This window comes from Myotis lucifugus, unplaced genomic scaffold, assembly GCF_000147115.1.
Source record: "Myotis lucifugus unplaced genomic scaffold, Myoluc2.0 scaffold_59, whole genome shotgun sequence".
Classification (NCBI taxonomy): Eukaryota; Metazoa; Chordata; class Mammalia; order Chiroptera; family Vespertilionidae; genus Myotis; species Myotis lucifugus.
Genome location: NW_005871107.1, coordinates 5719524 through 5791612, shown reverse-complemented (window position 1 = coordinate 5791612; position 72089 = coordinate 5719524). Strand labels below are relative to the sequence as shown.

General features: G+C 39.4%; 2 protein-coding genes and 1 non-coding gene across 4 annotated transcripts in view; all 3 read left to right on the top strand.

Moving 5' to 3' along the window:
• Nucleotides 1-16765, top strand: part of TMEM30A (transmembrane protein 30A) — a 37248-nt gene extending 20483 nt beyond the window's left edge. Inside the window, exons 2-7 of one of the 2 annotated variants that reach the window (XM_006089337.3) lie at nt 2788-2895; nt 6368-6475; nt 9237-9324; nt 12135-12278; nt 13156-13362; nt 16087-16765. In XM_006089337.3, the coding sequence (XP_006089399.2) occupies nt 2788-2895; nt 6368-6475; nt 9237-9324; nt 12135-12278; nt 13156-13362; nt 16087-16280 (849 nt within the window). In that variant the 3' untranslated portion in view covers nt 16281-16765. The remainder of the gene's footprint in view (nt 1-2787; nt 2896-6367; nt 6476-9236; nt 9325-12134; nt 12279-13155; nt 13363-16086) is intronic. The other variant, XM_023754284.1, reaches the window with a different exon arrangement.
• A 12369-nt stretch (nt 16766-29134) lies between these two features.
• LOC102421764 (cytochrome c oxidase subunit 7A2, mitochondrial) lies at nt 29135-39396 on the top strand. Its single transcript, XM_023754285.1, has 4 exons — nt 29135-29332; nt 30871-30964; nt 31108-31197; nt 38959-39396. The coding sequence occupies exons 1-4, from the start codon at nt 29268-29270 to the stop codon at nt 39016-39018; spliced, it is 309 nt and encodes a 102-aa protein (XP_023610053.1). The 5' UTR covers nt 29135-29267; the 3' UTR covers nt 39019-39396.
• Nucleotides 39397-56868: 17472 nt separating this feature from the next.
• LOC111826176 lies at nt 56869-56996 on the top strand. Its single transcript, XR_002829439.1, has one exon. It is a non-coding gene; the product is annotated as a small nucleolar RNA SNORA33 (small nucleolar RNA).
• The last annotated feature ends 15093 nt before the right edge of the window (nt 56997-72089 follow it).

Genomic DNA, 72089 nt, shown 5'->3' with positions numbered 1-72089 from the left:
CTTAAATATATATATTTAGTGAAAGGCCAATTCGAAAAGGCTACATACTGTATAATTCCAACTATCTTACATTCTGAAAAAGGCAAAACTATGGAAATATTAAAAAGATCAGTGGCAGCTCCTCGGGTTAACAGGATGAATTAGACAGAGTACAGGGGATTTTTAAGGCAGTAAAAACTATTATGTATGATACTCTGATGGTGCATACCTGTCATTATACATTTGTCAAAATCCATAGAATGTAGAACATCAAGAGTGAATTTTAGTGTAACCTATGGCCTTTGAGTTATGATGTATCAATGTAGGGTCCTTAATTGTAAAAAATGTTTCACTCTGGTGGAGCATATTGCTCGTTGGGGCTGTGTGTGCTGTGTGTGTGTGTGTGTGTGTGTGTGTGTGTGTGTGTGGCGAGGGAGGGGGCGCAGAAAGTATATGAGAACGCTGTACTTTCCATTCAATTTTGCTGTGAACCTAAAACTGCTCTAAAAACATAAAATCTACTTTAAAAAAATCTGATAATGGAAACAAAAGCTGTCATTTTAACTATCTGGCCAGGTCTTACACCAGCTGGTGTACTGCAATTTAGTTCTGACACTAATCACCCTGAGTTATCATCAGACTCCACAGGTGTAAGGACATGGTCCCCAATAAGACTGCCACTTCTTCATACACCAGCCGCAGCCAGGTCACCAGGCTATTCACACTTCTAGCCAAGTAGCTGACAGATAAGGGGGGTTCCCAAACCCCCTCACAAGACTGCTCTCACTTCAGATGCAAGTTGCAAGTTCAGAGGTCTCTAGGCCACCTACACTTCTGACCAACTGGCTATCAAATGGGGGGGGGGGTTTCCTGTGACCCCTCTCAGGTTTAATAATTTGCTAGAATGATTCATAGAACTCAGGGAAATGCTATACTTATGATTACAGTTTTATTATAAACAATAGAAATTGGGACCAGCTAAATGAAGAGATGCATAAGGCAAGGACTTGAAGGGTCCTGAATGCAGAGCCTCTTGCCCTCTCCCTGTGGAAGCAGGTCACATCACTCTCCTGGCACATCAGTGGATTAACCAACTAGGAAGCTCCCCTGTGCTTCCATGTCCAGAGTTTTTATTGAAATTTCATGACATAGGCATGATTGATTAAGCATTGGCCACAGGATTGAACTAAATTTCCAGCCTTTCTTCAGACAATGAGGGGTTCTGTGCCAAAGTCCCTAATCACATCTAGTCTTTCTGGTCACCAGCCCTGAGCCTGAGCCTGAGCCTGAACCATTTTGTTAGCATAAATTTGAGCTTGAATCAAGGGATTTATCAAAAACAAATACTCTCCTATCACAGGAAATTCCAAGGGTTTTAGAAACTCCCTGCCTGAAATCCAGGACAAAGACAAGACATACTCTTTTTTTTTTTTAATGTATTTTTATTGATTTCAGAGAGGAAGGGAGAGGGAGAGGAACATCAATGATGAGAGAGAATCATCGATTAGCTGCCTCCTGCACGCCCCCTACTGGGGATCAAACCCACAACCCTAGGTATGTACCCTTGACTGGAATCCATGCCGGGACCCTTCAGTCCGCAGATTTGACACTATCTACTGAGCCAAACTGGCTAGGGCTGGCAAATTCTTTATTAGACAACACCAGGCTTTTAAAAAATGGTAGCCCTTGAGAAACCTAATACTTTTTTTTTTTTAATTTGAAAATGTACCATGGAAAGCTAAGCTCAGATAACTGAAAAATATTTAAGATTAGAAGAGGTAAGAGCAATAGCTGATTTACAAATCTCTGTATTAGTCTTGTTTTAAATTATGTCCACAAAAGAACATCCAGCCTACAGAAAAGTCTTAAAAGAGTTTATTCTAGCCAAATTTTGAGGACATGCCCAGAAGCAAAATCTCAACTGATTGAGAAAATGCTTGGGAGAATAGCAGGTTTGCAGTTCCTTTTCTGCATTTAGAATCAAAGAAAATGTAAGGAGGAACACATGAAATCCATTGTTGGTAAATTAAGGAGGTGGGAGAAGGCAAACCAGGGAAATCTCTAGCATTGAACAAATGGCAAAATGGAGAAACACATATTTCTTGTACACTGGTGGGTACAGGATTGTTAATAATTTACATTTACAGTACATAGGGATGGTATATAAGGAACAAGATTAGCATGAGTGCTCTGGTGGTCATGTGCTCTGGTGTCTCCATTATGTCTTCAAGGGATCTAGAAAAGAAAATTACTCTGGCCTCCTAGATGCATAAGAACGATGGACAGAGTTCAGTTAAAGATTTACCTCTGCTAAGGAAGCTACAGGCCTGGGATGTGACTACCCGCCATGGCCTGCCCAGTTAGGAATTTATGATGAGACCATCCTGTGTGGTTACTTTTGTTCACTGAGCTTGTCAGGCCTCCATGTGGCCCCCTGAGCTTATTAGGGTTATGTTATAGCTCCTTTTTGCTCACAGTTCTTTAAATCTTTTTGTTATAGCTCTTTAAATCTTTCTACCTCGTGCAGTTTGGATTTCATATTTATGATTTTGATGCATAAATGATTTTCTTTTGATAAAAAGTATATAGAGAGAAATTTACTTGGAAAGGTGAGCTAGTATAATAACATATGAGTCTTTCCAGTTTTCACTCACACTGGTAAAATAAAATAAACAGATAACCTTAAAAAGCTTTTTTCCTGAGCTGTAGGTTGCTTCATTGGACTCACTTTCCTCTCTAAGAGCAAGTTATTTTAGAATGTATCCACTTTTTCCAAGGAAGTACTTCGTTCTGTTTTTTCTTTTGCAGATTGATTATACCGGAATAGACCCTTCCAGTCCCTGCAATAAATGTTTGTCCCGGAATGTGACACCTTGTATTTGTACAATTAACTTCACACTGGAACAGTCATTTGAGGTCTGTATTCCCAAGTAATGTGTTTAAGAAGCCATGCTTTCAAAAGTGTTGGTATTGTGTTAATTTTTTTACAAAATTGTTTTGTGTGTGTTTGGAGAAGTCACTTTAATTAATTGGTTGTAGATGCTCTTATGCTAAAAAAGCTTTTTTTTTTGCTATTGAGTTATGCTGCCTGGTAATTAAAGACATGTATTTAAGTAGTTTATTTTAGCACTTTGTAATCTAAATTTAAAACATTGTATTTTATATTACTGGAAAATTTTATTGTACAAATCACTTTTGATCACATTTATATCTACACTTGTATTTTTAAAATTATTGTTCAAATTATTTTGCCCACTTCTAATATTAAAACAAGTGTTTAGAAAATAAATACTGCCCTAGCTGATTTGGCTCAGTGAATAGAGCGTCGGCCTGTGGACCAGAGGGTCGTGGGTTCAATCCTGGTCAGGGGCATGTACCTTGGTTGCAGGCTCCTCGGGCCCTGACCTTGGTCGGAGGCAACTCCTCGGGCCCTGACCTTGGTCGGAGGCAACCAATTGATGTGTTTCTCTCACATCAATATTTAAAAATCAATGGAAAAATACCCTCGGCCAAGGATTAACAAAAAAAAAAAAAAAGAAGGAAGGAAGGAAGGAAAAAAAAAAAGAAGGAAGGAAGGAAGGAAGGAAGGAAGGGAGGGAGGGAGGGAGGGAGGGAAGTAATACTAATTCACCCATTATTTTACGGAATTATTTTTCTATCAGATATGATCCATTACCATAAATACAAACACTTAGTGAAACTATTGACCTCTTATGTCTTGATAAGCAGTTAGAACAACATTTCTGTGTGTGTGGTCTGTCTGTCTTTTGTATTCACACTTATCTAGCAATCTGGGAAACAGCATAAAGGACAAATGGCAAGACCAGTTTGTGCTCTTCTTTACCTGAAAATTGAACTTAAGAATTCTTTTATTTTTTAGGGGGCAAAACTGCTTTAATACATGCCAACTTTTTATGTTTTTCTACACTTGAGTTTTCTGAAAGGTAGTAATGACTTTTGTAGTCCCTGGTAGATGATTGCCATCTAGTGGTTGTAGATGCTCTTACACTAAAATAAAGGAAAATGTTGCCTTTTTATAAAAACAAGAAACTGAATTTGGGAGAAGGCAGATTATTTTACTTTGTTTCAGCAGAAATAACATATAAATTGAAAACACCATAGAAATTCTATTATTTTTCAATGTGATGGACAAATTATAAAGATGCATTAAGTTCTTTTTGTCAGAACAGGCAGAATTAAAGCATTGAAAGAGACTTGTAATGATTTAGAAGCTACATTAGTTTCCCCCCATTAAAAACAGTTATTTTAGCCCTAGCTAGTTTGGCTCACTGGATAGAGCGTCGCCTGGGGACTAAAGGGTCCCAGGCTCGATTCCGGTCAAGGGCATGTACCTTGGTTGCAGGCACATCCCCAGTGGGAGTGTGCAGGAGGCAGCTGATCGATGCTTCTCTCTCATCGATGTTTCTAACTCTCTATCCCTCTCCCTTCCTCTCTGTAAAAAATCAATAAAATATATTTTAAAAAAACAAAACAAAAAAACACACAGTTATTTTAGAACATTTCTTCTGCAAAGGTGATCATCTTCAGATTCATTATTTTGTGGGCTCTATGTTCTTTCGCAAGCCAACCATTTGAATTGCACTAAAGCCTTTTCAGAGAACTTCAAGTAAGTTATTTTGTCTCAGTATTCATTTAAAATAATTTCTTTTTTAGTTTGTAAGTTGAATTTACTGTACTTCTTAATTGAGATGATACTTTTTTTTAAAGCGTTTTCTTTGTTTCTGTGATATAATTTTTTTTTCAAATCCTCACTGGAGAATATTTTTTCCATTGATTTTTTTCTTTTTTCTTTTTGTAGAGAGATTGAAAGAGATGCAGGAGGAGGGAGGGAGGGAGGGAGGGGAAGAGAGTGAAAGAGAGAGAGAGAGAGAGAGACACATCCATGTGAGAGAGACACATCGACTGGTTGTCTCCTGCACACACCCCCTCCTGGGATGGGGAGCAAACCCTCAACTGAGTTATATGCCCTTGCCTGGCAGTTGAACCTCTAACCATTGAGCCAAACCAGCCAGGGCTGTGATAAAATTTTCATAACCAAAAATAAAGTAAGTAAATAGTTTTCATGTAAACATTTTCTTTATATAGAATAAGAATTTGCAAACATTTTACATTTGAAAATCAAGCTCTAAATAAATGATTATGTATATGAAAATAGCAAATCAAATAAAGCATATCTGAAATGTTATTGAATTTCTCTTTTTCCTGGATTCCTTTCATCCTTTAATTCCTTTTATTTAGTTTTAATTTTTAAAATTTGTATTGAATTTATTGGGGTGACATTGGTTAATAAAATTATATAGGTTTCAAGTGTACAATTATATAATACGTCATCTGTATATTGTATTGTGAGTTCACCACCCAAAGTCAGTTTTCCTTCTGTCACTATTATCCCTCCTTTTCTTTAATTTCTTTTAATTGAGGGTAAGATTACAGATAATAGAGGTAGCAACCAGAAAGTAGAAAATCGTGTCATGTTTTGCTACCTCTAAAAAAATCTTACATTCAAGATGGCATCTTGTGAATAATTGTAGTGTATGTAGGTTACTGTTCTTACTCAAGTTATTTCCAATTTGGCTCCATTGAATACATTAAAGTACTTTTCTTGATTATTACAAAGTGACACATTATTTTAGATACTTTACTAATTATTAATTTATTTTTTATTTTTTTGTGGTCTTTTTTTTAATATATATTTTTTATTGATTTCAGAGAGGAAGGGAGAGAGAGAGAGAGAGAGAGAGAGAAACATAATGATGAGAATCATTGATCGGCCGCCTCCTGCACGCCCCCCATTGGGGATCGAGCCCGCAACCTGGGCATATGCCCTGACCAGGAATCGAACTGGTGACCTCTTGGTTCCTAGGTCGATGCTCTACCGCTGAGCTACACCCAGCTGGGCCTAATTATTAATTTAATAATTACTACTACTATGTAGTATTCTGTGGAGAAATTTATTATGACTCAGCTCAAGTTCAGAATTACTTGGGCGGTAAGTGCTCATTGGGTAGACCAATCTGAATTAGAGAAAATTTTAAGTTGAAAGTAGATCAGAATAGGGGTGTGTGTGTGTGTGTGTGTGTGTGTGTGTGTGTGTGTGTGTTCTTTTAAATCTAAATAGCACTTCTTTGAAGTCTTTAAGGATATTTTCAAAGTTTATCCTTGGATTTTTGCAACATACTTTCTTTAACCTTACTTACAATTTGTGTTGTTTTAGATTGCCAAGTACTGGTAGAGTTCACCCCAGTACCTGTTTTTTAAGTTTTCATAAACTAGTACAGTCCAAAATTATGTAGCCTTTATGTATGCATGACACAGTTTTATACTTAATAGTTTTATGTGAAAAAATTTTCCCTTTCTGTTCCTGTAGGGCAATGTATTTATGTATTATGGACTGTCTAATTTCTATCAAAACCATCGTCGTTATGTGAAATCTCGAGATGATAGTCAACTAAATGGAGATCCTACTGCTTTACTTGTAAGTAAAATGATAAAATATGAAAATGTGCTTTCTATGAAACAATGTGCTAATTGTTTAGTTAGAAATGTTAAAAAAATGTTTTAAAGAATTGAAAGTGAGAGAGATTATTAGTGAAGCAGTAGAATAGAGAGAAGGCTACTTTACAGGCAGAGCAGCCAGAAAAGTTAATTTTAATAATGCTAGGATATATTAAACCTTTACTTGCCATGTATAGTTTATTTAATGAGGGTTTTTATTTAAAAAATGTTCCCCCTGGAATTTACAAAGATTAATGATTTCTCCCAGCCAGAAGACAAATTACTACCTGCTTGTTTCTAATAGTGTTCTTGGGATTTTTTGCTTTATTAATCTGTTTGTAATGGAATTTTGACAAGTCTAGCATTCTGGGTATGTAATTTGTTCTGTTTGGGTTTATTAGTTATTATCACACTAAGAATATGTAAATAAGCTATCTTTTTAAATTTCTGAGATTGTGTTTTAGAATGGAACATGTATGCTCTTCATTTTTTGGCTTGTGGGAAGCCTGAGTAGTAAAGTCCAAAGGGTGGGTTACTGAAAAATTGTCTGAGGAACTTTTTGAAAATATAGATTTCAGAATTCTAAGTATAGCAAGTTAGTGTCTGCAAGGGTGGAGCTCTAAAATGTATATTTTAACAAGCTCCCTTTCTGATGCCCAGCCTGGTTTGGGAATCGATAGACTAGAGGATCTTAGTCTTCTGACTGTTATTCAGCTTTTCATAGTAGTGGTTGGTGTGCAAGTAAGTATTTATGTTATTGCTGCCAGTCCAACAAACCATCAGAGTCCCAGAGCAATCTAGGATCTCTTACAAACGGTGAATCTCTTAGAATGTAATTTAGGATCATATTGTGACCAGAATGGTTCTGGTAAACCATTGCCCTACTGGTTTTATTGCTAGTTCCTGATGTTTGGGTTCTTAAGAAATAGCAAGTCTGTTTAAAGATTTTAGTTAGGGCTGTAATATTTTACAATTTATGTGGGATTTACTCTGTGGGATCCAATTTTTAGAACTCAAATCCAGTGAAAGTGATGTTCTTTGAGACATACCAACTTCCTAGGCCTCTCTCAATTTTTTGATTGGGAACATAGATTGAGTGTGTTCAGAGACCCAAAGTGGTAGTTGATTTATAATTATTTTATTTAGATATCTACTCATTTCACTGAGGGTGAAAGAAGCTGAGATTGATTCTTTTTTTACAAACTGCAAGCAAAGATTTTAGACTAGACTAGGAATTGATGAAATGTTTTATTGTAAAGGGCTAGATGATAAATATTTTCAGCTATGTAGGTCATATGGTTTCTGTAGCAGCTACTCACCTCTGCCATTGTAGAATGGAAGCAGCTATAGACAATACTTAAATGAATGGGTGTAACTGTATTCCAATAAACTTTATTTACAAAAACAGGTGGTAAGCTGGATTTTGCCTGCTTGCTGTCATTTATTGGTCCCTGGTCTGTACCAAAATGTGTGAATTTTTTTTTTTCCAATCCTCACCCAAGGATATTTTTTCCCTTGATCTTCAGAGAGAATGAAAGGGAGGGAGAAGAGGGGAGACAGAAACAGAGAAACATCGATGTTAGACACACTGGCTGGTTGCCTCCTGCACACACCCCAACTGGGGGTGGGGAGGGAATTTGTCCGGGGAATTGAACCCGTGACCCTTTGGTCCATGGTCTGACTCTAACCACCAACCAGGGCCAAACTGTGTGAATTTAAGACCAGGTGATTTTCAAAAATCTTAAAGATTTCAAAAATGGGCAGATTGAAGTTCAAGTTACTTAACATTGTGTGTAAGACTTCATAATATGATATCAACCTACACTTTAGGCTCATTGTTTTATACTTTATCTTTTTAAAAAAATGTTTTTATTGATTTGAGAGAGAGAGAGCGAGAGAGAGAGAGAGAGAGAGAGAGAGAAGAGAGAAGAGAGAAGCATCATGTGAGATTGTTTTGTGAAATGGCTTAATGTGGCCTTGGAGTCCCAGAACAACTCATATATACAACTAATCTCTACTTGGTAGAATCTCCATTTAACCCTGCAACTGCCATATGTCCTTGAGATCTTCAATAGGGACTAATGCTTCTTGCCTAGCCAGCATTTTCGTTTTCCTTGTACCTGGATGCACAGTTTAGAAAAGATAGTTATATTCTAGGAATCTGCATTAAGCCAACTCCCTCCCTCCTTGCTTCCCTTCCTTCTTTTCTTTTTTCCTTCCCTTGACAGGGGATTTAACTCAGAATCACAAATTTTGAATTAATCCTGTTAATTTTATAAGTGAGCACAGGTAAATCAAGGGACTTGCCCAAAGTCACATAGTACACAACTGGAACTAGAATCTCCAGTCTCTTTACCTCCAGTTTAAGACCCCTTCAATTATGTCACAACTAGATTGACAGTAGATTGCTTCTTAATTTTTCTTGGACAGAAAACTTCTTGTGGTTATGATTTCTGTGTTGATATGAAAATAAAAAATGTCAATTTGGTATATACCTGTATGACAAAATATATGCAAGGAAAAGTTACATTAAAATGATAATGCAGTAATGTTAAGGAATGTATTTTAGTATTTAAATGTAGTGTTATTTATAGTCTACTTAAAATACAGACTCATTTTGTATACATTGCAAGTGAGAAGCAAGTAGGGATTGAATTTTTAATCAGTAATAGGAGCCTAGCTCATAGTTCTCTTGGAGGCCTGGGTAATAATTTCTCTTTTCTTTTCCTTCTAAATATCAGAATCCCAGTAAGGAATGTGAGCCTTATCGAAGAAATGAAGACAAACCGATTGCTCCTTGTGGAGCTATTGCCAACAGCATGTTTAATGGTATGATATAAATACAAAGATATAGACATAAAATTAGGAAACTTTATATAATCTTACTAGAGGCCCAGTGCACGAAATTTGTGCACTGGTAGGGTCCCTAGTGGCTGTTCGCTGCCAGCCAGGGCCTCCCTCCCTTCCCCCGGCTGGTCCCACCCCCTGGTCAAACTCCCGGACGAACTCCCCGTTGAGGGGACAATTTGCATACTATGCTTTTATTATATAGGATTACAGATTTAATAGTCTAGTAAACATGAATGAAATTGAGAAATTCAACAATCTTAAGATAAATACAGGGTGTCTCAAAACAATGTATGTACACTTTAACAGCTGATAGCTCAGTTTTCAGCATGAAATGTATTTAATAAACACTGCCTTTATAATTATTCAAAGTGTGTGCATACATTTTTTGGGAATACTCTATATATCAATTAGTAATTCAGTGGGGTATTATAATGCTTTGTGACTTTCTTCTGAGAATGCTTATATTTTAAGGATGAATTTTTGTTTCTGGGAAGAAATAAGCAGGGACATGAGCTTTCCTATTTCATATATGATAAAATAAAAGCTAGGTTACCTTTCCCACCAACTTTTAATATTTATATCATTAAAAAGATGCTACAGTTGATCATTTAGAGCAGCACTGTATAATTATAAATATAATGTGAACCATAAATGTGAGACATGCATATAATTTTCAGTTTTCTAGTAGTCACATTAAAAATAATAAAAAGAAATAAGTGAAATTAATTTTTAATTAAGTTTATTGAGGTAATATTGGTTAATAAAATTATGTAGGTTTCAAGTATACAGTTCTGTGATACATCATCTTTATATTGCATTTACCACCCAAAGTCAAATATCCTTCTATCACCATATATTTGATCCTCTTTAACCTTTACCACTCCCTACCCCCTTTTCCTCTGTTAACCACCATATTGTTGTCTGTTTATGAGTTTTTGTTTGTTTTATTTGTTCATTTGTTGCTTTTAGTTTTATATCCCACATATGAGTGAAATCATGGTTCTTGACTTTTTCTGACTTCTTTCATGTTAGCATGATATTCTCAAGATTTATCCACATTGTTGCAGATGGCAGTAATTCATCTTTTCTTATGGCTGAATAGTGTTCCATTGTATATATGTACCACATTTTCTTTATCCAATTTTCTATTGAGGGACACTTTGTTGTTTCCATGTCTTGGCCACCGTGAATATTGCTGCAATGAATATAGGGGTGCATATATGTTTGTGAATAAATGTTTCCAAATTTTTGGGGTAGATACCCAGAAAAGGGTTTCTGGGTTATATGGTAAGTCCAGACTTAATTTTTTAAGGAACCTCCATACTGTTTTCCTTAGTAGCTATGCCAGTTTATATTCCCACCAGCAGTGATGGTGGGTTCTGTTATATCAAACTACAAAGCTTCTGCACAGCAAAAGGAACCATTAGCAAAACAAAAAGGCAGCCAACTGAATGGGAGAAAGTATTTGCAAACAATGGGAGATATTTGCTCTGACTAAGGATTAATATCCAAAATAAATAAAAAACTCATAGAACTCAACAACAACAAAATTACCCACTCAAATAATAGGCAGAGGACCTGAACAGACACTTCTTCCAAGAAAACATACAAATGGCCAACAGATATATGAAAAGATGCTCAACTTTGCTAGCGGGGAAATACAAATTGAAACTACAGTGAGATACCAACTCACATCTGTTAGAATGGCTGTTATCAATAAGACAAGTAATAACATGTTGGAGAGGTTGTGAAATTAATTTTAATAATATATTTTATTGAACCCAATAAGCTCAAAACATCATTTCAGCATATAAATAATATGCATTATATAAAAGTTGTTGATAAGATATTTTATATTCTACTAGAGGCCGGGTGCATGAATTCGTGCACCAGTGGGGTCCCTTGGCCTAGCCTGCAGGTTCGGACCGAAACCTGCTCTCTGACATTCTCTGAGAGGTCCAAGATTGTGGAGTGTGCAGGCCAGGCTGAGGGACCCCAGTGCACAGTCGGGGCTGGGGAGGGATGTGGGAGGTTGGCCAGCCAGGGAGGGACCATGGGATGGCTCCAGGGTGTGTCTGGCCCATCTTGCTCAGTTCTGATCAGCCGGATCCCAGCAGCAAGCTAACCTATAGGTCAGAGTGTCTGCCCCCTGATGGTCAGTGCATGTCATAGTGACTGGTCGACCGGTCGACTGTCTGCCCCCTGGTGGTCAGTGGACATCATAGCGAGCAGTTGAGCAGCCTTAGCATATCATTAGCATGTTACGTTTTGATTGGCTGAATGGACAACTGGACACTTAGCATATTAGGCTTTTATTATATAGGATTTTTTATACTAAGTCTTTGATATACATTTACAAAACATTCATTTAGCTGTCATTTCAAAAGCTCTATAGCCATGTAACCACTGGCTACTATATTGGACAGTGCAGATAGAGAAATGCATAAACCATTAACTATTTATGAACGCATGTTTAAAAGAAAGAAGAGGCAGATTTACCTTGCAAATAATTTTATTTGGTTTAATATTAAAACATTTGACCTTATCACCTATCAGCCAAATAGGAAAGTAACCTAGAACTGTATTGAGTGATGAAAGAAAAGTCCATCTGGGATTATAAATTTTTAATTGCTAATTCACTTATAAATAATCAAGAGCAAATATACATCATATGCCTACTCTGTTACCACCACTTTTGGGAGCAAATACCAGATCCTCATTTCTCATAGAGTAAAGCAGGTATTATGGATTTTCAATATTTAGCAATATCTTCCTTTTCTTATGTTTAGATACATTAGAATTGTTTCTGGTTGTCAATGGATCATTTTCAACGGCAATTCCTTTGAAAAAGAAAGGTATTGCTTGGTGGACAGATAAAAATGTGAAATTTAGAAATCCCCCTGGAGAAGGCCCCCTAGAAGAACGATTCAAAGGTAAAATATTACTAATATCCTTTTAAAACATGATATAAGCTAGAAGTTTTAATAAAGTACCTAAAATTTTCAATCTTTCGAATCTCAGAAGATGTTTATGCTTTTTGAAAACAGCTACTTTTCTTAACTTCATACATAGTAAGGTAAAAGTATGTAGTCTGTTCTAATGTACTGAAATCCTAAAGGAAATGTAAACTTTTAATCTTAAACTTCTCTGGTATTTTCTTATAAGCATTTTACCCATAATCTTTTAAAACTGCAATGAAGTTTCTTTTTAACAAACCCCTATTATTTATTATAATTATAGATCCAAATTTACTTTTGTTTCTATATCTCAATTTCACAATGTAATGTTTCATACCACTATATCTTTGCATTAAATTATCTGCCTTTTGGTATATACTCAACAGCTCACTTTTAGTATTCTCTTTTATATATATTTTGATTTCAGAGAGGAAAGAAGAGGGAGAGATAGAAACATCAATGATGAGAGAGAATCATTGATCAGCTGCCTCCTGCACGCCCCCTACTGGGGATTGAACCTGAAACCCAAGCATGTGCCCTTGACTGGAATCGAACCTGGGACCTCCCAGTCCGTAGTCCAACACTCTATCCACTGAGCCAAACCAGCTAGGGCCTTTTAGTATTCTCTTAATTGAGATATTAAATCTTTGTAATTATGTTAAGTTGTTACATGAGGAATTGGTTTCTCTCTTGATATAAGACTTCCTTAGAATATGAATGTATTCAAACCTTTGAAAATGAGAAAAATATTCTGATTGTGTAATATATATCTTTGTTTTATTAGAGTGTGAATTTTCAGTGAAACTCTTAATAGAATATTTTGTCTCTCCCACTCCCACCCCTCCTTTTTAAGATACAACAAAGCCAGTAAACTGGGTTAACCCAGTATACTTGCTGGATTCTGACCAAGATAATAATGGATTCATAAATGAAGATTTTATTGTTTGGATGCGTACTGCAGCATTGCCTACTTTTCGTAAGTTATATCGTATTATAGAGCGGAAAAGTGATTTACATCCAACGTTACCAGCTGGAGACTACTTTTTGAATATCAAATACAGTATCCTTTTTTGGCCATGAGCACATATTCATAGAATTGGAAAGGAGTGTAGTTCAGCCATATCTTAGTTATGTGGTATGCTACTTTGTGTTGAGTTATGATCTCTGCATTTTTATAGGAGTGTATGTATGGGTAAGTATCTTTTATGCCTTCCAGAAATATCTTTAATTTTTATATACTTTGTACTAGGGTTTAAGCATATTATTTGGTAAAATTATTTAAAATGTAGGTTCTGGGTTTACTTGTAAGCTAGATATTTTTACAAGGGTGATTGTAATTGAGCTTAATGGGAAGGCCAGTGAATGTACCTAATAAAAAATAAGTGTTGGTGGTACAAGCTGATTTTTTAAGATATATTTTTATTGATTTCAGAGAGAGGAAGAAAGAGGGCGAGAGAGAGGAAAATCAATGAGAGAGAATCATTGATTCGTTGCCTCCTGCACGCCCCCTGCTGGGAATCAAGCCCACAACCTGGACATAAGCCCTAAATGGGAATTGAACTGTGACCTCCTGGTTCATAGGTCGACGCTCAACCACTGAGCCATGGCGGTTGGGCTACAAGCTGTTTTAATATATATTTTTACATATTAAAAATCAGCAGATATGTTAACTAATATCAACATAATTGTTTCTAACTATTGCTCTGTTCATAGTACAAAACATTTTTATCATTAGCTGTATTTTGCCACATTAATAATTGAGATGTAATTTTCAGTGCTGATAAATATTCATTTCAATCTGACTGTGTCAACATTGTACTAAGTATTTTCCATGCATTATTTTACTTAAATTCAAGCTTTATGAAGTAGTAGTCACCTCCATGTTATAGACAAGGATACAGGAACATAGAGCATTTAAGTAACTTGCCTGAGATTACACAGGAAATAAGTAGAAGAGTTGAAGCTCATGGTCAAGCTGTTGACCCCAAAGGCCATGACTTTTCCGTCAATCACCATCCCTAGCTAATTTAAACCAGTCCATACCAGCCTAGATGCAGTCTTTCCTAAGACGGAAATGTTGAGCACTACCTTTTATTCAAAACAAAGTCCTTACATTTTTAAATCTCTATTTCATTTTATATCTTATGAATGAAAAGTTTCTTAAATATTAGCATTTAAATGTTTGCTAATGACAGATTAAAAGTTACCAAGTTTTTGAAACTAGGTCCCCCTAGGAGCAATTTTGGGCAGACAGACCCAGTTCAGGTGCTAGTAGAATGAACATTATCTTGATACTGAACTGCCCTCTACTTTGGCTACAGTCTCAAGATAATGCTTTAAAATTACTTAAAATGTAGGTTCTGAATTTATTTGTAAGCTAGATATTTTTACATGGTTGACTGTAATTGAGCTTAATGGGAAGACCAGTGTAACCAAAGTACAGGGCAGCATTCAATATCAAGATAATGCTCTTTCTACTAGCACCTGAACTGGCTCTGTCTGCCCAAAATTGCTCCTACAGGGACATACTTTCAAAAACTTGGTAACAGTATCCAAACCTGAAGCCTCCAGACTACAATAAAGGAAAGTCTTTGGAGTGAGCACTCAGGAATTCTCAGCTGAGAATTTGCATCCTAGGCATGGAGAGGAGAACTGTTAGGAGAATGCAGGATATATTGAAGATTGACAAGATGGGCCTGCAAAATATCAAGGGTTAATTATCAAAACTAGGTATAAGGTAGGAACTAGATATTAGAATTAAGGCAGAAGCCCATTTTTTAGGTTTGTGATACTGGGAGATACTCGCATGGGTGATTTGAGACTGTACTCCTCAGAGCTCTGGGTTAGTTAGAGCTCTCATAATCAGTGTGAACTGATTTAAGAAACTAGTGGAGCTAAACGTGCCATTTGGAGTCATTTGGAGAGTTGCAGGAGCCCAGAGAAACAGATGGGGCCCAATACTTGATTCAAAAGCCGCTTGTGAAAAGGTTGTAAATCTTTTACATAAGGACTTAGTTGTCCCCTTCTCTGACCTGTTGCTACAATCCTAGAACTGATCCATGCTCATCCAATAAACTGGCGTCTCATTTCATAAATCTCTTTAACAACCCACCTTTCACTTCCACTCTGTTTTAGCCATCACCTCTCTGTGTCACACCATGAATTTTATCATTACTCCAAATCAGCAAGTTAAGACTTTAGTATAATGCTTTTTTACCCTGTCCTTAGAGTCTTCTCATATTCTCATAACTACTCTCTTGCTACACATGCTCTTTGAGCTTACAGAGGAGACTTCTGACCCCTTCATCTTTTCCTTGTCTCTTGGTCTGTCAACCTCCTCTTTGAGGGTTTAACTGCTACTAGTATTTATTTGAAATATTTTTTCACATTATATTTCTTTTTTTCATTTTATTTTAAGTATTTATTGTTGAAAATACTACATAGACCCCTTCTGTTCCCCTTTAATCCTTCTAGTCATTTATTTTTGGCATTTTGCCCCTCCTGTGTAATGAGGGCACAAGTGTCTGAGAACCGATATAACTGTTAAATTTGGTTGTTTTTTCTTGCAAACTATATTGGCTATCCTACTAACATTTAATCTGCTAAACCAGTTCTTCAAGATAAATATTACACAATTATTTTATGATTCAGAACATGGGAGTAAGGTGCCTGGGTATCATAGAATTATGCCAATGAATTACAAGCAATTAAATGCTAACTTTTTAAGGTGTATTTTAAAAATAAAGTCACTGAACATGGAAAAGTTTTCCTATTCACTCTTCAGATTACCCTGTACATTCTTTTGATGGACGAAAACGGATGATCTTAAGCACTATTTCATGGATGGGAGGAAAAAATCCATTTTTGGGAATTGCTTATATCACCACTGGATCCATCTCCTTCCTTCTGGGAGTTGTATTGCTAGTAATTAATCATAAATATAGAAACAGTAGTAATACTGCTGACATTACCATTTAATTTTATATTCTGAAAACAAACTTACCGCATGTACATCAAGGCCAGTTCTGTTCAGCCTAGCTTTTGAATGCCGATGTCTGGTTAGTATGTCATTTTTGAGGTTGGCATACCACTTTTTATTTTAAAAAGTCTTTGTCCTTTACTTCATTCCTATGGATGACTTATGAAAATATATGATGGGTATAAAACAAATTAACTTTATTGATCATGTCAGCACTGTAACTACTGAAATGGCATTCTAATGTTTGCTTTTTGATGGGACAGCCCATATGCATAGAGCCTCTATCATGTGAAATGTGTCTGCTGCTTAAATGTTTATGCTGTGTTGATAAATATTATATTGACATACGTGCTGTATATGTGTGCCTATTGTGTAAAGAGAGGAATTACAAGATGTATGAGTATAATGCTTTGCTAACCTTCAGGATTCAAAGTTATGAAAAAATGAAGAAAGACCAAATCTAAATAAAACACTTCATCATTGTCTTGTGTCATGTGTAAAGGCTTAAAGTACCATCTTTGGTGAGGTGGTTCATGTATTTAATTTATCCAGTACAGTTCTTTGTCAAGCTTAGTTTTGATTTCACCTTTGAAGTCTTACTTATGCTCATGTCTGAAGAGGTCAGGTAGGAGAATTTAAAATTCGTCTTTCCATTTGGTTAAGATGTTGCAGTCAGGAACCCCAATTCACTTGATATGTTTTTACATGTGATCATGGAAATACCTCAAGCTTTTTTTACTTTGCAGGTAAGTGTTTTGACTTCAGTACTAATATTACATTGCAGAAATTTTGGAAAATAGTAACCTTTATTTCCTCTATATTTCATTCAATTTTTGCATATAGGTCAAATATGGATGTGTATGCACATTCTCTTTAGTTAATGCAACAATTGTTTTGGTTGGTTTTCCTAATACATTATATATATATATATATTAATCCTCACCTGAGGACATGTTTTTTTTTTAATTGATTTGAGAGAGAGAGAGAGAGAGACATCCATGTGAGAGAAAAACATTGATTGGTTGTCTCCCACACGCATCCAGACTGGGATCCAACCCACAACCTAGGTATGTGTCCTGACCAGGAACTGAACCTACAACTTTTTAGTGTATAGCATGATGCTCCAACCAAATGGATCACCTGGCCAGGCCTAAGAAATATTTGAAAAAGTGGTTCTTTAAATTTCCTTATTAAATTCTGGAGATTTTTGAGTATATACATTATAAATTATATATGGTTGAAGCTGTTGTATTTTCTATCACTGGAATTATTTTAATATTCCTTATTGAATAAATGTTGTAATTTGTTTGCTATAAAACTTATTCTTGAATGCAAACTTATTTTTTCACATTCATGAAAATGTATGAATTAGAGGACTTAATCTCATTGAAATTGCTTTTTTTTTTTTAACTCATATGTTTATATAGAAGAATGCCTGCTAATTTAGAATTTGTAATGGTTTCCTTCAGTTATATTTTAAATCAGAAGGTCTGGGTAATGTATCAATTTTGATTAGTATGTTTTTTAAAAAACCAAAACCAAAAAAATTATGTAATAGTAGAAATGTGCCACACCTAAGTTTTGTATAGCGTGACTTTTAATTTGTTGAATATTACTTGCATGAGGTACTTAATATATGATTATACTGAAATTTCTGAGTGCACAGGGTATTTTTGTCTCAAAATAGTCTTGGTTTTGTCAGTCTTTCAGAATATTAGTATTTGTTCTCATAATTGACCCTCTTAACCATGGCAGTTGATCTTCTGGGATACATTATTGGGGGAGAGGGGTCCTGTTAGTTGTCCAGATTGAGTTTGTTCTGTTTAAGGAGGACTTCCATCCCGCATCCCTTTTTCTAATTGGGGGACCAAAGGTGCTGCTAAAGAAATGTTGAAGAGTCCTTCCAATATTTTCTCATCTGTGAAGATGAAATCTTAAAATATATTTGGAGTTTTATCTCTTTTATAACTACATTGATGGCTTTAGTTTCTTCTGTCTCCTCCCCTTTGAGCTCTAAGGGATTCCTTTTGGTAAATATGAAGAATGTGGAACATTTATATGGCCTCTGTAAAATATTGGTAAATATGAAGAATGTGGAACATTCATGTGGCCTCTTTCTTGTGGGCTTTATGCTCATTTTTTGGAAACAATGTAATATTCAACTTTCAAAGAATTATGTTTAATTTTAAGACAACTAGGTTAAATAGAAGACATTGAAGAATGCATTAACTTGCAGGAAATATTTTGATATGTGAAGTTTCTCAATTGAAGGAATTATTAGTAAATAAAAACTAAGAAATGTCATTGAAATAATAAGGCAGTTTAAAAATAAATTGGTAAAAATAACTGTATTATCAAATAGAGAATTATTCAACCAAGAGGAGAGTCAAATGAATATTATTTATTGATTAGTAAGTTTATTTGTAATCTTGATTATGTTAAAATATAGCTTTCTGTTAGTATGTTCTGTATTAATAAAAATGAACAAAATTAATTTGGCTATGTTCATGTGTCTTCCTAAAATAACAATGCCCTGGGGTTGTTGCTGACGTTTAGCACTAAATTTTTCACTCAGGGTCAATGAGCTCAAATTTCAGCATTTCTATGCCTAGATTTAATTGCCGTATGGATATCTATAATAATAAAAGTGTAATATGCTAATTAGACCAGACGTCCTTCCGGACAAAGCTGGGGCTGCGAGGGAAGCCCGGGTCCCGGGTGCCAGAGGGAAGCCAGTGCGGGCAGCCGGGGGAAGAAAGACCTACTCTTGATGAATTTCGTGCATCAGGCCTCTAGTATAGTATATTAATCACTGACAGCATCAACTCAGTATTATCCATATTATTGAGTAATGTGTTCTTACCAGGAAGTGGTCAAATTGTCACCTGAGTTATAGGCAGACAGGCTAAACTTCATATTCACAGGAAATGTCTAGTAAATAGAAAATGAAAATGTGGGATAGAGGCAAAGATGATGAAAATAATGAAGTGAGGGGGGCACACAGGAAATGAAAAGCCAGACTAGGAAAGAGGAACAGCTGAGAAGTAGGGTTAATGAATGTTGTCCAGTCTGTTCACCACCTATCTTTATGGAAACACTGCCTTAGAATTACAGTATAGTCCTTTGTTGGTTAAGTCACAAAGTTTTGTTCTTTGTGAACATGGTTACTTTGAGGGGAAGGACAGGGTGAGGAAGTGCTTTCTCAAGAAGAATTTTTTAAAAAAAATATATTTTATTGATTTTTTACAGAGAGGAAGGGAGAGAGATAGAGAGTTAGAAACATCGATGAGAGAAACATCGATCAGCTGCCTCCTACACACCCCCCACCGGGGATGTGCCCGCAACCCAGGTACATGCCCTTGACCAGAACCGAACCCGGGTTCCTTCGGTCCGCAGGCCAACGCTCTATCCACTGAGCCAAACCGGTCTCGGCATCAAGAAGAATTTTGATGCATAAATGTAGAGTTTGGATGATCTAGTAAAGTGTTTTAGAGCTACTCTTTTTAGCTCATGCCCCATTCAATAAATATAAAAATCACATTTCCCCTCATGTCATTTGAAATTTCAAAATAAATCATACCATGGTAACCTTATTTGCTTTTATATATCTGTAAAATTTATCAAAGTAACATACACAATTTAAAAAATCTAAAGATCTTATGATGAAAAGCAGTAGTCCCAACTTACTTTACCTTCCAGAGACAATCATTTTGACTCCAAAAGTTTATTTGGGTTTTTATCTTAGTGTATCTAAATAATATGCCTATTCTACTGTTGCTTGATTTAACACTTTTAGACATTACCTTGATGTGACCAGATAATTAAGCTCTCTAACACACTCTCCCCTTCTCCCATTATAAAGTTATGCCATAAAATTTACTAAATGCATTCGCTACTGTTTAATTATACTGTAGTGCAAAGCAGTGCACCATGATTACATTTTGTATAATTTTATTTCTTCTGGACTTAATCCTCTCGTTTTTAACACAAGTTTCTGGAAATGTCTTAATTTTTTTTCTAACTTCTCAGTCAGTTTTACTAGGTTTCCATCACTGGAGAGGTCTATTCTGCATTTATCTTCTGTGCCAATCTGTACTGTGCTTCCCTCCCTCCCTCCCTTCCTTCCCTTCCTTTCCTTCCTTTCATTTTCTTTTTCTTCCTTTTCTTTCATCAATCCTCATCTGAGGATATTTTTCCATTGATTGTTAGGGAGAGTGGAAGGGAGGGGGAGAAGACACAGAGAGAAAAACATCAATGTGAGAGAGACATTGATTTGTTGCCTCCTGCATGTGCCCCAGCTGGGGATCAAGCCTACAACTGAGGTATGTGCCCTTGACTGGAATAGAACCCATGACCCTTTAGTCAATGGGCCAAAACTCCATTCACTGAGCCATACTGGCTAGGGCTGTACTGGTTGTTTTCTTGTCTGGCCTCAGAGCCATTATCCCTTGACCTCCTTTGGTCACCCTCCTGTGTTGGATGTGCTGTTTCCTAGTTTACTTTCTTGTTTACTGGAGCACTTCCTACAACATTTAAATATTCCTAAGAAGTGGTATATGAGAGGCAAATGTCCTGAGTCCTTACATGTCTAAAATGTTCTTATTTCACTCTCACATTTCATTGGTAGTCTGACTACATATACAATTTTAAGTTAAAAATAATTTTTCCTCAGAGTTTTGAAGACATTGCTCCACTCTCTTCTAGCTTTTATTATTGTTTTTGAGAAATTTGATTTTATCCTGGTCAGATATTAGACTTCTTTCACTGATGGTTAATTTTCTTCTCTTTTTCTCCAGTTGTTTTTTCTTTTCTTCCAGTTGTTTTGACACTGTTGTCTCTGCTCTTTCTAGAAGATGTCTTCATTGTGATCTTCCAACATGATCTTCCCGTTGAGTTTTTATAGACATATATATTTAAAAATTGTTAAGACTCCCTTTATTTTATTGTTTCTAAAATATTTTTTAATGTTCATTCTGGAAAGCATACTAGTATTTTTTTGAGGACATGTATGGAAGCATATATACAGCGGTGGACAAAAATAGGTTTGTAGTTGTGAGTACACAAAACAGTTTATTCTTGTTTTATTATATTATTTGTATTACAACTGTAAGCCTACTTTTGCCCCCCCCCCCCTGTAATTTTGCTTTTCATACTATTTACACTGATTTTTTGTTGTTGCTATTTTTAATTTTAGTTTTCTTTTGTTCACGTAGGTGACTTTCCTTGTATATGGCTAGCTTCAACAATCTGTCATGTAAATGGACCCCAAAGAATAATTGAAAGCTCTTTCTTTGTGGGCAGTGCTTGACTAATAATAGGCTTCACTTGCACAGTGCAACTCAAAAATGCCATTCAGTGAATTATTTGTTCTCTTCATGATAAAAAGCATAATGACAAGTAGTAAATAGCTGGCAGGTCAACAATTGTAGGAGAACTGAATTTTGAGAAAGACTGCATTAGGAACAAAGAAGTGGTTGAAGGAGGGTCTGTTTATTCCTGCTTTAACTCTGTCTCTGCCTTGTCCTCCACCTCACTTTCTGTTTTCCACTTAATACATATTTCTCTATACCTGTCTGTCCCTTTCATCTAGTAGTCTCCCATTACTCCTGATAAAAGTTCTCTTGTCTTCACCCAGTCGGTGTTTCTCAGTGGTTGAGCATTGAACCATGAAAGGTCACGGTTCAATTCGGGTCAGGCTACATGCCCAGGTTGCGGGCTCAATCCCCAGAAGGGGGTGAGGGAGGCAGCAGGTAGATAATTCTCTCATCATTGATCTTCCTATCTCTCCCTCTCTCATCATTGATCTTCCTATCTCTCCCTATCCCTTCCTCTCTCTGAAATCAATAAAAAAAGGTAAAAAAAAAAAAAAGTTCTCTTGTCTTCAACCTGTGAGAAACAGTGTTGGGGGCGAGAGATTGTATTTGGTTGAGAGAGGTAGGGCAGAGGCTGTATAATTTTCAACTAGCCATTTTTAGGCCTGTCCCTTGGCTCTGCTCTTTGCCATAACTTTTACCTCCAAGTCAGCTTCTCAAGCATCATGGGACCAGTTGGTATGCTGCTCACTGATACCCCCTTGCAGTCCCTTCAGATCATTGCAGCTGCTTCTGTCCTCCTCAGTCTATCGCAACTGCTTTCTGTTTCCAGAAATCTGTTGAAATCCTTTCTCTGTTTCTGTCTCCTCTCTACTTTCATTCCTTTTGGGCTCATATCTTTTTTAAAGGACGGGTTTTAGATTATCATACAGTCAACTTACTTTTTTTCTTGTAGTTCTGTGAGTTATAACTCATGTCTAAATTTTTGTAACCTTCATAGGATACTGAGCAGTACCATCAACCTCCCCTCCCCCCACAAACTCCCTTATACTGTTCCTTTTTGTCACACTTAACCTCGATGATAACCCCAGGCAACCACTGACCTCTTTTCCATCCCCAGTTTTTCTTCTAGAATGCTATAAATGGAATCATACCATATGTAACCTTTGAAACTGGCTTCTTTCACTCAGCATAATGCCTTTTAGATTCATCTAAAGGTCTATCAATACCTTATAACCTTTCAATTTCTTTTCTTTCATTTTACTAGAGTGAGAGAGAGAAAAGACTCTTAGGGCCAGTTCACTATCAAACCAGAAACACCTTGAAGCACCTTGTGATTTTATAACATTTTATAATCTTTTTTCTCATACTTATTTAAAAATTTTTATTGAATTTATTGGGTGATATTGATTAATAAAATTATATTGGTTTCAAATATACAACATTTTGTAACATTTTTTTAAAAACTTAATGTTTTTATGCATTTTAAGTGACATTAATGGGAGCTTGTCTGTTTGTGTGCCACAAGCTTTTCTATCCAGGGTCATGTGGAAGAAGACTGAACTCATCATACATCACTTTAAAATGTCAAGACTGGTATGCCACTTTGTTTCAAGGACCAGAAATACAGAAGAAATAGCTTAACAAATATATGCAAATTTTGCAGTTGAATCAGTGGTCTAAAACAATCTCCGGAGTGTGTTGTCTTTCCTTTCACAGCAAGGCTTGTAAAAGAGTGGCTTATATTTTGTCATTGTCAACTTCAGCCGGGCTTTAATTCCATGATTGTATTCTGCTCTGGTCACTGTCAACTGTGTCTAAAACAGCAGTTCTCAACCCGTGGGTCGAGACCCCTTTGGGGGTCGAACGACCCTTTCATAGGGGTCACCTAAGACCATCGGAAAACACATAATTACATATTGTTTTTGTGATTAATCACTATGCTTTAATTATGTTCAATTTGTAACAGTGAAATTGGGGGTCACCACAACATGAACTGTATTAAAGGGTCGCGGCATTAGGAAGGTTGAGAACCACTGGAAAGGATTATGTAGGAAGAGTATGGGTTTCAGAAGCAGGTTGATCTGGCTCATATATATGTATAAACTGTATCTTCAGATCATTTAATCTCCTAAACCATTTACTATTTACTTTTCAGTAAAATGGGGATTTTAATACCTACTTGACAGATTTTGTTTTGAGGAATAAGGGAAGTGATAGATGGCAAGCACTTAGCACAAAGTATAGAAAATGGCACTCGTGAACAATTTCCACTTCTTGTCGAATCAAATGAATTCACCCATATCTTGAACTTTGTGACTCATTTGATAGTTTGGGATTTTCCTTCCCTCTTCATCCTTAGCATGTGGCGTCTGTGAATAACTCCTGATTTTCTTCCTACTTATTTGCTCCCTAGTCTTTATATATTCCTCGGTTATGCTCACCATATAAAATGTTGGGGATTCTTTGAAGTTTTGTTCTGGGCCCTCTTCTCACTTTACAAACACTCCCTGAGCAGTCTTAAATTCTCATCACTTCTTCCATCTTCACACTGACTTCATTATCTATTCTTGTGTCTTGATATCCCTCCTGAGCTCTAGGTCTTGTCTTGGATTGTCCTTGGATTTCTCAAATGTAATAAGGCCCAAACAGGAATCTCATACTAGCCTGGGGTTTCTCTTAATATCCCTCAATATAGTGAATGGTATGACCAACCACCTTATGCGTTAAGCCAGGAACCTTGCTTTCCTCTCCAACTTCCCAACCCAATAAATCACTACATTCTGTTGATTTTTAAAGGTACTTATTATAGCTGGCTCTTTAATCCATCTCTTTATATCTCTTTGCTGCTGACTCATTTCAGGTTTCCTTTCTTCCTTGGATACTATAATAGCCTTCTCATGGACTCTGTTCCTAGTAACTCATGTCCAATCCAGCCTTTCACAACTACCAGAATGATCTTGAAACAATTCTGATCTTGACAGTTTGCTATTTAAACTGCACCCTCAAAATAAGATTAAATATCATTACTAAAATCTCACTCCTGCCTACCACTGTTGCCTCACACTCCAGGTGTTCTGCCAGCCAAACGATTTACAATTCCCCAAGCCATCTGTTCACCCTTTCTTCTTTGCCTCTGCATAGGCTATATCTTCTGCTTAGATTTCTCCTTACCCAAATTTTCCTCCCATGATAATAGCTAATATTTATTGAATTATATCATTTAATTTTCACAGCCACCCAATGATAGCTACTATCACCTTCATTTCACAGAAACAGGTATAGATTATGAAACTATCATATCATTATTAGCTGACAGATTCAGGATCTGACTTCCAAGTTCTTAACTACAATAATATTTTTTCTCTTTTCATTCCATTTAGGCCTCTCACAGTTTCTGCAGTAGATCATGCTTGATTCTGAATCCAGGTTATTAATCATGATTTTGCCCTGTCTGGAATACCTTTTAATCCCTACGCCATTCATTCTAATTTTACCGGACCCTGCTAAAATCCAGTTTTTTTCAAAACCTTCCCAATAACCATTACCTTTCTTAAATTTCCCATAGTAACTTTTACTATAGCAGTTACCAGAGAGTCATTTATGTCTGCAGAATAACTTACTACTATGTGTATATTATATTCCTAGTGAGAGTATATGCTCCAGAAGGTCAGAGATTCAACGTTTTCTTCTGAGCAAATTGGAAAATGTTACATTCATAGTAGGTCCTTAGTAAGTTATTGTTCAACAAGGAGTGAACTTATGGTCATACTAGAGGCCCAATGCACAAAATTGGAGCACTGGGCGGGGCGGGGGGGGAGGGGCGCGGTCCCCTCAGCCTGGCCTGCTCCCTCTTGCAGTCTGGGACCCTTCAGGGGATATCCGCCTGCAGGCCTAAGCCAGCAGTCAGAAATCCCTCTTGCAGTCTGGAACCCCTTGCTCCTTACTGCCCACCTGCTCGCTACTCTTTACCGCTCAGCTCACTGCTCCTTATCACTGTGGTGGAGGTGGGAGAGGCTCCCACCACCGCCACTGTGCTTGCTAGCTGTGAGCCCAACTTCTGGCTGAGCAGCGCTCCCCCAGTGGGAGTGCACTGACCACCAGGGGGCAGCTCCTGCGTTCACCATCTGCCCCCTAGTGGTCAGTGCCCATCATAGCAACTGGTTGTTCCACCGGTCATTTGATTTGCATATTAAGGTTTATTATAAAGGATGTTTTAAAGTATTTTTCATATATAAGGATTTTAGAGCCAGAGATAAAGATTAGTACAACCCCTTTAATGATGAAAAGATAAGGCTTGCAATTAGACAAATTATTTAATGGTAAAATAATATAGCAGTTAATTGACAACCAAATGTTTCCTGATTCCTAACTGTATCATAATTAAAATAGGGAGTTATATTGAAATGCTACCTTTTATCTAACTAGTAGGTTTTTCTTGTTTTAATCCTCAGCAGAGGACACACTTTTATTGATTTTAGAGAGGGAGGAAAAGAGAGAGAAACATCAATGTGAGATCGATTGGCTGTTTCCTGTACTCACTCTGACCAGGGATTGAACCCAAAACCTAGGTATGTGGCCTGACCGGGAATCAAACCTGGTATATGGGACAATACTCCAACCAACTAAGCCATCCGACCAGGGCTAACTAGTTTTGATACATTAAAGTTCACATGAAGTTGGTCTATATTGTTTTTATAAAATTGGATGTGGATTAAGCATGGTTCAGAAAAAAAAATACACATCGCATTCCCATACAACTATTCAGGCATTTGTCTTTTTGTTTGTAGATGTTATAGGCAGGATCAAAGTAAGGGTTTGACTTTTTTTTTTTTTTTTAGAAAGGTTGAGTCCCTTTGTGATTTGGTAGTTTCCATCAGTTAATTGTGAAATATTTTCACTTAGTAATTTTACATCTGATGCCCACAAATTTATCTTGCTGACAACACCTAAATTAATCATTACCTACCACATATCTAAATGTACTGCCAGTTCTGTTTTAATGTTCAAGAACCCTCTGGAGCAGTGGTTCTCAACCTTCCTAATGCCGAAACCCTTTAATACAGTTCCTCATGTTGTGGTGACCCCTCACCATAAAATTATTTTTGTTGCTACTTCATAACTGTAATTTGCTACTGTTATGAATCGTAATGTAAATATCTGATATGCAGGATGTATTTTCATTGTTCGCGACCCACAGGTTGAGAACCACTGCGGAGGAAATATTTTTCAAAAGAAGAGCAATGTCTAATAATTTTTACAGTATTACAAAAGAACCTATGTTTTGGAAAGGAACCTATTTTGAAAATAACTTGTGCTTCAGAGGATGTTTACAAATCTGGTAACAAATTTCAGGTGTGCCTGGGAAGATCAGGTAAAGTTTAATAGGTAACCAGGCACATTCAGCCATGTTTTTTGTCAGTGTAATCACAGTTTACAGAGCAAGAGCAAGGAGACAATGAGTGAGGAACCCTGGGACTTAAAAATGTTTGAAAGGAGTACAATGAGTATTAAGAAAGATTTTTTTTGAATTTTCATATTCAATATATTCTTTTGTACAGCATACTATTTATTTAACCAATATTTATTATGTGCCAGTTACTTAGTGTAGGTGCTGGGGATACATCAATGACCAAAATAAAATAGTTTTAAGCAGAGTCATTATCTAATAAGTTCTTAAAAGGATTACTGCTGTGTGGAATATAAACTGAGTGCAAGAGCGGAAAGGAGGGAAACCAGTTTAAAAAGGCTTTTACGGGAATGCAGGCAAGAGATGATGATGGGTTGGCTTGAGAAGTGGTCAGACTCAGATTATATTTTGAAGGTGCAGCCAATACCTTGGGGCTTGAAGGAAATTTCAGAGGAGAGCACTTGGAAATGAATGGAAAGAAGAATTCCATTTTTGGTTGTAATTTTGCGATGCCCATTAGACATCTAAGTGGAGATGTCTGGAGTTAAAGGGAAAGGTCAGGGTAGAGAGTTGTCAGCACACAAATGGTGTTTTGTGGCACCAGATGGAATCCCAAAGGGGATTAATGTTTTTTAAAAAGCTGGTATTCTCAAATTTAGAGATTTTGAGGATGAGGAAACTAGAAGTAGCAGCTGCTGAAATAAAAGGACAAATTGTATATGGAAGGCTCATTAAGAAAATATTTTAAACTGTAGTATACATGTTATAGTGTATTTATGGCTTATTTCCAAATAAAAAATTGGAAATATACATTGAGGGAGTGATCAAGTATGTTAAATGTTATTCATAGATGGTAGATGAAAATTGAGGTTGGTGATCCTAACAAGAGCAGTAAAAGCCTCCCCCAAATGAAAAAAAAAAAAAATTAGAAGAGGAAGGAAAGACAAGTATAAAGAAATCTGTTTTATTTTTAAGAGAAATGGGATGGTAACTGAAATCAAAGGAGGTTTATTTGTTTAATTTGGGAATGTGAGTGAATGATCCAGTAAAGAGGGGAAAATTATACTGTACTAAGTGACATGCAAATAAGGATCAGCATCTATTTTATGTGAATCTTTAGTTCTTTTTGGACAGAGCTGTAAGTGTCCTGGATCTATCACCCAATATATATCAGTTTACCCTCTTTAAGCAATCACAGGGGATTGGTAAGAAATTTACATAATCTCTTCTGAGAAGTTTACAGTCTAGTTCGCTAAGTGAAGAAATCATAAGAAAGCACATACAAGTTTAACAAATTATAGACAATCCACTTTTAAACATCTGTATGCTCCAGCTATTGGCACCTGTAACTGTCCTCCAAGATTTGTTTACACTATGTAATGCAGAGGGGGGAAGAAACCCCGTCCTTTAGTCCTAATCCAGGGAAGAGATGACTTGGATTATTTATAAATCTTAGTGGAGAGAACTTGAACTGAGGACAGGTAACTTGGTGGGTCTAACACTAAAGATCAGAATAATTTTAGTATTATTGTTTGTCTACACATTGCACCTATGCTGAACACATATGTTACCAGCTTCCTATTTGTATTGACAATGCGTTAATTAGAACTGAGTTTGTGAAAAGGTGAAAAGTCTATTGTAGTATAGGGTAGATAGTTTTACATTTACTAGTGCACACACTTGGGAGTGGGCACAAAGAATAAAGACGCTTGCAATGTAGCATTATATAAGCAAGATCGATGCAGGACACACTGACAACTTACCTGTTCAATAATTTCTTTGGCTAACAAACTCCAGTTATGGAAAGTGCCCTGTTGGACCTAAGACAGCAAGACTTAAGTTCAGATTTGCCATCCCATTCCTTGTCCCCCATTAAAAAATTCCCCCTCTTGCCCTAACCGGTTTGGCTCAGTGGATAGAGCATCGGCCTGCGGACTCAAGGGTCCCGGGTTCGATTTCGGTCAAGGGCATATACCTTGGTTGCGGGCCACATCCCGGGTAGGGGGTGTGCAGGAGGCAGCTGATCGATGCTTCTCTCTCATCGATGTTTCTAACCCTCTCCCTTCCTCTCTGTAAAAAATCAATAAAATATATATATTTTTAAAAATCCCCCTCTTTGCAGCGTTTTCCCAGGCACAGAGAAATGAGAGAACAGCTGCCACAATTCTGGGACACTGTGGAAGAGCTTTTTTGCATGGGGGATTCTGCAGCGTCCAGAGGTACAAGAAGATAAAAATGGGTATCCCAACGCAGGTCTTCACAGCATGCTCTCAGCACAAGGAACAATAACGCCCTCACAGCAATTTCTTCGATGGAGAAAACTACCCGTGTAAGAGGAGTTATCCTTTTTGTTCCCAAATTCATCCATCTTCACAGCTTATAGTTCGGCCAACCCAGTGCTCATTCCGCCTCTAAATGGGCTCAAAGGTTGCTCAAAGGTTTACGCCTTCTCGTTCAAACTACACACACTGACTTTCTAGGATAGCGTGGTCTCACAACAATCTTATCTAAGCGAGTTACAAGAGCGAGTAACACCCCACTGCCCGCGTCTCTGGTCTCAAGTCCTTTGCTTTCCCCAGCCAGCCAGCGGGGGGGCGAGGGGAGCGGCGGGAGGAAGGCGTCCGACAGGCCGGGAACGAGATGAGGGGGCCGAACGGCCAGCTGGCTAGAGCGGCCACCGTGCCGCCGCTCTCGCTGTTCTTCCGCTCTCTATGGTTAGGAGCGCCAGCCTTTCCCCCGTCCAACCGGAAATAGTTAGGACCCCTGACGTTGGCGCATGCCCAGAAGGTAGTTCCGGTTCCGGTGTGACGTTAGGCATTCCGGGCGTTTAGTAGTCGCGGTTGGTGGGCAATAACTGAGCCAACATGTTGCGGAATCTGCTGGTGAGGAGCTCTTCGGCCTGCAGTCGCGCTGGGGGGCGGGAGCGTTGGGAGAGGAGGCTAAGGGACCGCGACCGACTCCCAAGTCTGTTCTGAGAGGGAAGGTGGGAGAGGAGGGCGGCTTCTTGGGTCACCTTGGTCCGCGTCCTTTACTCCTGACGTTGCTTTCCCTTCGCCCAGTCTCTGCTGGGTGTATGTAGGGAGAGGAGAAGCTGGGAAGGTGAGCACAGGAGTGTTAGTTAGATAAGCCTTGTTGTTTTTCCCTCGCCGCCCCTAACTCTGAGGGACTTAGATGAGTTTAGTAGCTCTGATGTGAGTAACCAAGGTCCGGGGGGAAGGTTCTGATACCCGAAGCCTCAGACAGAAAGGTGTTCCTCTATTACTGAAAGGGTGTAGGCTTCAGAGGTTCGGAGCTCCCTGAGCATCAGATTTCGGTTAGAAAAGCAAATCGTCCAGTTTCGGGTGGGACTTGAGGAGCGGTCGTGGTGGCAGTTCCGTGTCGCTTCCTGCAGACGGTCCCGCAGTGCCCTTCAGCCCTCCACCGGCTTCGGCATGTGCGATATTTCTCCAGATTTGCGAAAAGGAAAGTGAAACAGCGATCACCTTCTTCTGTAACAATAAAAAAGGTTTTACTTAGTTTTGTAATATATTTTAGAAAGTGGAATTTCTTTCATTAATTATATAATTCAACTGGATATATAATGCAGGTCTCCTTTTTAAAAGATTTATATCTTATTAAAGATTTTTTAAGAAAAATGTGATGAGAAGCATCTTAGGAACCATGCTAGTTTATTTTGAGATCAAGTAATAGATTTTTAATATGGTCGAGCATTAAATGAAAACATTTGAGCTTTATTAGTGTATTTTGTAATCATTTTTTGTTTCTGTAATATTTATTATATCAGTATGTTTTCTTCAAGAATTACATAATAATACTGGTTCAACTCAGGTCAAGGTCATGTTTGTTTGCTTGTTTGTTTTTGCTCAGAATTCGCATGAATTGCTTCTTGAATGTGGTCTTTGGAGACGGCAGAATGCAGTATAAAGAGCAGAGGATGGCCAACACATTGGGAAACCTGGATGTTGGTTTATAACTTTGTTACTGACAAATTGGATAGATTTTAACCCTCACTTTCCCTCTTCTGTAATTGTGCAGATTGTACATGGACGGTTTTGAAGGTTTCTGTAAGCCTTATGTTTAATATGTCTGGATTTTTAATTTCAGGCTCTTCGTCAGATTTCCCAGAGGACCATAAGTACTGCTTCACGCAGGCAGTTTGAAAATAAAGTTCGAGAGAAACAAAAGCTATTTCAGGTACTGAAATATTTTATAAGAGATTTTTACTTAAAATAATATGATTACCAAAAGGTAAAGATAGGAAGTAAATCTGGAGATGTCTAGTTATTAGTGAATCTGTTGTATTTAGCAAAAGAATAATATAAGAAATTGTCTATTGATAGCTAACTGAGCATTTGCTGTATCTAGGAGGCCCTTGAGGAAGCAGAATAAATTAGGGGGACAGGGACACTTTCTTTGGAGGAATTACATCGTGTAGTTGCACAGGAATAGGCAAATAGATGATAGGAAGGGCCCAGAATATATATTTATACATCTATATATCTATCTATATATGTGTATAGATAGATAGATGTATGAATTTAATACATGTTATATCAGTGGAAAAAGTGATATCATGGGTATTGAAAAAATTGGCTATTTTAAAGGAAGAAAAGTTAATCCCTTCTATATTGTATATTAAAAGATAAATTGCAGATATAAAAGCCTCTCAAAAAAGTTAGAACAAAATATAGGAGATATTTCTTTTTTTCCACCAGTTTGGTTGAGATATGATTGACAAAAATTCTATATGTTTAGGTTGTACCTGATTTTTTTAAGGTATACAATCTGATGTTTAATGTATCTGATGATTACCACAATCAAGTTAATTAACACATCCATCACCTCATGTAGTTATTTTTTGGTGTGGTTGTGTAGAGCACTAAAGAAATACTATCTTAGCAAATTTCAAGTATACAATACAGTATTACTAACTACTATAATCACCATAGGAGATTATTTTATATAATTGTAGGGGTGGGAAGAAGGCTTTCGAAGGAAGCTTTAAAGGAGAAAATTTGCAAGGTTTGGTGACATAAACATTTTAAATGCATTTAGGTTACAAAAGGCAACTGACAAATTGAGAACAAATTTTAAAAATATAACAAATGTTTCAGTGCAAATAAAAATTACAAGTTCATAACACTCCCCCCCCCCCGCCCTCTACAATTATCAAATGTTTAGAAAGCTTTAAAATAGGTTATGTTAGCTAGGTGTGGGAGATAGGTACATTCAGTACTACTACCTAGCATGTATTCAAACACAATACTTTGATACATGCTAGATAGTAGTATAATTAATACAACGTTTAAAAGAATATTTGAAAGTATTATTAAAAACAAATTATATACCCTGTCATCTAGGACTCCCACTTTTAAGAATCATTCCTACAGACATAGTAGCATAAATATTTACAAATAGGAAAAAGGCTATTCATTATGGAATTTTAATTTCAAAACACCCCAATAATCTAAATACCCATTAATAGAGGACTGGTTAATTCAATTATATTTTTGTACAGTGGAATGCTAGTAACTATTAAAAGGAATGAGGTCAGTTTAAATGGACTACAAGAAAATGCTTTTTAAGATATCATAAGCAAAAAATAGTATGTGGCAAATGATTATATAGCATAACCTCATTTTGTATTTTAAGCACATAGATATATAAATTAGAAGATATGACAATATAAGCATTAAAAAAAATTTGAAGGATATGCACCATACTGTTAATAGGTGTTTCTCATGAGGAGAAACTTAGTGAGATAGAGTAGTTTACCTTTGTAAGTAATCTACTTGATTTTTTGTTTTTGTTTTATTGTGATCTTTGGTTTTTTGCAAATAAAATTTTAAGTGATAAAAAGTTGGACCATCTATACTACATAAAAATAGAATAGTTACGTTTAACAAATGTATTAAATATTTACTCTATGACAGGTGCTGAACTAGGCATTGAGGCTATAGATTTAGGGTTATAAACCAAAACCCCTTCCCTTTTAGAAATTATTTATTTACTTTTTTTAATAATTCTTTATTGTTGAAAGTATTACACATGTCCCCTTTTTTCCCCCATTGACCCTCTCCAGCCTGCCCCCACCCCTGCTCAGGCCCTCACCACCCCTTTGTCTGTGTCCATGGGCCATGCATATATGCAAACAAGGTCCTTGGTTGATTATGTCCACCCACCAACTGTCCCCCGCCTGCCTTCCCTCTGAGATTCCGCACTCTGTTCCATGCTTCCATGTCTCTGGATCCACTACGTTCATCAGTTTATTTTGTTGCTTAAATTCCACATATAAGTGAGATCATGTGATACTTGTCTTTCTCTGACTTATTTCACTTAGCATGATACGCTCCAGGTCCCTCCATGCTGTCTCAAAGGGCAAGAGACTCCTCATTTTTACTGCTGCTTAGTATTCCATGGTATAAATGTACCACAACTTTTTTATCCACTCATCTACTGATGGGCACTTGGGCTGTTTCCAGATCTTAGCTATTGTAAATTGTGCTGCTATGAACATAGTGGTGCATACATTCTTTCTGATTGGTATTTCAGGTTTCTTAGGATATATTCCTAGAAGTGGGATCATTGGGTCAAATGGCAGTTCCATATTTATTTTTTTTTGAGGAAACTCCATACTGTTTTTCATCATGGTTGCACCAGTCTGCATTCCCACCAGTGTTCTAGGGTTCCCTTTTCTCCACATCCTCGCCAGCACTTGTCACTTGTTGATTTGTTGATGGTAGCCATTCTGACAGGTGATACCTCATTGTCATTTTAATTTTCATCTTTGATGATCAGTGACTTTGAGCATTTTTTCATGTCTCTTGGCCATCTGTATGTCCACTTTGGAGAAGTGTCTATTTAGGTCCATTGCCCATTTTTTAATTGGATTGTTTATCTTCCTTTTGTTAAGTTGTATGAGTTCCTTATATATTTTGGATATTAATCCTTTATCAGATGTATCCTTGCCAAATATGTTCTCCCATAGAGTGGGCTCCCTTTTCGTTTTGTTATTGGTTCCTTTTGCTGTGTAGTTTTTTATTTCAATGTAGTCCCATTTGTTTATTTTCTCCTTAGTTTCCTTTGCCCTAGGACAGTGATGGCGAACCTATGACACGCGTGTCAGAGGTGACATGCGAACTCATTTTTTTGGTTCATTTTTCTTTGTTAAATGGCATTTAAATATATAAAATAAATATCAAAAATATAAATCTTTGTTTTACTATGGTTGCACATATCAAAAAATTTCTATATGTGACACGGCACCAGAGTTAAGTTAGGGTTTTTCAAAATGCTGACACGCCGAGCTCAAAAGGTTTGCCATCACTGCCATAGGAGATGTATCTGTAAACATATTGCTATGAGAGATATCTGAGATTTTGCTGCCTATGGTTTCTTCTAGGATTTTTATGGTTTCCTGACTTACATTTAGGTCTTTTATCCATTTTAAGTTTATTTTTGTGTATGGTGTAAGTTACGTCTAGTTTCATTTTTTTTGCATGTATCTGTCCAATTTTCCCAGCACCATTTATTGAAGAGACTGTCTTGATTCCATTGTATGCACTTGCCTCCTTTGTCAAATATTAATTGAGCATAATGGCTTGGGTCGATTTCTGGGGACTCTGTTCTGTTCCATTGAAATATATGCCTGTTCTTATGACAGTACCAGGCTGTTTTGATTACGGTGACTTTGTAGTATAATGTGGAATCTGGTATTATGATTCCTCCAAGTTTGTTTGTTTTCCTCAAGATTGCTGCAGCTATTCAGGATCTTTTTTGATTCCATATACATTTTTGGAGTATTTCTTGTAGATCTATGAAATATGCTATTGGTATTTTAATAGGGATTGCATTGAATCTTTAGGTTGCCTTGGGTAGTATGGACATTTAAATGATGTTGATTCTACTAATCCCTGAATACGGTATATTCTTCCACTTGTTTATATCTTCTTCTATCTCTTTTTTTCAACGTCCTGTAGTTTTCCGAGTACAGGTCTTTTGCCTCCTTGGTTAAGCTTATTTCTAAGTATCTTAATTTTTTTGTTGCAGTGGTAAATGGGATTGTTTGTTTAGTTTCTCTTTCTGAGAATTCCTTATTGGTGTATAAAAAAAGCCATCGATTTTTGGGTGTTGATTTTGTATCCTGCTTCGTTGCCAAATTCATTTATTAAATCTAGTAGTATTTTGTTGGAGTCTTTAGAGTTTTCTATGTACAATATCATGTCATCTGGGAATAATAAGAATTTTACTTCCTCCTTTCCAGTTTGGATGCCTTTTATTTCTTGTCTGATCGCTGTGGCTAGGACTTCCAGTACTATCCTCCTATATAATAAAAGGCTAATATGCAAATTGTCCCCTTGACCGGGAGTTCGACCAGGGGGCGGGGCCGGCTGGACAATGGCCCATGGCCCCTCCCCTGTGCTGGCCCTGCCCCAGTCGCTCCTCCTCTACACACACCCCCCCACCACAATCGGAGGTGAGGCTGGCCGGCCAACCTCCTGCGTCCCCTCCCCACAACTGACCCGGCCAGATTGGCCCCAATCGGGGCGGGCCCGCTGAACCCCACCCATGCACAAATTCGTGCACTGGGCTTCTAGTGTTGAATAAGATTGGTGAAAGCAGACATCCGTGTATTGTTCCTATTCTTAGGGGAAGTGCTTTTAGTTTTTCCTCATTGAGTATGATGTTCGCTGTAGGTTTGTCATAAATGGCCTTTATCATGTTGAGAAGTGTTTCCTCTATTCTCACTTTGCAGAGAGTTTTTATCAAAAATGGGTGTGGATTTTGTTGAATGCTTTTTCTGCATCTACTGATATGATCATGTGATTTTTGTCTTTTAGTTTGTTTATGTGATGTTTCACATTTATTGATTTGCAAATATTGTACCAGCCTTGCATCCCTGGAATAAATCCCACTTGGTCATGATGTATGATCTTTTTAATATATTACTGGATCTAATTTGCTGATATTTTGTTGAGGATTTTAATATCTATGTTCATCAGGGATATTGGCCTGTAATTCTTTCTTTGTAGTGTCTTTGTCTGGTTTTGGGATTAGGATAATGCTGGCCTCATAAAAAGAACTTGGAAGTGTTCCTTCCTCTTGGATTTTTTGTAATAGTTTGAGGAGGATAGGTGATAGTTCTTTGAATGTTTGGTAAAAGTCCCCTGTGAAGCTGCCTGGACCTAGGCTTTTGTTTGCTTACTGCTTCTATTTCATGAGTTGTTATTAGCCTATTCAGATTTTCTGATTCTTCCTCATTCAGTTTTGGGAGATTGTATTTTTCTAGTAATTTGTCCATTTCATCCACATTGTCCTGCTTGTTGGCATATAGTTTTTCATAGTATTTCCTTACAATCCTTCTATTTCTGTGGTGTCATTGGTTACTTCTCCGCTTTCGTTTCTGCTTTTATTTATTTGGGTCCTCTCTCTTTGTTTCTTTGATGAGTCTGGCTAATGGTTATCAATCTTGTTTATCCTTTCGAAGAACAAGCTCTTGGTTTATTGATTTTTCTGTATTGTTTTTTTAGTCTCTGTCATTTATTTCTGCTCTTATCTTTATTATTTCTTTCCTCCTACTTACTCTGGGCTTTTCTCGAGTTATTTAAGTTGTAGGGTTAAATAGTTTATTGTTAATTTTTCTTGTTATTTATTTATTTATTTTTTTGAGGTAGGCCTGTACTGCTATGACTGCTTTTGCTGTTTCCCAGAGATTTTGGGTTGTTGTGTGTTCATTTTCATTTGTTTCCAGGAAGTTTTTTATTTCATTCTTGATCATGTTGGTAACCCATTCATTGTTTAATAAAATGCTATTTAGCCTCAATGTTTTTGGGTGTTTTCACTGGAGTTGATTTCTAATTTCATTCTATTGTGATCTGACAAGATGCTTGCTATGACTTCAATCTTCTTGAACTTGTAGAGACTTATTTTATGTCCTAACATGTGGTCTATCTTTGTGAATGATCCATGTGCACTTGAGAAGAATGTATTCTGCAGCTTTGGGGTGAAATGTTCTAGAAATATCAATTAAATCCATCTGATCCAGTGTGTCCTTTAGAGTCACTGTTTCCTTGTTAAGTTTTTGTCTGGAAGATCTATTTAGTGTAGTCAGCGGGGTGTTGAAGTCTTTTTATATATTTAGGTGCTCCTATATTGGGTGCATATATGTTTACCAGGGTTATATCCTCTTGTTGGATCGTCCCTTTAGTATTATGTAGTGACCTTTGTTGTCTCTTGTGATGGCCTTCATTTTGAAGTCTGTTTTGTTGGATATGAGTATTGCTACTCCAGCTTTTTTTTCTTTTCCATTTGAATGGAAAAATTTTTTCCATCCCTTCACTCTCATCTTGTGTGTGTCTTTTGTTCTGAGGTGGGTCTCTTGTAGACAGCATATAGTTGGGTCATGTTTTTGTATCCATTCAGCTATCCTACACCTTTTGATTGGAGCATTTAATCCATTTACATTTAAGGTTATTATTTATAGGTACTTATTTATTGCCATTTTAATTCTGTATGGCTAGGTTTCTCTCTCTGGTTCTTCTCATTACAGCAGTCCATTTAGCATTTCAGGTAATGCTATCTTGGTGGTGATGTACTACTTTAGCCTTTTTTTTTTTTTTTTAATCTGGGAAGCTCTTTATTTGACCATGTATTTTGAATGATAGCCTTGCTGGATATAGTAATCTTGTTCTCAGATCCTTGCTCTCCATTACATTGAGTACTTCATGCCATTCTTTTCTGGCCTGTAGAGTTTCTGATGAGTAATCAGGTGTCAGCCTTATGGGAACTCCTTTGTAGGTAACCTTTTCTTTTGCTGCCTTTAAAATTCTCTCTTTGTCTTTCATTTTTGGCATTTTAATTATGATGTGTCTGGGTATGTGCCTGTTTGGGTTCTTCTTGCATGGGGTTCTGTGCCTTCTGAACTTGTGTGACTTTTTCCTTTACCAGGTTAGGGAAGTTTTCTGCCATTATTTCTTCAAACACATTCTCTATCCCTTTATTCATGCACTCTTGGTATTCAAGTATTGTTACATTTCACGTTGTCCCACAGCTTCCTTAAGCTGTCCTGTTATTTAATTGATTTTTCTTTTTGGTTCTCTGATTGAGTGATTTTTTTCAACCCTTCTCCAGGGAGTCTTCCATTGATTACTCAGGAAGTTTTTCTGTATTTTAGTTGTAATTCCAGTTTGGTCCTGGGAGCATGTCCATGTAGCATCCAATTACTCCGCCACCATTTTTAATCTCTGCCTTTATTTTAAAGAATAAAAAAAATCTTCTCTTTGAATCTAAAATGTGATGATTACTAATATTTGTAATTAAGTTGATGAACTCAATGAATATATTTTCATATCATTGACATTTGTATTTTATATATTCCATGGAAAGAACATCTTTATTGGATCTCAAATTAACTTTAAAAGAAAGTGTTGACTTTACAATGAAGGAAAAATGCCACATGATCTCACTCATTCATGGATAATAGAGACCATTATAAACTCTTGAACAATAATAGATACAGAGGCAGAGTTGCCTCAAACAGACTGTTAAACTACAGCAGGAAGGCCGGGGAGGGTGGGGGGGTTGGAGGGGGGGCGGTAAGAGATCAACCAAAGGACTTGTATGCATGCATATAAGCATAACCAATGGACATAAGACACTGGGGGGTAGGGGAAGCCAGGGGATTGTCAAGGGCGGGAAAAAAAAAGGAGACATATGTAATACTCTTTGTAATAATTTAAGCAATAAAAAAATTAAAAAAAAAAAAGAAAGTGTTGACTTTAGAAGTTCTTACTTTAAAAGTAGTGGTGGTAGTAGTAGTAGTAGTAGTAGTAGAGAAAAATCAGGAAAATTGTAGTTCTTTTTAATTTTGAAATTTAAAATATTTAAATTCTAGCCACTTAATTTTATATGAATGGATTAATCTTTTTATTAATATTACTATTTTTTTTAACTTAGGAGGATGATGGAATTCCAGTGCATCTAAAGGGTGGGGTAGCTGATGCCCTCCCTGTATAGAGCTCCCATGATTCTTCCAGTTGGTGGTAAGACATTTGTAATGCTTGGTTTATAGAAAAGTAATAGTAAGGATAACTAACAATTTCATTGCTTTTACTATACCAGTATTTTTAAAATATTATTTCTTATTAAATTCATTGGGCTGTCATTCATTAATTTTATATATTTCAAGTATACAATTTTATAATACATCGTCTGTATATAGCATGCTATGCCGGTATTTTCACACAGGCACTCTTTCTCTAGAATCTGAGATCTTACTGCTTTGCTCTAAGGATTCAAGAGGGTGATTGGTACATATTGTATAAGAACATTTTAGCCGAAGCCGGTTTGGCTCAGTGGATAGAGCGTCGGCCTGCGGACTGAAAGGTCCCGGGTTTGGTTCCGGTCGGGGGCATGTACCTGGGTTGCAGGCACATCCCCAGTAGGAGATGTGCAGGAGGCGGCTGATCGATGTTTCTCTCTCATCGATGTTTCTGGCTATCTCTCTCCCTTCCTCTCTGTAAAAAAAAAAAAGAACATCTTAATGTCTTTAACAAATAAACCAGTAAAGTTTGATGATTGGCTTTCCATGTGCCACTGGTGGCCCTGCAGGCCTTTGGAGGAATTGAAGGCATCTATTCTACCCCATCTCCTGTAAGGGGCTTTTAAACATTTTGTGATACATAATAAAAAAATTTTACATCTCAATTTTGTACACACTTATTTATGACAAAACCAGTGCAGACCAATACTTATTACTATATGCAAAGTGCTTTGACATTTTTTTCTGTGGATTGGGCAGGTCCATTATTCAGTATTAGCAGTGTAATACACAAATTGGTATAGTAGGAGCAGAGTTATAAATTTCTAGTTATTAGCTATTCTTGGTTATTTTAAAATTATATATCATGTTCCTTGGTTTTACATTGGCAATACACTTTAGGGAAAGCTTGTGTATTTTTACCTCTTGTTGGTTTTTTAATCATTCTTAGCTTTCTCAGGCATTCTTAGATAAGTATGGAAATTATCTTTATATATGTTCTTAATTTTATTTAAAAATTTTTGTTTTTAAGATGACAAATACATTATTGCACTGTATCTAGCACTTTGTGTAGAAGTTAAGTAATATTGAAACTAGAATAAATATTTATATACAGGGTGACTTAAAAAATGTATACACATTTTAATAGCTGATAGCTCAATTTTGAAAATGAAATTAAAATGTATTTTAATAAACACTGCCTGTATAATTATTCAAAGTATGCGTATACATTTTTAAGTTCTTCTTGTGTTTCTTTTATTTTTTTAGGAACAATTTATGCCATATATCAGCTGGCTTTGGCTTCATTTCCAAAGAAGCAGGATTGACTTCAGTTATCCTCCCAGCAATCAGCTGGTTCAATTTCATTCAGCTCTCTATGGACCAGTAAGCTGACAATAACTGAGTTCTTCTTTGGGATCAATATTTATTGACTTGTACTAACTGCCACCAATAAAGCAATCTTTACCATGCTTTGTCTTATTTTATCACCCTTTAATATACATATACCAATAATTAATAGCTTTTGGTCAGTATTATAAATTTTAGATAAGGAGCAAAAAATTATTCTTTTGTCATTAAGGTTGTATAAAGTACCATTGTGATTTTTTTTAGTGAAATTTTATTTTTAGCAGCTCAGAATTACACAATGAAATGACCTTCAGCTTTAATTGAGCTTGAAGTCCTGCCCCCAATCTACTATATCCTGGGATATGCTAATATCTGACGTTAGTGGAAGCAGGCTATTTTCGGTGCATGGGGTTCAAGTTTTTTTCCCCTTCATTAACTATGTGAATGTATAGTTAAATACTGGTTGTAATCTATGGTTTAGATTTAGGCTTTAGTAGAGTAACTGAAATAATTTAGTGTTTATTTTTTTCATACTCAGAATGGGTTTCTATTGTGTTTCTTTAATCATAACATAAAGTGTAACTTTCCTTAAATACTTAGTTCATTTCTAAAAGTTATCTTCTCAGGGAAGATTAAGGAGTTAGACTTTGCCATCTCTGCAAGGTGTACATTTATAACACTATCTAAAGATTAGAGTCTAGATGCATCAGATCTAGGGGAAATCTGTGAGTGAGGGTTGTATAATAAATTGCAGTGTCTGGATGAAATTGATAAAAGTTATGTATTTAGAAAATTGAGTCAAATCTGAAATAGCCAAACTAAGCCTTTTCCTATTAAAACATTGCGGCTTGGGCTACATATCCATCTCAAAAGGTACCTAAGGAAAGGTTTTTCAGTCTTGAATCTTCAAGGTTGGAAAAGGTTCTTGGTAGCCATATTATAAAACCGGCCACAAAATGCATGAATCTTATATCTATCATCAGCAGAGAACACTGCTTTTGAAGGGAGTGGAGTAAATACCATTAGACATTTCTAAATGCTGAGAAAGTTCTTAAGATGGTCTGGTATCTGGTTCAATTCAGTGATTCAGAGCTATAAAGCAATCATTGATAATATTTTAAACTAGAGGCCCGTTGCACGAATTCATGCACCAGTGGGGTCCCTCAGCCTGGCTTGCGGGGTCGGGCTGAAACCGGCTCTCCGACATCCTCCAAGGGTTCCTGGATTGCAAGAGGGCGCAGGCCAGGCCAAGGGACCCCACCGGTACATGATTGTGGCCGGAGAGGTATGCGGGAGGTCGACCACTAGGTCAGACACTTACCATATTAGGCTTATATATATATATATAGAGAGAGAGAGAGAGAGAGAGAGATTGTAATTCACAGTGCAGAATGCTCAGCACGCACTTTCCCTCCAGCCCTTATGTCCTTGTTGGAGACCTCATGTCCTTCCAAGGCTCTGCTCACCCTCTTCAGCTGCCGCCCGAAGTAAATTGCATCGTGTGCGTGGAAACCCTTTGCAGGCTCCGTGGGTGTGCCTTTACTTCGCTGCAGTTCTGATTACTTCAACATAAGGAGAGACACCCTCATTATCAGGTAGCACCATCGTGGTAAGACCCCTGCTCAGCCTACTGCAGCGGTTTTAAATAGGCCATGGGTCGCCCTAGATGGGTTGGCTCAGTGGGTAGAGCCATGGCCTGCGGACTGAAGGGTCCTGGGTTCAATTCTGGTCAAGGGCACATTCCTGGGTTGTGGGCTCAATCCCCAGTAGGGGGCGTGCAGGAGGGAGCAGATTAATTCTCTCTCATCATTGAAGTTTCTATCTCTGCCTTCCTCTCTGAAATCAATAAAAATATAATTAAAAAAATAAAAATAGGCCATGAATCAAATGCTGCTCTTTATCCATCCAGTCCTCCCTCACTCTCTTTTGTCTTCATGTGCCCCTCCCGCACACACACACCGACTCTGCTGGGGCCTGTAAAATGGGGTCAGGATTTCTGCTTCCACACAGCCCTCCTTCTCTGCCCATCTCTGTCCCCAGTCATGTGGGGTCTCCCTCTGTCCTCTCCATATAACTTGGTGGGCCCTGCTCTGCCCCCTTCTTGTGACCTCCTGTCTGCAGCCTCCCCTTTCTCCTCCTGGGTGGAGCTCCCCAAAGGCGGGGTGTGGCTGTGTGGGGCGGGGCTATACAGGGTGAGCTCAGGTTGGGTCTCGGAGGAGAGCTGGGGTGAGGGACACAGGGAGGAGGAAGGGACGTGGAGCCTGTCCCGTGGGAGAGGCACCGGGCTCCTCCACTCAGCAGCTTTTCTAGGCCCCTGCACAGCTGTCGCCCTCTGCCCCTCACTACCTCCCACTTTTCAAGTTTTGGACTCGGTTTCTCCGACTCAGCCCCGCCCCCCTCTCTGCTGCGTCCCAAGAGCCCGAGGCTGCCCCTTGGCCTCTGGCACCTGGCCTCCCCTCGCCCCACCAGGCCCCGCCAATGGTGCTACCCAGTATCCTGGAGTAGTTGGTGAAACATCAAATAAAAAGAAGCAGCTCTGAAGATTATAAATTGTGCACTGAGAATGCCACAGGCTGTGGAGGGCTGCACAGTCCACGCCTCTCTGATCACGTATATCAGCCTCCTGCACCACCCGGTCCCTCCTGGCTCCTGCCCCCACCTGCCCCTGCCTGCCTCCACTGGGGGCTGGGGCCAAACCCTGGGAGCTTCCTGAGGGCTCACCTCACACCTCACTTTCCAGTCCAGCCCAACAGGGCCTGCAGCAAGCTACCCTATCAGTTGGAGCATCTGCCCCCTGGTGGTCAGTGCACGTCATAGCGACTGGTCAAGCAGTCAAACTCCCAGTCCAGGGGACAATTTGCATATTAGGCTTTTATTATATAGGATCAAGATTACTAATTCATGTTAATATATACTGAATGCCTACTTGTGCCAGACACTATCATAGGTGCCTGGGAATCATTAGTGAACAAAGTATGCCCTCAGAGTTTATATTATAGTGAAGGGTGGCAGGGAAGACAGTTAATAAAATGTAAAAATAAACTGTACAGTATGTTAGAAGATAATATGTTCTATGGGGGAAAAGATTAAGGAGGAAAGCTGACATGGGGGTGTGCTGATCGGTTGCAGTAGGCATGAGGATAGGCTTCAATAGGAAGGTCAGATTTAAATAGACGAGGTGAGGGAGCTAGTCGATTGGATACAGGAGGAAAGACATTATAGGAAGAGGGAACAGCTTAGAGAAAATACCCTATGGTGCCTGGCATGTTCAAGGAACAGGAAGGCAAAAGCAGTTATTGCTGACTAAGCGAGGGACATGTCAGAGGTAAGGAGGGAACACACCAAGTAGGGCTTGTAGGCTATTTGTAAGGACTTTGGCTTTTACTTTGAGTGATATACGGAGCCCATTACAGGGTTTCTCACAGAAGAGAGGCATGTTTTAAAGAGGATTAGGTTGGCAGTTGTGTTGAAATAGACCGTAGGGGACCCAGGGAAGAAGCAGGCAGACTTGCAGCAGTCCAGGTGAGAAATGGTGGAGGCTGAGAGCAGATGTTAGCCATGGTGGCGATGGAATGTCAGATTATGAACAGAGGAGGATCTTTATCAACCACCTAGACTTTGCCCTTCCTCATCCATCCATCCAACAATCACTTATAGAAGCCTATTTTATGTGAGGCACAGTTCTAGCCTGTGAGAATACAGCTGTGAACTTGACCTACAAGCTTCTTCGTGGTGCTTACATTCTAGTCAGTAGAGATAAACAAATTACCAAGCATGATAATAGTCTACAGTGTGAACTGCTGTAACAAATCAACAGTATATGATCTCAGAAAAAATAGAGGCATGGAAGCTGGAAAAGACCTCAGAGGAAATGACATTTGAACTGAGACTAGAAGAAAAGGAGCCAGCTGTGCTAAAAGTCTGGAGAAAAGCATTTCAGGGAAAGGGAAATTGCATTGCATGGTTGATTTACAGAAAGATCAATGTTGGAGCATAGGGAGCTGGAGAAAGAAAGCAGCAATTGTTATCTCTTCCCGAGACTAGCACAGCAAATGGCCATGGCCCTAGACACAGGGTCTAGATTGATCTTTTCTGGTTTCATAATATGCATCACATCTGGCAACGAGAAATTTAAACGTAAACTAACGTGAACATTCTATACCAGCCAGTTGTTACTATTATCAAGAACTAGAAGCTGAGGAAATATAGTTAGTGATAAATCAAACAGCAGTTATTTTGAACTATATTTTAAATCAATTCTGTCCTAATTTGAAACCTAGCTTACCTCCTAGGTAAGGAAAGAAGACATAAAACTACTTAGGACAGCTTTTCTGCTTGGTTCCCCCACAGACTTTATTCTGTTTGAATACTGTTGTCATTGTTATCACTGGTTAAGTTTGGTAAATTTTCATCTTTATGACTGGCAATTTTTTATTCTCTCTTGTCTTCTGATTCCCAGGATGCTGACAATGTATCCACTATGATTGCCCATCTCCATTGAAATTATAGTTTAATAGCTGCTACTGACCTTTTTTTTTTTTTTTAAAGAAACTCTTTAAAGTCAAGGTTATATTTTGAAGGACTCATCTCATTAATGAGGAAAACCAATCAAAACCCAAGACATGTTCTAAAAGTTTTATCCTAGTATAATACACCCAGAGGGGGGGGGGGGGGGCAGAGGGGCCAGGGGGATGATTAAGTGTTTACAATCAGATTGCTTGGAAACTAGAGAAATGTCTATTGAAACGGTGAATTCAAAGCATATTGAAGTATGCTAGAGGAAGAGGAACTCGTAATACTAGATTTTGAAGTATAGGATAGTGTGTGTGTGTGTGTGTGTGTGTGTGTATTATTTCCTTGAATTCTGAGATTATGTGACCTTTCTTGACCTCTTGTAGGAGGCCAGTATCTTCCCTCTGGAGAGTTGCTAACAAAAATGCTCTCTTGGCATTATCCTGATGATTAAAGGTTGATGTCCTTGTTTGACTTATTACATCTGTTTCCAGGCCATTTTACCTCAATAAATACACTTAGCTGAAGCATTTATGACCATTAATATTGTATGCTTTTTCCATAGTGCTTTTTCTTAAAACAGTATCTGCTTTGGGAAATCAGTATGTGATTACCATTTTGACTGTTTCAGTAAAAAAACACAACTTCCTTTAAAAAAATATTTTTATTGATTTCAGAGAGGAAGGGAGAGGGATATAGAGAGAGAAACATCAATGATGAAAGAGAATCATTGACTGGCTGCCTCCTGTACGCCCCTATTGGTGGTGGTGGGGGCGGATTGAGCCCGCAACCCCCGCATGTGCCCTTGGCCGGAATTGAACCTGGGACCCTTCAGTCTGCAGACCGATACTCTATCAACTGAGCCAAACCAGCTAGGGCAAAACACACAACTTCTTAATAGATTCATAATTTTTCTACCTTGATTCCCTCCTAATGCTATCATAATGATTTTTAAAAAATATTTCTTTCCACTTTAGTTGGAACATGGTAAGAAGAAGTAGACCAGAAGTTCCTGTCCTGGATGAGGAGCTAGGAGGCTTATTTTTATTTGCCTCTGTTGATTTTATCAATACAAGTCTAGACAAAGAGCAACTAACAGAATCCCTTCACAGGATTGAAAGATAGAAAAGTAAACAAAACAAAAATATACATTTCTCAAGAAGCAATTTTGAATATCAGTTTATTTTTTAAGCCTTTAGCAGGGGTGGGGAACCTTTTTTCTGCCAAGATCCATTTGGATACTTATAACATCATTCGTGGGCCATACAAAATTATCAACTTAAAAATTAGCCTGCTATATTTGGTCAAACATTTAATTAACTCACCCCTAATGCCTTGGCAGGGCCAGACCAAATGATACTTGCCGGCCTTATATGGCCCACGGTCTGAAGTATCTCCTCCCCGCTTAAAGATACCTAATGCCTGTTTCTCAAGTGGCAGCAGCCAGTTTAAATAATAAATTTGTGATAATTGGCTTCCAAATCAAGCTTTTTAATTGCTGGAAATGGGTGTTTTTTATGGATGATGTGTTAAGCATGCTGAGAAAGTTCTGGAAGTTCTGGAGGGTAGGAGTCCCAGGTCAAGGTGCTAGCCACTAAAGCTCCTGGGGAAGCCTTCTTGGCTTCTTGCTGAGTCCTCACATGGCCTTTCCTCTGTGACACCAGGGAAAGACTTCTGGTGTCTCTTCCTCTTATAAGGACAGGGATCTCATTGGATTAGGGCCCAACTCTTATGACCTCATTTAGCCATAATTCCCCCATAAAGACCCTATCTTCAAATACAGTCACATTGAGGTGTAGGGCTTTAACCTATGTATTTTGAGGGAACACACCTGGAAGTGGGTTGTTTTTTCTGTCCCACCTTTAAAATTTTCATGAAAGGGCTTTGCCTGGCCTAGGATCCATTAACTGAAAGGTACCGTTATTGGCCCAAGTTGTTTCAGTTCTTACTTCTTGCCAATATATGGCTTCTACTTAAGGAGCTAATGCTCTGAAAAGTTTTCATATGTTAAATATATAGTATTATACGTCTAAAAACACTGCATGCACTCAATGTGTTCAATGAAGTGTGAGTAGTAAGTGTTAAACATACATAAATGTTATGGTTCTTTTTTTTTCTTCAAGAATAACATAAAAAATATCCTGGTAGAAGAGAGAAAAGAGTAAATTGCAGAATATCCTGTTCAAGGTTTTAGTGTCAGGAGAAATAGAAATTCTGAAATATAAGGGATCTGAAATTCATGTTGTTTTGGCATCTGAAGAATAATTGCAGCATTTCTTGATTTTTTTTTTATGGGGTGCTATTGAGGGCAGGAGGAGGTATGATCGGAGAAATTCAGAAGATTTAGGCAGTTGCATTTAAGATGGACCAGAGTGGAGATAAATAAAATGGCTTCTGAAAAGGATGTTTTACTTAACTAAGCAAGATTTTAAAATATTCGGGGAAGTGAATTGTCCTGTTGAGTAAGAGTAAGGGTTTCAGGAAGTGCTAACAAGGCTCTACTTAATAATAACCTAATGTCGCCCGGCCGGTGTGGCTTAGTGGTTGAGCATCAATCGATGAACCAAGAGGTCATGGTTCAATTCCCAGTCAGGTCACATGCCCTAGTTGCAGACTCAATCCCGGGGGGAAGAGGGGGGCCGGTGTGTGTAGGAGGCAGCTAATCAATGATGCTCATCATTGATGTTTCTATCTCTCCCTCTCCCTCTCTGAAATTAATAAAATATATTTTAGAAAAAAATAACAACAATAACCTAATATCTTCTAAGTTATGTTTTGAGTGATAAATGGAATATCTGCTGCAAAGAGAGCAGAATTAAGAGAAGAAGGGGTAAATTTGTAAATGTTCTGATGCATTATTCTTAGATTTCTACTTTCAATAATAAGGAAAAAGAAAAATTGATGATAGAAATGATCTAGGACTAGACGTTATAATTTTCAGTTGCAGCATTTATCTTCAAGAAGTGAACCCAACCTCTACAGGTAAGAATATGAGAATGGCCCTAGCTGGTTTGGCTCAGTGGATAGAGCATCAGCCAGTGGACTGAAGGGTCCCAGGTTCGATTCCAGTCAAGGGCACATGCCTGGGTTGTGGGCTTGATCCCCATTAGGGGACGTGCAGGAGTCAGCCAATCAATGATTTTAATCATTGATGTTTCTATCTCTCTTTCCCTCTCCCTTCCTCGCTGAAATCAATAAAGATATATTTAAAAAAATATGAGAATGGTGGAACAGAGAAGAGCTGCTCAGGAGACATGAAGTGGTTAATGTTATGTTGTGCTAATTATGCTGAAGTTCACATGAACCTGGGAACCAGTTAAGGTCAATTTACATTAGTGTCCAAGTAACCATGATTCTGACTCCTACCTACCCTCGCACAAACACTGCTACCCTTCAAGGTGTCCTAATTCATTTTTGTGAGTCATCCATCATATATGCCCAGGAACATGATTTTCCATATTCCCTTCTTCCCTTCTTGTCAAACTGCTTCACCAACACCAAGAGAAATCAACTCCACCAGGCACAGCTCTGTCCAAGATTCTGTCTTTGCATACTCCCAAGCCTACTTCCTCTGTGTCCCAGGGCAGAACTGATTTGTATGAGGAAAAGGGGAGCACTTTTCTTTCATGTATTCATTCAACAAACATTGAAATGCTTACTATGAACCTGGGAAGGTTCTCGGCTCTGAGGTGTATGTATATCCATAAATAAGACAGACAAAGTCCCCGCTCTCAGTGTTACATCCTCAGCTATGCTCCCTCAGCAAGACCTTGAGACAGCAGTTCTGGAAGTGAGAGTCTTGCTAAGATTTTGGTGAAGATGGCTGTTGCAGCTTTGGGCTTCTGCTAGCATGTCTCCCTTAAGAACCTCATGTGCCACAAAAGAAGCAATAGTGTTTAGGCACACAATGTCCCAACCCATACTTAGAAAATAAATGACATTTTTGTTTTGTTGATGGAACAAAAAGTATTCAAAGCTTTAACTCTGCCTGCTGCATTTTCAACGTTTCACATGGTTCTAGAGCAGCAATTTTCAACCCTTTTCACCTCACTGCACACGCAAACTAATTACTAAAAATATAAATTTTTTGCCAATCTGACAAAAATTGATATAATATTGACTTATTCACACTGGGCGGCTATTGTTGTGTTGGCTGTTGTCATTTTTTACATGACAATCTAAAGCAGTGGTTCTCAACCTTCCTAATGCCGAGACCCTTTAATACAGTTCCTCATGTTGTGGTGACCCCCAACCATAAAATTATTTTTGTTGCTACTTCATAACTGTAATTTTGCTACTGTTATGAATCGTAATGTAAATATCTGATATGCAGGATGTATTTTCATTGTTACAAATTGAACATAATTAAAGCATAGTGATTAATCACAAAAACAATATGTAATTATATATGTGTTTTCCGATGGTCTTAGGCAACCCCTGTGAAAGGGTCGTTCGACCCCCAAAGGGGTTGCGACCCACAGGTTGAGAACCGCTGATCTAAAGGAAAAGAGTCAGTGCCCCTGGCTAAATAGTCTGGTATTGCATGTCTCACAAGTGCCTGTGGCCCAGCAGTGTGCCATGGCACAGCAGGTGAACATCGCTGTTCTAGAGCCTCAGCTTTGTCCTTGAATAGTCACTTGGCCTTTTGTGAGGAGCTTCCCAGAACAAGTTAAGAGCTTGTCCCCAAAGGTGGACCTAAGTTGCCACCTCTTGCAAAACAGAAAACAGTTCTGCTTTCTACATGACACAGATTTTTGGCATTTGATGCATGCATTAAGATTTCAAAGTTTTTAGGACCATGTTTCAGTTAGATTCAAATTCAGGGAATTGTGACTTCCTTCTTCCCTTTCCATCTCTACGAGGAAGCTGCTCTCAATGGCAGCCTGGGGACAGGAACTGGCCCTTCCATAAGCCAGGGGAAGGTCTACTTTTCCTTTTCCCTCATCTTTCAGGTCATTGCCTTTTTTTATTTAATTAAATTTTTTAAAATAGATTTTATTGATTTTTTACAGAGTGGAAGGGAGAGGGATAGAGAGTTAGAATGAGAGAGAAACATTGATCAGCTGCCTCCTGCACAACTCCTACTGGGGATGTGCCTGCAACCAAGGTACATACCCATGACCACAATCGAACCTGGGACCCCTCAGTCCGCAGGCCAATGCTCTATCCACTGAGCCAAACCAGTTAGGGCAGGTCATTGCCTTTTCACAGTGCATTGTGATAAAAGGCTTAGACCCATAGGATGTGATACTGTTATGGTAGGGTAGCGTTTTCCTGAAAGGGAAAAACAAGGAAATAAAGACTTTACTTAAAATGGCTCAACTTGAAATCAATGTTCACAAATCAACTCAGATTCAGTAGCAATTTGTTGATGGAGTGTTTCCATTTCTTTTTCTGTACCCCCTTGACAATTTGAGAGATGCTGTTAGGGGCCAAGGCACCACTAGGGGGTAGTATTGGGTAGGGAGAAGGAAAATTTCACATTCACTTATTACCATAAAATTAATTATTTCAGGAAACTTAAATTTAAAGTATCAGCTGTAGCCAATCAGAAGTTATCACCTCTAAATTCCTATAACACTGATCACATGTATAGGTGATAACACCTACTGAGGGAAAGACTATTATTCATAATGAGCACGTAAGTGTACCATGCCTTATCTGTCATTAGGATTGAAGCATCATTTTTAATGTCCCTACCAATTTATCATTGCCTCTCACTGAGTGCTTGACAAGTGTTAGGCATTATTATTACTGTTACAATGTTAGTCATTGTTATTTCATAGTAGAGGCTTATTCTGACCACTTGTTTGGTTTAGTTTAGGAGTAAGAAACACTGAAACTCATAGTCTAACACCTTTTGGTGGACTTGTTTGGCTCCTAGGGTAACTACACCTTGTCCTTTCAGCCTGACGCACACGAGGGAGGCACTATTGGCAAGCACTGTGCAGCACAGAAATCTGAGGGGGACCCCCAAAATTCCTAGTTTTATTTTAATGATGATGGCCTTAACATCTGAAGAGCAATGTACTGTACTTGCTAACTCTTTTTTGAAGTTACAGGACCCACCTTCTTAAGCTAGCTTTAACATGCCTTTCTTCTCATTTAAAGAATACTTAAAATTTGGGGACAGGAATAATATTTTTTAAAAACTTTAATTTTGAAATTCAAGTCAGGGAAAATTAGAAAAAAGAGTGTAATCAACAGTTGCTTCTGATACCATCTGTATCAGAAAATTGTTATAATCTTGCACATATGCTTTATCTGTGTGTTTCTGTTCACTAAGCCATTTTGAATTATAGACTTTATGAAATTTCACTCCAAAATACTTCAGCACATTATCCAATGTAACATAGTAGCATGAACACATTATTTCCCAATATACTGGCCATATATTCAATTGCCTCAACTAACCCCCCCAAACATCTCTGGTTTGTTTTTTTTTCAAGTCAGGCTCTTACCACAGACCAGGTACTATATCTGTTTGTTATAACCAAGGCTCTTACAAGCTGAATCAGTGCTCCTCCGTCCATTTTCTTTTGTCAATTTGTGAAGACATTAGGTCGGTTATCTTATAGCATGACCCTAACCCCTGTGCACTTGAACTTCATTGTAACTACAGTGCTCAGTGTTGAAAGTGGGGAGCACCATCTGACGAGTGGTGCTGGGAGTCTTCATGAGATACTTATGGATTTCCTTTGTTTACAGCTTCAATATTGATGTAAATGTTACATTGTCACAAAATAGGATTGTGACATATCTATTTATTTTTTTAAAAATATTGATTTCAGAGAGGAAGAGAGAGGGAGAGAGAGATAGAAACATCAATGATGAGAGAGAATCGTTGACCGGCTGTCTCCTGCACGCCCCCCACTGGGGACGGAGCCCGAAACCTGGGCATGTGCCCTTGGCCAGAATCGAAACTGGGACCCTTCAGTCCACAGGCCGACACTCTATCCACTGAGCCAAACCAGCTAGGGCGGATTGTGACATTTATTTCACAATTCCCTATATTATCTCTTTTCCTTTGCTATCATGTTTTTAAGATTTTCACAAACCTTTTTCTCTTGAGATTGACCATCCAGTCATCTTCCACACATGCTTCTTATTCAGAGTTTGCCCTCTACTAGGCAGAATATCATAAAATCAAAGCGGCAGGGGATTTCACCTGGGCTCACCTGATAAAATAGTCCAGACCATGGTTATGGCAAATCGAGATTCTACATTGTGTCTTAAAATTGGTGTTAATGTTATTTTGTAGAATACAATTTTTATAAGTAGGAATGCTTTTAGCAATGTTTCTAATTTAAGAAAAAAAAAACTATACCATAGTGATTTGTTATTGATAACTAGATTGGCAAAGTCAAAGGTCAGTGGACCAGTTGTCCAAGATGGGTGGATAAAATAAACCTTCCTTGGAAAACAGAGTTTACAACTCACCATGAACGGTTTCCTGCAACACTTCAGCAAATGCAGCTTCTAAAAACAAATATTTATAGCATCAAGGTTACAAGTAGAAGTCGTAAAAACTAGTTAGACAAATTTTTGACGATTACTGGAAAACTCTTTCCTTACCTTAGTCACAGAGTTAAATAGAAATTCAATTTTGTGATGACAAAATACAGAATAAGCATAGATTTTATTTTTATTTTTATTTTATTTTATTTTATTTTATTTTATTTTATTTTATACAAAGTATTCTCAATGTACTTACAAAGATAACTTCTTTAAATCTCCCTCAACATTTCCTGCTTAAAACAAAAACAAAACAAAAGAACACAAAATAAATTTAATATAAATTAAAACTGAATCAAAGATATTTGGAACTTGAATAATTTATTTCCACATAGTGGACTCTGTGTCCTAAAGTGAGCACCATTGAATTCCTTTCCTCCTACCAATATGTATAAAATGCATAAGGTTCTCTTTCTTCCTAAATAGTTAAACTGTGCCTGGAAACTTTATTTATTTATTTATTTTTGTGTGAAATTGTTTTGAGGAATACACATTACTCCAGGCTCTCATTTGAATTTTTTATTCAAAGGAAGTTTGGTCAGTTTGATTGATACTGAGTGGAGAGGCATTGGGGGGTAAGGGGGGGTGGATGTGGGGGGGGAGAGAGAGAGAGAGAGAGAGAGAGAGAGAGAGAGAGAGAGGATTCCAGATGCTCATCCTTTCTGCTATGTGGACAAAACAATAAAAAATCAATCCTCTACCTTAAGAGGGATAAAAGAACAGGCAGCTCAGAATTGCCTACCAAGATAGGCATTCCTTCCACACTGCCCTGCCTACTTTTTGTTTCTCTGCTCTTGTCCATTGGACATATCTAATAGCCTGGTAGCTTTGGGCCAAGTTGGTGTAGGACAACCTTCTCCATTGCTAGTTGGATATCTGCATTTCCCTTCTTTGGAGACTCAAATGTGTGAGAGAAAATAAGGTTCATAGGTTTATTGGTTTGAAACATTGGTTATGAGAGTCTTTGTCTTAGCTGCATTGATTTTGGCTTTATCAAAATAACTAGGAGTTAACTAAAGTCCTAGTCCCTTTTCACAAAGACCATGAACACTCCCTCTAAATAGTTAATCTTGGGGAAGGAGGTCTGTGGAATGAGAGTGGGAATTAACCGCAGGGAGAATGATGGGAGATGGGGGACTGGAGGTTCAGACAACTATTGAAAGCAAGCTCTGTGGACTCAGAGGTAAATAAAGGGTGGCCCAGCTGAGTAGATGACAGGAGGGCCAACCTTTAAGGGATATGTGGTGGCTTAAAATATATCCACCATCAATGGTGAGCAAAAGGGGACATCTGTAATACTTTCAATGATAAAAGTAAAAATAATATATCCACCAATTCTTTGACACTTCTACAATCAAGAGGTGGAGTTTGTGTTCCCTCCCCTTGAACCTGGGAGGTCTTATGGCTGCCTTGATGAACCAATGTAGCTCATGGGACACTCGCTCATGAAGCTTCAGCTGCCATGTAAAAAGTCACCTGAGGTCACCAAGTGGGGAGACCGCCTAGAGAGAAAGAGAGAGAAATGTCCAAGGAGCCCCAGCTGTCCTAGCCTGCAGATGTGTGAGTGGTTCCAGCCCAGGTGCCAGATCTGAGTGAAGCAGCCTCCAAGATGACCTAGTCCCAGCCACTGCCTGGCGGCAACTGCATACACTCCAAGTGAGAACTGCTCCGCTGAGTTCATGCAGCCCAAATCAGGGAGCAAATAAATAACTATTATTATTTTAAGCCATGTTTAGGGGTAATTTTTAAAAAATATGTTTTTATTGATTTCAGAGAGAGGAAGGGAGAGGGGGAGAGAGAGAAAGAGAGAGAGAGAGAGAGAGAGAGAGAGAGAGAGAGAGAGAGAGAGAAGAGAGAGAAACATCTATTGGTTGCTTTCTGCACGCTCCCTACTAGGGATCGAGCCTGCAACTGGGGCTTGTGCCCTGACTGGGAATTGAACCGTGACCTCCTGGTACATGGGATGATGCTCAACTAATTGAGCCATACCAGCTGGGTGGGGTACTTTTTTAAATGTAGGAATAGATAATTGAAATATGGCACTAGAACCGTGGTCGGCAAACTGCGGCTCACAAGCCACATGCGGTTCTTTGGCCCCTTGAGTGTGGCTCTTCCACAAAATACCACGTGTGGGTGCGCGTTCAGTGCGATTGAAACTTCGTGGCCCATGTGCAGAAGTCGGTTTTCGGCCTGGGCGAGTCTATTTTGAAGAAGTACTGTTGCCCTAACCGGTTTGGCTCAATGGATAGAGCGTCAGCCTGCGGACTGGAGGGTCCCAGGTTCGATTCCGGTCAAGGGCATGTACCTTGGTTGCGGGCACATCCCCAGTGGGGAGTGTGCAGGAGGCAGCTAATCGATGTTTCTCTGTCATCGATGTTTCTAACTCTCTATCTCTCTCCCATCCTCTCTGTAAAAAATCAATAAAATATATTTAAAAAACAAAAAAAAAGAAGTACTGTTGATATTTGGCTCTGTTGACTAATGAGTTTGCCGACCACTGCACTAGAACATTACAGAATACATTGGAAGGATGATGCGAATAAATTCAAGTTCTCTCATGAAAATTCTGGGAAAATGCAAAAAAAAATCCATTTGTTTCTGAAGTGGCTGGTGCCCTTGTGCGGCAACTAGTTAAAAAGCACTTCTCTCTAGCATGTGTATCTCTGCTGTGTATTTGTGTGAAAAGCAAGGGAATGAATGTCATTTCCCTTTACCGGGGATGGCTTAGGGGAAGTTGGAACTGTAGGGGAGGAAAAATAACTTTCCCTCTACCCTTCTGAGTTCTTGTCTGAAATCTCTATAATAAAAGGCAGAATAACAGAGAGAAACAAATAAGTTTATTAATATATTTACCTTATGTATACATGGAAGATACCCAGGGGGAAATTATTAGCTTCCTGAGCTGGCTTAGAATTTAGGCTTAAAATACCATACTAACAGGGAAAGGGGAGGGGAGATTTAGGACTCTTAGGGAGAGTAAATGATTTTTAAGAAAGATAAACAGGCCCTTAGAAGAATAAATGGGAGGTATGATAGTTTGTGACAAGTTTTATCTGGGTATGGTATCTAAAAGACTTCTAGTCTATTCTCCTGTGACAAGAGCCAATCTTCCCTGGTGATGAAACTCCCAGATGAGATTTATGATAATTGAATTCCTTTTGGAGGATCTGTCTTTAGACAGAAAAGGTGTACAGTATTCAGAGAAAGCCTCTCCCTGCATTTGTTGTTTCTCATGTGCACGCAGCTCAAACATCAATACATGGAAGCAGCATATCTTAGGATGGTTTGTCCTGAAATCCTACAGCGACATTTTGGGATGACATATTCTGCTGCCCTTGAGGACCAGAGGCATAAGGGCAATCTGGGCAAAGCTTTCCTCCTTGGTGAGAAGAGAATCAGGAGGATGAAGGCTTCCCTTCCAACCTCTGGGTGCACTTGTGTGAGGGGCCGATGCTTGGCATCCACCTTGCAACCAGGAGAGGACAGAACCAACTCCTGATTCTGCAGAGGGGAGAGATGGGAAACCACCAGTTATATCTTCATTTTGCTGCTGAATTCACTGACTTGGAACTGCTGGCCACAGACTTCTTGCTAGATAATAAATGCGCTTACTGTTTAAATTCCTCTTAGTAAGATTTTCTGTTGTTTAGAGCCCCAAACATAACTGATGCACATGACATCATGTTGCTTCCAAGGAATGAATGATAAAAGCATTTTTTAAAAGCCTTTAGAGCAGTGGTCCTCAATCTTCTGGCCCTTTAAATACAGTTCCTCATGTTGTGACCCAACCATAAAATTATTTTCGTTGCTACTTCATAACTGTAATGTTGCTACTGTTATGAATCGTAATGTAAATATCTGATATGCAGGATGGTCTTAGGCGACCCCTGTGAAAGGGTCGTTCGACCGCCAAAGGGGTCACGACCCACAGGTTGAGAACTGCTGCTTTAGAGTATCTCCCAAGAGGTTACCTTCCAAAAGTCCCAAAGGAAGCTCAGCAGAGAATGAGCACTTAACAAAAGCAAGGACTATTTTGCTGTTTTTTCCCCTTCTCAGGACACTGTTAGCAAGTAGAAGTAAATCAGTGAATGAATCTTTTGTTCCTTCTGTTCTGCAAATTTCTTGTGTAGAAGGAAATGATTTGGAATCCAAAAGTGAAGTATGAAATGCTATGTCAGATTGTTACTTTTAGGATTTGGTAACCAAAAGTCAGGGGTTGAAATAAGATTCTTCCCTGTCTGTTTTTAACATTCTAGGATGGCCAGTGGTTATGGGCTGAATTATGTCTTCCCCAAGTTCATATGTTGAAGCCCTATCCCCCCCACCCAGTACCTCAGAATGTCACCAAATTTTGGAAATAGTGCCTTACAGAGTTAATTAAATTATAGTGGGGTCCATACCGTGGGCCCTAATCCAATATACTTGGTGTCCTTATAAGAAGAGGAGATTGGAAGCCAGCCAGTGAGTCTGCTGACCTGAATTTCTCTGCAGAAATTCAGAGAAAGCTGGCAATAGTAAAGCCATGTTACAAGCGTTAAAGACATGGAAGTCATTAAGGTCCCTGAAAATGGCTGTAAGAAAAGAAAGAAATAAAAAAGAAGAGGAAATTAGGATACAGAGAACACCACCACTTAGGTCACACACAGAGAGACAACCATGTGAACACATAGTGGGAAGGCAGCCATCTGCAAGCCAAGGAGAGAGGCCTCAGAAGAAACCAGACCTTCAACATTCTGATCTTGGACTTCCAGCCATTAGAACTGTGAGAAAATAAATTTCCGTCATTTAAGTCATCCAGTCTGCAGTATTTTGTATGGAAGCTCTGGCAAACATAATACAACAGGTGTATGGCATTTGACTTCTGGTGATGCAGGTTACATTTTTTTCATCACTAATAAATGAAGGGATGAAAAATTGCAACTCAAGAAACATTTCCAAGTAAGTTAAAGTGCTATGTTACATCCAGTGTCACTTCTTCTGAAGGGCATAGCATTCTCATTAGGTCATCAGCTTCCTACCACCGACATTGTGTGCTGAATAGATATTTACAAATTATGGTTTGAAGGTGGCATGAAATTATTTGGCTTCCAGTTTGCTCACAGGTCTCAATCTAACCTTGGAAAGAATAAGCAACTTGGAAAGGAGATTGAGAGAAGGATTATTCTTGGAAGGAGACCTTGGAGCTACTTCCTGTGATAATGAGGTCTTTGGAAGGAGAAGAGATGGAATAAAATCTGAGCTATTGATTTTAGACCGTGCTCAGCTGTGAGACAAAGATGTCATAAACATTGCTAACACTTTACACCTATTAGTGGATAAGGAAACACTTGAAAGATTTTACTTTTGCTGAGAGTGCCCAAAAGGTAAATTCGTTTCTTAAAGTGGTCCAAGTTCTATTGGATCGACTCCTTTTTAAGGTTGTTTGGAAGCAAATTTGTTTCCTTTGTATAATAATTAAGGTGATTAAGTCTTTGGCCTCATTATAAATTCAGTTCTCAGAACAGTTTGTTCCTAAGTAAATTGCAATGCTGCTTTCTATTTAATTTTCTAGAAAAATGAAATCCAATGGAAATGTCCTCACTAGTATTTATTTGTTATTACATTGCAATTAATGGAAATATATAGTTATTACTCTCCCCCCACCCCAGGGTATTTTGATGCTATGGAAATTACTCAGGATGTTTTCTGATAAAATAAAATAACAGAGCAACAATCTTATCTAGGTTTTCTCAGGTTTGTCTTGCAAAATTAGCCATCAGGATATATCTACCAAAATAGAACACTACATATACAACAAAATGGTAATCCTTGAACTGTGGTTCACAGCAAAAGGTGCACAGAAAGCTGTACAGAAAGTATTTTCTCACCCAGTTTTTAGTGACATTCTTGGCTATAAAAACCTGAATTTATAAAAGAAAGTAATTATTGTTGACATATTGCTGTGCAAATTTGGGAGAGACTACTGGATAAACACCGGAAAAGGCAACTAATTTTGTTTTGTTACCAAGAATGGAGCCAATTTGTTAAAAAATGTGCCTGGTTATAATAAATTAATGATCAACAATTAGAAAATAAACATCTATACAAATAGAACTTTTTACTTGGAAAGTTTTGGCACTGTCATGTGCAGGAATACAAACATTAACCTTTGCAAACGAGGAAAGAATTCACACAAAAAACTGCAGTTAGTAGAGGCAGAACCCCTGAGGCACCTTTGACAAGCCACCTGCCCTAGAAGCTTTAAGGAAGGCCTCAGAGACAGAATTTAATGGAATAAAAAATATTTTAAAAAGAAAACACACCTCTACCAAAGACATTTCCCCCATTTTAGAAATACAAGTTGTTCCCCCCAAAATGTATACACATTTTAACCGCTGATAGCTCAATTTTGAAAATGAAATGTATTTTAATATACACTGCTTTTATAATTATTCACAGTGTGTGTATACATTTGGGGGGGGACACCCTACATATTATTAAATGCTATTTGCTTTTGTATAGCATTATTGTACCAAATTCACCTCCTTATTTTTAACTAGCTTACCAAGACTATATATAAGTGAACATCTGCATGAGGGGTCAGGAGAGGGGTCAAAGATTAGATTCAATTACTATCTCTTTTGCTGCTATAAAGTTTTATGGCTTCATGACAAAAAGCCAGTATTTATCTAGCGCTTACTCTGTGCCAGGAACTGACTTTAGTACTTTGTAAAGTAATCTGCAATGCTCCAGGGTTATACTGGATAAAAAAAGAAATTAAAAAATGGCTCTAAATCAGAAGAAAATTTTGATAAGTAAGTTCTAGAGTTCATGTTTTAACTAGAAAATGCCTTATCTTTATGGCCCCAGTACTCTGAGGGATAGGGGATCTCATCTTTGAATCAGGGACTCCTGATTATCCCACAGTACCCATTCTTTTCATCTCTAGCAGCTGGCACTTCGCTGCTTAGAATAAAGACTGCATTTCTCATTGTTCCTTCCAGCTAGCTATGGCCATGTGACTAAGTTCTGGCCAATGGAATAGAAGTAGATATATTATTGAGTAACTTGCAGGCACCTGCTTTATGAGGCAACATAAATGCTTTTGTTAGATGATCAGATTGCACTATTTTTGTTGCCTCTTTGGGAAGAGACTTTTGTACTATGAAGGAACCCATTATGCTAAATAATATCTGTATGTCCCACAATAATACAGTATGACAGACAACCAGATATTTCTGCATTTCATATTTTTTAAAAAGGTGAAAAAATAGGAAGAAGAAAGTTGAAGTCAAGCTATTAAATCAATAAATTGAAGTAAACAGATAGGACATGAAGTAGTAAAGAAGTAGATATTAGAAATGGAACAGATCACAAAAGTCTGTGTTGATCTTTGAGTCACTGAAGAATTGATAGATCACTATGCTAAAGCAAAGAATGCATGTTCTTATATGTAGCAGTCCTGTTTGTTTATGAATTCAGTTTTCTGAATTATCAAGGTCATCTATACTTGCTTAGAAAGAACAACTCACATTTTAATATGTCTCACTGCCATGACATTTATTTTCTGACATAGTGTCTAAATTTTGTTGTTAATCCTCACCTGAGGATATGCTTTTATTAAAAACTGATTTTAAGAGAGAGAAAGAAACATGGATTGGTTGCCTCCCGTACAGGTCCTGACCAGGTATTGAACTCCCGAGCTAGGTATGTGTCCTGACTAGGAATCGAACCTGCAACCTTTTGGTATATGGGACAACACTCCAACCAACTGAACCACCTGGCCAGGGCTCATATTGTCTAAAATTTCTCCTATCCATTATAGGATTCATTTTCAAAACTAGAGTGGATCCATTAAAACCTCCTCTCTCTCTCTCTCTCTCTCTCTCTCGCTCTCTCTCTCTCCCTCTCTCTCCTTTTCACTTCCGTAGGTAAGGATTTCCTTCTCTCCTATCTGGCTAAGACTGCCAGTATCTTGGCTCAGCTCAAGTGTCTCTCTGGGAGTCCATCCTTCCCAGAAACTGGATTTAGACACTCCACTGCGGCTCCAGCCCACAGTGCGTATCTCCACCAATGCATTTATTCCTCAGTGCAGTGGCTTTGTCTCCCCCTCTCTCCTCTGCTGCACTATAAGCTCCTTGAAGTCAGGGACTATGTCCTTCATCTCCGTATTTCTAGATCCTAGCAAAGATGCATAAATTCTTTTTTAAACATTTTTTTCAGACTTGAGATTCAAAAAATCTCAAACACATTTTTCTTTAATACACTTTAAAGTTAAATTTACTGAGGAGTAACACATATATAGTGAAATTAACTTTAAAAATTGTACAGTTTGCCCTAGCAGGTTTGGTTCAGTGGATAAAGCGTCAGCCTGCGGACTGGAGGGTCCCGAGTTCGATTCTGGTCAAGGTCACATGCCCGGGTTGCAAGCTTGATCCCCAATAGGGGGTGCGCAGGAGGCAGCTGATCAATGATTCTCTCTCATCATTGATGTTTCTATCGCTCTCTCCCTTCCTCTCTGAAATCAATAAACATATATTTTAAAAAATTGTACAGTTTGATGAATTTTGGCAAATGTGTAAAGTCCTGTAACCACACCACAATAATGATATAGGACATTTCCATCATCCCGCCAAGGTCTACTAATATTTGCTCCTTTGCAGTCAATCTACTCTTCCCTAGCCCCTGGAGACCACTGCTCTAACTTCTGTCTCTATAGTTTTTCCAGTGCTAGACTGTCATATAAATGGAATCATATGTGGTGTATATTCCTTTGTGTCTACCTTTTTCCATGGAGCATAGTAGTCCGAATTCCATTCATGCTGCACATATGAATAGTTTTTACCTATTCATGTCTAAGTATATTATGTCTAAGTAGTTTGCTATTCTTATATGCATGGTCTAAAAGTATTTATCCATTTGATGGACATTATAGTTGTTTTCAGTTTTTGACTATTATGGATAATGCTACTATAAACATTCATCTACAGTTCTTTATATGAACATATATTTTCATTTTTCCTGGATAATATATAGGAGTGAGATTCTGGGTTGTATGGTAAGTATGGGTTTGACTCTATAATAAAATGCTCACCTTTTACAAAGCAATTGTACTAATTTATACTCTACCAGCAATGTATGCATTTTTCAGTTTATTAGTGCTTTTAAAATGACTATCAAAGGCTAGTTGTATTAGGTTTTTGATTTTGTACTTGTCAGATATTACTAAGTTAAAAAAATAAATGGATAGGTGCTCAGAGGTTTAGCTTATTTTGGATGCTAGAGTAGAAAAATGTTGAATAAGACCCATTCCTCCCCAAACAATTCACCCACTGTTTTAGTTAGCAATACTTGAAATGCCTTCTTGGCAGTGTCATTCCATGCCCCGCCCCCAGTATTATGTTAGAATTCAAAGGCCCCAGGAAGCTGATCTGATAGGGTCGCTCTATCAAGGCTTATCAGGACCATTTTGCAAAGGTCTAGCTAAGAGTCAGGTGGGGCAGCCATTCTGAGAATGGACAGTCCCAGTCCAGGGACGAGCATAAGACAGGAGGAACACACTGCCCTGCCGAGGGAGAGAACAGCAAGTGGCCAGCAACCAGGTGGGAAGGGGCCTTGAGCAAGAAGACCGTTACTCCTCCGCCAGCTGTAGTCATAGATCCACGTGGCTTTAAGCAAGTCATGTAACCTCCTGTTTACACATCAGCATTTTATTTTTTTGTCTGGGATGCTGAGGAAACAATATGAACTCTACCAGGGTCAAATGATTGTCGTGGGCATTGCATTGAGACATATTGTGAAGTGCAATATACATACTTCATGAAGGTCCTTTTTCATTCGGTCAATTTTTAAATTGCGTTTCTGCCCTTTAATTCTCTTCTGTCAAGTCTTCTTTTGACTTTTACTCTATACCTCCTGTGTCAGTGGTGTCCCCTTTCGGATTCATTTAATCTCTTTCCCTGCCGCTTTAAAACACCCTACCCACTTTAGGGCAGGTAATCTGTGCCACTTTCATAAATCCCTTTCCACTCCAGTTCATCTTAGACCGAGAGAACAAAATTGTGAGGTTTTAGATGCGACTGGGACATGCCGTTCAGGTTCTGTGATATGTCAAAAAATACTCAAATTGCATTTCGATGAACTCAAAGTGTGGTTCTAGGAAACCTGAGATGCTAGAAGGAGCCTTCTTCATTTTTGAGGGATATAGTTATCCTTCTGTGACTTTTCTGTTGTCTCTAAGACAAGCACAAGCATCTTTTTGCAAGAGAAGTTCAGTCATAGTCATTTATAAAACGCCTACATTTTCCTGGAAATGTTCCTATATCCCCTTTCTATTTATAACTGCATTTGTTTTGCCTTCTCTGTGTTCCAGCATAATGTTTGTTTATAAAAAAGATGTCATGTAATCCTTCCAATGCCCCCTATGATAGGAGAGATGAAATGAAATTTTAATGGGGTAAATGGCTCTCCAGGGAAAACACATGTCTCTGCCATGATGTCATCAGATGATGGTTCCATGGCCCCATTGTTCTCTGGGGACCTGCTGTTTCCATCAGCTGTCTAGCTCACTGGATGGTTTTTCTTTCAAGTAAAGCCATCTCAGAATTATGCTAAGTGTGAGGGCCAGGAGTGAAGAGGAGCTAAGGAATTTCTGAAGACAGCTGTCCGTGCAAAGGAGATTCCTTTGTACTTGGCAGCTAGTTCTCCAGACCGAATGGCATGAGTCAAAGTTTCAATTAAAGTCTTGTTAAGGCTAATGTCAGTTACTATTTGACACCTTGAATAGGGCTTGGCTTGCTTTTTAGCTACCAAGTGCCCAGCACAGATGTCCACTGGAATGCTATCTGTCAGTGGTAGAGTCTGCTGGTCATTCTCCATCATCCTTCTCTCCTTCCTCAGAATCATAGAGCCTTGGCGTTTTAGATGGGCACATGGGTGACCAGAATAAACTACACTGTCATGCCACCTTTGCAGTTAGATGTGCCCATGTGATTAAATTCTGGCCAATGAGATATAATCACAATCATCAAAGAGCAGCTTGTGGGAACCTTCCACAGAAGACGACAAAGATCACCATGTGACCCCCCCCCCCGCCCCGCCTCAATCTTTTTGTTTGTCCTCTGCTTTTTCCTTCTGGATGACATTTTTAGGTCATGTCTTAAGCTGGAGCAACCAACTTGGACTGTACGGTACCTTGAAATAGAAGCTGCCTCTGTGGAGTAATGAGATGGAGGGAACCTGAGAGTCTGAGGACCCCATGGTGCAAAACCACTGTATCAGCTACAGATGACCTACCTCTGACTTTTATGACTGTTTTAGTCCCTTGTATGTCTGATCTCTGTTGCTAACAGCAGAGCATGCCTGATGCAGTCGGGTGCCAGTTGTAAGCACTTTTGTGGATGTGGCAATGTTCTCAACGATTCCCAGAGGTGGCCTCTGGGAGAAGGAGTCCATTGTGCTGGGTCTTTCCTTTCAGCTGCACTCAGAACACTGCTCTGGTGCTGCTTTCGTACCTGCAGCAAGTAGCGGGGCTGCCTCCCCATCTTACTCTCTCCAGAGCAGGAATCAATGTCTCGAGGCATCTCATCTCCTTATTAGCAGCTCTGTCAGCTGTACTGTTATGTGCTAAGTGGGCCAGGTACATGTAGTTGCATATGTCACCCCCTATTTGTGGCCAGTTTTGTTTTGCTCTAATTTTAAAATAAGGAAGATGCAGATAAATTGTGAAAGGTGGCAGCCTTCCACTGCTTTTGTCCAATTTCCTTCCTTGAGACAATGAGGCAATGAGTCCTAACACGGTTTGCAAAATTAATGACAGGCCTAGGAATAGGATACCCAGAATAGTGGACAGAAGACCAACCAGGCAGCGGGTACCTGGATTCTAGTCCTGGCACTGCTGATAGAACATGACATCTACTTAACAGCTCTGATTCTCAGGTTTTATAAATGAAAAATGTAGAAGCAGGTTACAGGATTTCTAAGATTTGTTTTAGTCCCATCACTCTGATGATTCCTATCCACAATAGATGAGACCTATCTTACAGTTTTATTCCTTTGTCTGAAATTATTCAATGAATCTGTTAAATATAAATATAGTAGAAAAAGTATCATCAATATTTTCATCAAAAGAAATAAAGCATATTTTTCTCATTTTTGGATGTATGTTTTAGCATCAACATTAGTAAGAAAAGAAATAAATAGCATCTTGAGTGCTTTGGCAAGTAAAACTGTACCATGCTTTTGTCTGATTTAACTTTAAGGCCAATGGCAACAATGAACCAGATTCCCTCCGGCTGAAACCCAGAAATGGGAGTCCTGAAGGCTCAGGGCTCTTCCACTTACCAGCTCCAGGACCTTGGATGATCCCTGTACTCCCAGTTTGCTGGTTTCCTCATAATGATTTTCCTTACTACTGCTGGCAACACTGAACCCAAATGTAAACACCCATTTCGACCATTGACTTGAGGATCAGCCCTGAAGGTGTTAGTCCTTCTTCTAGCTCTAGACGATCCCTCTCAATCTTCCCAGTGGCAGTTGAGTTCCCAGCAACCCTTAACACAGACTTCATGGATAGCAAAGAGGGCTTGGCTTCGATGAGTTTGTGTCAACCCTCATTGGCCATCAGGATTATCCAGGCCCCACCCCGGGATCAGATTTAAATGGTCTAAGGGTGGTGCTCAGACCCCAGTACAGATGTTTTCCGTTCTCCCTGAGCGATTCTTTTGTGTAGGCAGGGCTTGCACGACTCATTGGCTTAGTCCTGCCAGGGTCACCTCAAGCCACCTGGTGGCCTTGCAGGGGGCAGAGGTGGAAGGAATATCGCTGAGCCAACCGCAGAGCCCACACAATGGCCATATTGTGGAAGCCTGTTATTCATCAGCTGAGACCACCTTAGTTCCAGGTAAAGATCTGGAAGAGCATCAGGCCATGCTAAAAAATGCCAAACCAGACATGCAGCTTCATTTTCCTAGGTTGTAATAAAAGCAGCAAAGGCACAAGACTTCATCGGAAAAAGCTTGGTTTTCTAACTACTTCCCTGCTGTAAACACGGCCTCATGTGTTCCTAACAGAGATTAGAATCTTTTATTTTGGGGGCAGTTCATGGTTTTGTTCCAAGCTCTCACTACCAAGAAAAAAGAAAAAAAAAGAAAAGATAAGAAACCATTTGATAAATAAAACTATACTTATATATTTTTTTAAAATAAAAAACTAGACCATGTGTGAGAGTTGAAATGATTTTCCTAATTTAAACAATGAGTGAGTACTTGATGTACTTTCAGCCTGAGGAGTCCAACACTTAGGCAGCAGATAGACAGGGGGAGGACGGAGAAAATTGTTTAAGCATTTCCCAGATGCTTTCTGTATCACATGCAGTGTTATGTCCTCAGCCACCCAAGAACAAGCTTGCAGGAGGGCCAAGGAACAACAACAATGCTGTCATTTTCCCTTTGCATAACTGCTGGTGGCAAATGTGCAAATGTGACTCTTCAGTTGTGTTTTAGTTTGCACCCCCCCACCAAAGTACATCTCTCTCTCTTAAAAAATCGGTATTTCAATCTGAGATGCTATTTTAATTTTATTAATATAATAGGAAGTTACCAATACATTTTCTTTATTAGGAAAAAAACACCCCCCCCTAGGATTTTGATCATATAATAAGGCAATAAAGCCATTTTGTCACATGCCCTTAAGACTGGCTTGCCTGCCCACTTCCCTCATTTTCCCCATGGTGTTATCATTCTCTCAGTCATGAATTTGCTCAGTCATCTTCAGCTATTTTCCCATCCTTACTTTCTAAAGCCAGTCATTTTCCTGCTTTCATGCCACCGTTATCGGACCATTTGTGTCCCCTACCTGGACTCTGGCACAGAATCTCCCTGTGTCCTTGCTTGCAGGCTGTCGTGTCCCAGAGACACAATTGGTTGGGACTGGGAATTGAACCTGCAACCCAAGTACATGCCCCTGACAGGGAATCGAACCCTTGACCCTTCAGTGCATGGGTCAATGCTCTAACCACTTAACACCAGTCAGGGCAGCAAGTATTTATTTTAATTGAATAAAAAGACCATAGACTTAGATGGCAGAGAGCTCTGAGTTCGGGTCCTGATTCCAAACTTACGAGCAAATCACTTGACTTCTCAGAGCCTCAAGTCCTTATCTATAGCAAGACAATTAAATTTCATGGGTTGTTGTACGTAAAATGCCATGTGCAGTGTCTGGAATCCATTCTGTAAATTATCATATTTAGAGGATGAAATTCCAGAAACTCAGCCACTTCCAGGTTCCATAGCTAGTCCAGTTGTGTTCACAAACTTTCTGCTGAAACAACTCTGCTTTATTTATTGCCCAAGACATTTCCTGTCCTCTGCTACACTTCCCAACTTCTCATTTTGAATCTTGGGCTTAGAATGCCCGCTCCTAGTCCTTCAGGAGTCTTCCTCCTCTGGAAATTCTTGGGGAACCACTTTCACATACAGCTTTCTCCCTCCCACGAACGCTCAACAGCTCTTACTGGTGGGAGACATTTCTCCACGGATCTCTCACGTTTCTGCACGTCTTGTGAGCAGAGACACTTACTGTTTTTGTCCCAGATGTCCTCTTCTAGGGGATCTGCAGACTAGCAGCCTTGGAGGACAGAGATAATTTCTCCCTCCGGAGCAAAGGGCAAGTCTGTTTACTGCCCACGCTAACAAAGAGAATGTTTCTTTTCAGGGCAAAAGTCAAGCAGGCTAACTGTCCTTATAAAAGACTTGGGCTCCCCAAGCTCAGATTCCATTCCTGTCATGCAACTCACTGTGCATGCAAGGGTCACCGGGCGCTCTCTGCATCACGCCGTGGGAATTGGGGAACCGGCACAAATGATGGCACTCTGGCTACTGCTACTGCTGTGAGTCATGCAGTCCTATGTGTCTGGTTCCTCTTGTGACCTGCCAGCATTCATGAAGCTGTACCATGTTAACTTATTAGCTTGCAAGTAGGATAACATTTCAGACCTTTCAGAGCTCCTGATGACTATTATTGTTGTTGTTATTGTTATTTGGTTGTCATCGCTCCTAAATATATTTTTATAACAATCTCCGCTCTCCCCTCCCCCTCAATTGGTTTGTGGAGAGATTGGTTTATAGTGAAATTGGTGTGTGGAGAAATTGATTTTTTCCCCTGTGGAATGTTCTGAATGGTGGATTGAGATGACTGCTTCCTGCATTTCTCTCTGCCATGTATTTCCCCAATGTTATTTTTCACATTGGTCTTCAGCTTTCAATTACACAGTCTCCACATCTCAAATCATTTGACTTTTGCTTATGTTTACTTCTGGTCACTGTACACAGTGGAATGGGATTCTTTTGATTTGCCTTAAAAAAAACCCTCTCCGATTTTTTTAGGGAACATCAAGACTAGAGTAATAGCATTTGCTGAATTAATCCTCAAGATAAAAACGACTTCACAATGAGTCTGATCAGATAATGGCCATCCTTCCCCTCTTCCCCACCAGAGTGCGCACTCCACACTGGATTTCGGAGCATTCCAAAGTCTGGGATCTTGTCTGCTTTGAATGCCTGGATGCCAGTGCTCCATAAATGCCGCTGAATTAACTAGTGAGTGTATAAGAACACATTGTCAAGGGGAGCCTTGGTCTGGTTACACTTCATCTGACACAGGCGCTCCAACTGAGAACAATGAAACCTCTTTTCATAATTCCTATGGCTATGATTTCATCATGACTGCACTGCAGAGTCCTAGGTAGTAAGTTTGAAGACCAAGATCAAATCTTGAAAAATGAATTCCTATGAGTTTTCACATTTTCCACAAGCCTGAAAGTGTATGTCAGTGTACACATACCAACTGCTGACACAGAGCAGTGCCTGACTAGATATTCTGGACCTGTGCTACATCCACAGTTACAACGTAAATACATTCCAAGTCCCCTGCAGTGGTAAGTCTGACTTGAGCAGTATTGAATCTTAAAGAAACGAAGGAAGAAATAGCAGAGGGTTGCCTTCTTAACTCGTAACTGAATTTCTTTCCTTTTGTCTTTGACCCTTTGCTCCAGGAAGTCAGAGCTCACTGAATGATCAACTCCTAGCAGCACCTGACTTTCATGAAATCTAAATCGTTTATCCTAAGAAGATGTTTTATTTAGATGCAATGTTTTTTAAAGCTTCATAGCTTTTCATGCCACCACAGCATTTGAGGTCACAGAAGACGTGAGCTGGCCACCTTGCCTAGCAGGACAAATAGGATGCAGTTAGTTTTCTGCCGCAGAGTTGCTCACACTCTGATGGGAGAGGTAGTTTCTGTTCAGGTGAGAAGACCTGGATGGAAGCCTGTGGGTGCCACTGAAATGGTCCTTTTAAAAGAATCAGAATCAGTCAAGAAGGCAGAGGGAGTGCCCTGCACCCCTCTTCCTTCCTTAGGGATGGCTTTGGTGTCTGGATTCCCCAGCATTGCTAGGGCAGAGAGACTAGTTGCCTATTGCTTCTCGCTTTTAATGTGAAAACACTTGAAGGAGATTTAAGTGGTGCATGTGAAGTTGCTTCAGGTGCTCCATGTGTTACTTAGAGTTTTGAGGGCAAAGCCTCCTCTTGTCTTTGTATCAATTGCTCTGAGCTTGGCACTGCACAGGCACATACAAGGTGATCTTTACATGTGTTTTCCTTGCCTAGCACGCAGGGACCTACGGGAGAGGATTCAGATGCAGTGTCTCTGGCTCTCTGCCCGAGAAATAGGGCTGGTGGCACTACCTCCTCTCTTTACATTCTTATCGCGAAGGGATTGTGAGGGCTTTCTTCATGTGGCACCCTAAAGCCCACTCTCCCTACAGCCCACACGCAGCCCCAGGTGCCGAACAACCAGGGCACATTGAGACCAGGTTATCTCTCTCCCTCCCCACAAGGCCCATCAGCAAGAACATCATGGGAAGCACTCTCCCTGGTCGCTAGGAACGCTGACCCCAAGCAAACCCCAAGCAAACCCAGGAGGGGGGCACTTTTGCTTTTTTAGAAGGTGAGGGCCCTGCTGTAATCTAAACTAGCACCTCTTCCCTCCTCTACCCCTGACCAGAACCTCACGGCAACCTTGGGGCAGTCATTTCTATAGGCGGTTAATTAATGGGCACAAGAAAAGTTTATGTCACTTTTCCACTGGTTCTTCTATCCTGTTACCTCTGTCAGTCCTGGGAATCAGATGGATCAATGACATACTTTGCAAAAACTCACAACTGTTCACTTCCAGGCTGTGACTTTGACCTCCGACTCCAGAGCTCGCGCTGACCGCTAGATCGCGCTGTCGGACAAGAAATCGGAAGCTCTGGACCCGCCGGGAACCCAGGAGCCGGAGGGAGAAGAGGTGGGAGTAGTAGCGAGGGATAGATCCCAGGATATAACCCCAGGAATGAGAGCCAAACTGGATCAATGCAGCCATCTCTGCCTCAGTTGATAAATATCATCTTTTACTTTTTCCCCCCCAAACTTTAACAGATTACAAGGGGTATTAAGAACTGGACGCACTACTGAAGGGCACAGGCTGGAAAGAGAGCTTACACATTTTTGACACATTTGTCCGTTTACCAGACTGGATGTTCAGTTTAAGGGCCCCAAGAGTAGAAACAATGCAGACGTCATGGGGGGAGGCCCCTAAGGCGCCCCTTTGGATGCATTTGCGTGTCCCCTGGGGATGGATGTGTTGAGATGAGCTTGTGGCTATGCATCTGTGCACTCCCCGACCCAGGCGTCGCCTCCCTCCCCCTCCTCTCATCCTACTCTGGAAACTTTGTGTAGGAATCCTTTTTCTGAGGGCCAGAGGGCGTTTGCAGCCGGGGGTTTATATTACCTACATTCCTTTGTAGCAACTATTTGCAAATGCATTGCATCTAAGTATGTGAGCAAGAATGCCTTGAACAAGAGAGGACGGCCGTGCGGGTCCCTAGCACTCTGCTCTGGTTTGGAGAGCGGTGCAAAGTGCGTGCTCGTGGGGACAGAAGCCTCTTGCACCCAGTTTGCCTTCTCCAGCCTCACTGACAGGAGGCAGCCAGTGGCCTCGGCTGATAGATGTATTTGCAGCTCTCAAACAGCAGGGAACTCTTTTTAAACCAAGAATACCAACACCCACTGTTACATTGCTCCCTAGTCAACATCACTATCACAAATTAAAAAACAGTGCGAAAAGGTAGAAAAGGCGCGCGCGCGCGCACTCACATACACATACATCCCCCCTCCCCCCTGGGCTAGATGCAAATCCCAGCCAGCCTAGGCCGACGGGCAGTTGTCTTTCTCTAGACCCGGGGCGGGGGAGTCGTGTCCCAAGAGCGTCCCGGGTAGTTCCAGGCCGCCGAGCGGGCCAGGACAGCCGCGGGTGCGGTGGAGCCCTACTGGGTGCCAGGAAGGCGCTGCCGGGACTTCTCTACTCAGCTTCGTCCCGGAGGCTGCCGTTCGCTCATAGGCATCTGGGGGAGGGGAGTGAAGTGGCATGTTCGGGTGTGGAGCAGCCGGGGTGCTCTCTACAGGCCAGGATGGGGACTCATTGGTGTTGCGGCGACGGCCGTGCGCCCGGCTGTGCGCGGGGAGGTGCTCCTGGCCAGGGCGCGCTCGCGCTGGGGGTGTGCGCCGGACAGCCGAGCTGTGAGAGTTGGAAAGGGAAAAAGACCGCGCTGTGCGTGTGTGGGCTCTTTGTGCAAGCTGCCCAGCTGGACTTCGAGTGGGCTGTGTGTACTCGGGGAATGTGCAAAGGTGGCGAGTTCCACTCCCCCACCCCCCAAGCCAGCCTTCTCTCTGGCGTTTCTGCCTGTGGCTGGAGGCAGCCTAAGCGTGGGGCGGAGGGCAGGGGGCCGCCCTGCAAGTTCCTGTCGTTCTAAAGCAAGTTCGGAGAGGATCACGCTCGCAGGAGGGAAGGCCAAGTTAGCAGACGTCACATCAAACAGGGAAGAGAGGTTTACGTTGGCCACCAGACCTCCACTGCATTGCAGCCGGTGAATTACACGGACGCCCCTCCCGCGTTCCCCGTGGCGCCACCTCCCCCATCCCCGGTGGCTCGTCCTTGAAGGGAGAACCCCTGGGCTTCCAGAGGCCAAAGGGCGCAGGGCTGGTGCTGCGCGCACTGACGCGCGTAACGTGAACCTCTCCCGAAGCGCTTTTCAGATGCCACAATGTAAGAGCCCGCGCTTCCTCCCGTGCGTCTAGTACAAGTTGGCAGCCCCGACTGCCAGGCTCCCCGCTCAGGGCCAAGGGGTGGAGTGGAGCGGAGAGGAGGCGGGAAGCTGGAGATGCTGCTGGCGGGATGTCAGCCCCACATTGGGCTCCCGTCTCCCCAGCAGTGGGGGGAAACTTACTTCCCTTCTGTGCCTTGACCCCACGGGGTTTCAAGGACAGAGCGTTTGGTCCGAATCCTCCACGTGGGGCCAGGCTTTGCTCTGACCCGAGTGAGCACTTGCCACAGTGGATGGAACTAGTTCCCGAACGGCTTCCTGTTAGGGGGGCCCTGGGGTTTCATAGCGTTGGTCGCCCTCTCTCTCTAGGCTCATACCAAGCCTCTCAGTTCCGTCCTTAAGCATCAGGGGAGAGAGAGAGACAAGACTGGGAAAGCCATCCCGTCGCGGGCGGCTGTCCGGGTTTCCAATCGCCGCTCCGAGACTGAAAAAGACAGAAGGCGAGCCGCGTGCACAGACAGTTAGTTAATGGAAACCCTGTAAATCGGTTTT

Bases quoted from the DNA above. Each gene is read 5' to 3' on its own strand.
- LOC102421764 (XM_023754285.1), top strand. From the start codon at position 29,268: ATGCTCTCAGCACAAGGAACAATAACGCCCTCACAGCAATTTCTTCGA. The intron at 29,333-30,870 runs GTAAGAGGAGTT...GTTTTTGCTCAG, and splicing joins CGATGGAGAAAACTACCCGT to AATTCGCATGAATTGCTTCT. The intron at 30,965-31,107 runs GTTGGTTTATAA...TTTTAATTTCAG, and splicing joins ACACATTGGGAAACCTGGAT to GCTCTTCGTCAGATTTCCCA.